The sequence below is a fragment of the Fringilla coelebs genome, assembly GCF_963513975.1.
Source record: "Fringilla coelebs genome assembly, chromosome: 6".
In the NCBI taxonomy this organism is placed as follows: Eukaryota; Metazoa; Chordata; class Aves; order Passeriformes; family Fringillidae; genus Fringilla; species Fringilla coelebs.
Window position 1 is genome coordinate 22,751,351 of NC_140034.1, and position 72,089 is coordinate 22,823,439.

The following is a 72,089-nucleotide window of genomic DNA, read 5'->3' on the forward strand; positions in this document are numbered from 1 at the left end:
AAAACTTTGCTGAATTGGGCATTAGAAGGCATTAGAAGGCAGCCTATCATTTGTTAAACAACAGTCAGCTTTACTTCACTAGACAATCTTTACTCTGTAGCTTAGAGAAAATAATCAAGAGGACAATACTTGAAATACCACTGTCAGACAAGAGTCAAAACTCATGCCATCCTATGATGTTCAGGTAAAAGTATATAAAGTATGATTGCTCCATAGCAAGTTTTCACCTACCTATTGCTCTTTCTTGAGATGTAGTAGACAAGTTATTTCACAGCAGATTCTCTACAATACTATGCATTTGGGGCTAATCTTTCCATTCCTTTGAAGTCCAGGAATCATAGTATTTCCAGAGACAAAACATATTCAGGGAAATTAAAATACCTTTATAAGCAAATTCCATTACAAAGTGAATACATACCAAGTCCTAGCTCAAAAATAAATAAAATATATACACACAGATATACATATATCTGGTTACAGATAAAAATACTCAAAAAGAAAGAAATCCCTTTTCTGCCATCCTAAGTGGTCCCTTGGTCCATACACTTTACAATAATGCTAAATCAAATGATTACACAGTTTATTTTTGAGACTTTTTATACAGAGCCATAGAAGGCATGCCTCCAGAGAGGTGAAGGGCAAGAACTGAAGGAGATGAGCACAAATGAGTCAGACCCAATGACAGAAAGGACAAAGCAGGATCCTGTCCGGGTTCTCATGATAAAAGCAACTGACCATCAGCCCTGGAGAGATGCCTGCCTGCTGCCATCTCTCTCTTAGCTGAGAAGCCACAGAAAGACTTCAGCAATAAGAACAGTGCTCCTCACCTCATTAGTAATTGTGGCTGGATGTGCAGAAGCTCTGAGCACTTATAGCTGCTAAGGAAGTTTGCAGGAAATGTGATTTGAACCTACAAATGGGTACAAAGTCAGTCCTTGGAAATTGCCAGTGTCTGTATCTCATCTTAGGCCCTTCACATTAAAAAAAAAAGGGGTTTTGCTTCAGTCTCAAATTCCTTTACTTAGGCAATAAGGGTGACAGTAACATCCAAAAGCTCAGCACACAAAATCATTAACATTCTAAGCTGTCATAGCAGGAGGTACCCTGAAGATATTAACAAATATCTTTCCTCTTCAGAGTGGAGTCCGGATGCTGTGCAGTAAATAAAGTTTGAAGCCAGCCTAAGTAAGGGGGAGAAAAAAAATCCAAGCCAGCAGCTGTACATTCAGAGAGTCTCAACTGTCCTACACTAAGGCAGGAACCTCGTGTGAAGGGGGCAGATGGACAGACTGAGACACACAACCCTCAAACCCAACAACAAATCATGCAGGTGCCTGACTGCATTGCACCACACATGCTGAAGGGCACTGATTACAGCAACATGGGCCACTCAAATTGCAGCTTTGTCATCAGAGCACAAATTTTCTGGTTTATTTGTTACTTGAGGGGTGGGTGGGGGTGCTGAAGAAGATTCTTGTTTAAATATCTAAATACATATGTAAGCAGATGAAGCCTATGGTTTAGAGTCATGCAGCCTCTCAGTGCTGGGAGAAGAGTGAAATGTCACCTTCCCCAGGCAGCTCCTGCGTTGTTGGAGTGCAGAACAGCCACACCTCCACAGCCCCCTCTCCCCATCCAGAAATCAAACCCTGCATGTGTAATTCCCTCCTTCCTGTCTCCACAGTATCTGAAAGAACCAGTAAGGGATAAAAGATTCATTAAAGCTCCCCTTGCTGTTCACTGGACGACCAAGAAAGAAAACACAGGACTTCTTTCACTCACCGCACAACATTCAGCAGTAGGAGTGTCTGGCTCAAAATGGGAACATGTGTTTCCCCATGGAGGAGGGCTAGGTGAGTCCAAGCATTTGCAAATTATTTTGTGAAGCAGGATGAAGAAGAGCCCTAAGGCAACACTGGTGAACCTCTCAGGAAGCTGGTGTCAAAATTACAAGGGAAACATCAGTGTCAGTGCTGGCATTAGTTTATCAGAACCACTGGTCTGCCATCACTGCACCTGCAGGCAGTCTGTGAGTGATGACACTTCTCAGAGGAAGATTTCTCCAATCTTTAGGTACAATTCTCCAATCTCCAGTACAGTTTTTAAAGTGTGTCTTGAAGATTCTGTGTGCTACATCTGCCCTATTGCAGCAACCCCTAAGATCTGCTGACATTCTCATATTTAGACACCTCCCTGTCACTCCCCCACCAAAAATGAATTAAATTAATGTAGTTTACCACTTTGAAACCCTATACTATATTTCATTAAAAAACTAAGTATCTGTTCTTAAAGGGAAATTGCTCTATGCCAGTAGAGAACAAAATTTGTACCCCAGATTTGAAATACCCTTTTATTTATATGTGAGAAGTTCTCCATTAATACATAGCAACTTTACTTGCATTCATCTGTAGTTTCAGTTGATTTTTATGAGCTGGAGAAGCACAAAGAAAGGTTTCATGGTTTGAAAAATATCAAAATTGATAAATACCATCATAGTCAACCCTGTTATCAAACTTGCCACCAGTTATTCAAACTGAACTGAGAAAATTCTCAGCTTGGGATGTAAAATTAAGGACAAGTAATAGAGCACCATTTGGCTTTTGCTTTTTAAATAGAAATTAATCCAATTATCAGATTAAATGCTTCATTACTCAAAATTTTAAAATTACAAAATTGCAAGTAGGTGTAAGACTGAAACAGCTAATTTTTAGACATCTGAAATTTTTACATTACCAGTAGTTTGCTAAATCTGAGCCCTTCCCATAAGACAATCTATTGCTCCTTGTTTCAACTACTTCTACCTAACAAAAATCAGCATATTTCACAGGGAACATTTCACAATTCTCACAGGTGCAGCTTGTAGATGAGAGAGGAAAATAACCACTTTTAAAAACTGAACAACCCTCTACTCCCAATATGGTGTCAAGAACTTGAAGTCATTTCCAAAGGATCTTGATCTTTTTGTTTAAAAACATTTAGTCTACTTGCAATCTAATTTTTACAGTTTATTCATTGGAACAGTTAAGATAAAGGGATTCCTGTGTTGCTCCTACCACAAATATGCATAGCTATTAATACTGGGACACAAGCATAGGCAAAAGAAAATTAGAAGTCCTCTGTTCATTTGAACTTTGAAGTCATGTTATCATGGTAAAAAAGAATGATGCCAATCTATCTTAAAAGGATGTTAAGTGTTGGCAAAATGAATTGATATCCATTAAACTATCAATTGAAACTGACCTGCTCATTTAAAAGACATCCCATTTGGAACTGGGCAGATCTGAAGCAGTGGCTTAGAAATGAAAGGCTATTTAAGAAACTCTGGAATTGTTTCAAATTCCAAACAGGGAGCATCTCACTTGTCTAGAGACAATGTCCTGACAAACTGGGAAACAAAATCATTACAAAAAAACTCCAAAGAACGGACATGATAAATTACCTCAAATCCTTCACTCAGGTTTGCAATTCAAAGCAAGAAAAGCATAGTAACTCCCTACAGACCTTCAGATTACAGTTTATACTTTATACTTACGGAAACGGTCAAGGAAGCATGCAGATTAATGGAGAGCCCAATACTGTAAATCTAGTCAGATGTCAGCGAAACCTCTCTTCCCCCCCTCTCAACTCAGTTCGCTTTATATCAGATAAAACACTTCTTTCATATATTGATTTATTTCCAGTTTCTATAATCAGAACAGAGATTCTGCAAGAGCCTCATTCAGGGAACACACGTCTTATTTAAAACAGAGGAATACAAGCAGGAATCTTTCTTATTTACATGTTACCCTTAAAATAGAGTCCCAAGAACCGAGATGCCAACCCCTATCAAACAGCTAAATCTTATGATCTCATAAAATATTTGGGACATGCAAAAGGCAGCTCTTCACAGACTTTGAGTAGACTTTTTTGTGAGCTGTCTCTAGAAGAGCCTTCTCTGACAGCAGGAGGAAGCTGAAATGCAACTGATGGTAGCTTTGGCTCACTATCTGGTGTTGTCAAAACCTGAGGGAAAATTCAAGGACTTCAGCAGTGCCCAAGGACTCTGGTCAGACCAGACCAGTCTCAGATCACGGCCCTCTTAGAAACGCCTCCAGCAATGAAATCTCACATGCACCAATCTAGGCAGGCTAGGCTTTAGGTCCAAGTTCATTTATATACCCATCTGCAAGACACAAGATGCTTTATTACTTAGAATTTCCAATGCCATAAAGGGTTTTCTACTGCACGGGCATGACACCTTTGATCTTCTTCTGATAAAACTAAACAGACTGAGCTTTTAAGTATTGCAAACTGTAACTATGATTGGTACAAAATTGCACTATAATACTGCTAAAGGAAATGAGATAAATTTTTGAATTTAAAAAAGGAATTCTTACTCTCTAGGACCTTGTACATTGAAAAGCAGTGGAAAGAACTTTATGTTCAACTGCCTGAATACCACCTCCTATGGTAGTGTTACAGCAGTGTTTGGGCAGCAAAGACTAGCAGCATATTTGGCTATATGAGTATATGAAGCCCGAATAGCAATATTAGAACACTCTATGAGGAGTACCATAAGTGACTCTTAACAGTTACTCTGTAACTCTGAAGAATACCTTAAGTATAGACACTAGAACTGAATGCATATGGATGTGGAATACTGGGGATTTTCATGCAGGAACACAATAAAAGGTTAAATGACAAGTATGAAGCTTATGAAAAATTATTTATATGGGTTAGTGGATTACATAGTACTTGTTGACTGGGCATACAAATACATGTCAAAAAAGCCTCATTGTAAAGAAAGAACAAGACTTTTCACCCTTGCTGAAAAAAAACCATGGTAAAGAACAATGTCAGGATGTTCATATTAGGAAAAAACTATTCCAAGAGAAGATGCTATTTACTTATAAAGACAGTAATTAATAAGAAAACTGACTACAAACAAAGAAATGCTAATCCCTACTTGATGTTTTCACCATCAGGATGTGTCCTTGTAAAAATATATTTAGATCCCATTGCAGGATAAATACTATAACCAAAAATTCAAAAACGTTTTCTCCAGCCTCAAAGAAAATTTGTACATCTTTTTTGAGGCAGGACACTGGGCTAAGAGAACACTAAAAAAAAAGTATCACTATATTACTGCTTTATCTTTACACTACTCCCCGGGTAGGCAAACCAGGTCACTGTGAGAGACAGACTACCAAGACAAGCAGACCTTTGGTCTGACACAGTACAGCATTTTTCATGCTGTTCATCCCATTTCCTTCAGAGTTTACAAGGACAAGAGGGCAGCTTTGCAAAACCCTGATCATCCTAATACTGGCATCTCTGCTTCAAGACACTGAATACTCTAGCTCATAACACACAGAGTTCAGCAATACTTTTCTTGATTATTGTCTGCAAGTATACATATTTTGAATCTTTCCCTGATATAACAGGCTGTATCAGTCCATTTTCCAGTTTTACCAATTCTTTAAGCTGGTACAAGAATTCTCTTTACATACTATGCCAGTGAGCATATCTTTTCAGCTCGCTGGACTCACAGCGACAGCTGTGTTTGCATGGGAAGGCATTCTCACCACATTAAAGTTGAGAACAATGGTGAAAGTTCATTCTGTCTCTACAATATAAATCTGTATTAGATGTCAAGTGACTGAGGCCCAGCCACATGTGGGTCTCCAGATACTGCTGCCAGTTTAGTTGCCCTGCCTGTGGCACTGTGGCACTCGCCTGTGGCACTACTCTCTCTCTTAGAAAGAGATACTTTGGTATAATTAAGCCATTATGTCCTCTGTGCTGAGTTCAAGCCTTGTACTGGGTAAAGTTAATGGCCTAAGATAATCTTTTACCTCCTGTATAGCAAGTGTCCCCTTATGCTGCATGCCTTAAGAAGCATTACTGTAAAGTATTTTTCCTCCACTTGATGGTACAAAAGGATGTCGCAATCACAAAACACAAACTAGAACAGAAAACAGGAAACAAAGACACAGAAATGAAGCATCACAATGAGAACATAGGTTCATCTTCCTTTGATAGTCTCCTAGCAGACCATTAAAATACATTTTCTGAACAAATGTAGCATCCTTCACTTTTGCTTTACTGAAAAATTATCTGGTTACAAACTGTTCCTCAAGACAACAAATCAAAGTTCTTATCCACTTCACATAATTGCTCTTCAATACCCAGGCACACATATTGTTTTTTGTAGCATCTTCCTTCTTCAGTACAGAAGGGGTTACAATAAAAGAGGCACTCCATCATGCTTCATGTTGCCCTTCCTACAATTTCCCGTCTCATCCTCTGCCCACTAAGCAGGTCTCCGCAACATCCACAAAATAACAGCAAGAGCACCTACAGCTTGAAGGACAGCACTAACCTACTCAATGTCATTATTCAAGAATGATGCTGGCAAGACACACCTCTGCATACCACAATCACAAAGCTAATCTATCATTCAGAAGCACTACTCCCAGCCTCTAACAAGTTTCTCTCCAGCTCTTGTTTTGCTGCTTTCTACACTTGTTACTGTACCTTAAAATCATAAATCCACCACAACAAAAATTACATTCTTTTAATTCAGTCTTCTCCAGTGCTTACCAAACTGGGCATTAATCCTGACTAGAGCTCACTGGAACTACCAGAAATGTGCAAAGAACAACAAGGAAACATACTTCTCTCAGCTTTTGATTTCTCTTTCACTGAATGTCCACCTTCTCTCTATACACAGAAGTATGTCATTTTGAGACTGGTCACTGCCACTTTGAAAATCTGTTGCAACTGCATGAGGTACCCAGAGACAAGAAGGCATAGATATCATCACCTTCAGCATCAACCACCACATCACCCACTGGACCTGTTTGGTTGGACTTGATGATGCCTGTGGGTCCCTTCCAACTCAGGATATTCTATGATTCTTTGATTTAAAGGACTTTAAATGCCTTTCAGTAGCACCAGTATGATCTCTACAATTTTTCCAGGTACTGGGGCTAGACTAGTAGGTCAGTGTTTTTTGGGTCTCACCTCAAGCCTTTCTTGTAAACTAGAATAATGCTGAGTAGATTTTAATGAGGACTGACCTTTCCCAGACTCCCAAAACCATCGTCAGGGACTGAGAGAGGTCATGCTACAGCAACCACTAGCTCCTTCAGTACTCTGGGATGAATCCCACCTGGCCTCATAGACTTACAAACATTCAACTGGTCCCTTACAATCTCCATGTACACAAACAAAGTCACTATTCCCACAGGAACAATCCTCCAAATCAGAAGACAGATCAGCCCAAGGTCTGTCAGTATTATAATGAGACCAAGGCAAAAAAAAGTACTGAATGCCTCCACTTTTCCTTCACTCCAATTTGTCAGGTGATTATTTACAACAAATATCAGCCCAATGTTTTCCTTAGACCTCCTCTCGCTATTTATGTACTTCAAAAAGCCTTGCTTGTCTGACACAACAGTTCTGGCCAGTTTCAACTCTAATTAAGTTTTGGTCTTTCATATCTTCTCCCTGCATATGTGAACTTCAGCTCTGCAATTCTTCTGTGAAGTTTGACCTTGCTTCCAGAGATCATAGAATCTCTTTCCCTTCCTGAGATTCAAGAGGAGTTCCCTGTTAAGCTGGTCTTCTGCATGGCTTATCTGACTTTCAACACAGAGAGATCACCTGCTCTTGTGCTTTTAAAAGGTGATTCCTAAAAACTGATCAGACTCAAGGAACAGCACACTAGTAACTAGCTCACTGAAATTCAGGGTAGGAACCTTGCTGACCATTTTCCTCGTTACATCAAAAATTTTAAAATTACCCATTTCATGATCCTGTGGCAAAGGCAATCACCTACCATCATATCTCTCAAAAGTCCTTCTTTATTAATAAATAACAGGTTTAGGAGGGGATCTTTCCTAGTTGGCCGAGTAAAAAAGTGGAATATGAGTGAGCTGCGTATCTTTGAAGCAGTAATCACATACTGGACCATCTTTGCAGAAGCACAGCTATTAAATCAAGGCATATTATTACTCCTTTCTACTCAAGTAATCCACATGGGAAGCAGTATCCTTCACACTGAGTACTGTGTGAGCAGAGGGAGTTCTAAGAAATATGCCTTAGATTAAAAAAAGAGGCAAAACAATGGAATTATTTTATTCATCTAAGAATGTTGTAGATACTAAAATTTCTATCAAGTTACTGAAGTCTGAGGATATATTTTGATAAATACCCTAGAGTAACAAGATACATGATCCATTTAGGTTGCCTACCACTCAGGAGAATCAAATTTGGTGCGAATTGGACTGATTTGTAAATGGATTCTAACCTAGAAATAGAAAAGACAAGGCAGCTGCAGTAATTGGAGTCTCCTGGAACTTCCAGAAAGTTGCCATGGCAGGAAGTATGGCTTGTCAAGACACTGCCACAGTTGCTCTTCAGTACTGCCACAGGTACAATCTGCCTTTAAAGGCAAGAAATACCTCCTAGGAGCTTACAACTTAAGTGAGGGCTTAACCAGATAACACTGCTACTGACCTCAATAGGAAAATATGATAAATTATCTTTCCCTGCACCCAGAGAACAATCACATGAAGCATTGCAACCCACCCCTCCACCACCACAATGAGATGAAGGCTCTTGATTCCCTAACACTTTTCTTGAAAAATCTTTTAAAGCATCCTGACATCACAGAAGAGAAAAAACACTATTTGGACAATACTCAAGAATACTCAGAATATAGCAAGATATATCACAATTGATTTTTAAAATGGAATACAATGGCTAAAATTGTATGTAAATAAAATAAATTGTATTTATTGCATAAAGCTGAATGGTCAGTAATCTGAGTAAATCCCTTGAACAGATTCAAACTAAGAGAGGTTGAGGAGGATGCTTCATGAGATCAAAACCAGCCAATTTCACAAATGCTCTTTCAGGGAACCACTCATTATCATTAGAGCAGCATGCAGTTTACATTACAAGGCTTCAAATCCTAAATTTTATCTGCAAGTTGTCAGGAGAAGATTATCACCTTTCCCATTCACTATATTCATGAGTACTAGATAGTCAAGCTACTACTCCTCAGGTTTACCTTCTCTTCAGATGTTTTAGATTACAGGCCCTCCAGTGCTGAAACTTCCTGTGTTACCCCTTAAGCATCATTGTTCAAAATAGCTACAAATAATACAAAGCCATGACAACTTTAAAACAGGAACACTTCTTCCTTTAAAACCTGTTACAGCTTGTCCTGTAATCCACACAGACTTCTGTATTCCTTCATTAAGGTAAAAAGTGTTTCCCCATTCTAATGGCTTCTAAAATGTACCACCCAAATTAAAAAAAACAGAGAAAAAAGTTTTGAGAAGGATTTATAGTGACAGATCTGACAGTTTGCTTGTGCTGCAAAATATAAATCCAATTTGGATGTCTCCCCAAAAATAAGTAGGTATTAGGGGATCAGACACAGTGTGCATGTAGTATAACTAGCTATATCTGTCAATCATGATTTACAGTCATTCAGTTTGTTTTGTGTATATTATGACCATTTCCCATTTTAATACACAGCTAATATAAATCACTGCTTCATATTCCCCCAATCAAATCTGTCCCTCAGTCATTTGATTCATAAGAGAACAGAACACTGCAAAATCAGTAAAATCACGCAAATTTTGCCGTCTGCTTAAGAGTGCTAGATGCACTGCCACAATCAAAAGAGATTTTACAAGTTTAAACAGTCCTGTCAGAAAGCTCCACATCAGGAAAGCAAAAAGTTCTATTCATACAAATAGGACTTGAAGGACTTAAGAAGCTGTGAGGCCACCTGTTTCTTGGCACATGCTATAGAAATATATATATATATATTCTGAAAACATAGTCCAAGATAAGCTCCAGAGTTATTATAGAGAGGGAAGAAATCCCTGCCCATATATTCTGCAACACAGAAGGTAACAGCAGACCCAGACCAAGTGGAAGTTCTATGAAGAGAATCTCTTTAGTGTACACTGCAGTGCAATGTGCAATCATCAGCAGGTGGAGACACCTCCAGTAGGTATAGCAGAAAACACTTTTGAAGGAAGAGGAAGCATGAGAAGGAGTCTGATCTATACTTATAATGCTCTGAACTCAGGTGACACTTTAAATGGCTTTTTTGTTCAATGTCATGTTAACTTAAACAAGCATCCTTTAGATACACTAACAGCCATTTTTTATGTTATACACTGAGATATGGATGTTTTGTATACTCTTCTACCACACTGCAACAATATTCAAGGCTCTGGGTTTCTATCCAGGACACCAGCTTGCACATTTATGTCCAAGTAGTTCTCCCAAATCCTTATCCACTAGGAGGTTTAGGAATGAACATGCAATACACAATAAAGACTGAAGATATTCAGAACAAGAGGGAAGGAAAAGGTCAAATAGACAATGCTGCTAGTGGGATAATGGCAATTTCTACACAGACAAGCACCATATTTGCTTTGCCAGAAGCAACATGATTTGAGTCTGTTAGCACATGGCCAGAAAACATTCTGCTTATACAGGATCCAGGTTCCATGTTTCAATGTGTTAGTGTTCCCTCCTCATTCCCCAGCCAAGAAATCCTTCTGGTCTGGAAGCGAGCAGAGGGAGACTCCTACCTCCCTGAATGGCAGCGAGACTTTCACCCTGAAAATGCCAAATACACAAACAAGCAACATGTCCAGAGGGTGAATAAGGATCTGAAAACCCAAAAGAAAACCTGTACATGACCCATTACATAGGAGTGGGAATCAGGGAAAGAGATGAATTCATAATAAATACAGTGATAGCAGGAAAACTTCTAAAAGCCATTGCAGTCCCAACACTGATTACCTTTTCTTAAACACAGATTCACAAACATGATTTAGGTGTGTGAGGCACACAGACCAGCCTGGATGATGGCACGCATCACGCACCAATACTGAAGATAGCACTACTGCCAAACAAGATGTTTGGTGCAGACAAACACCAGAATCAAACACTTCCAAAATCGAGCAAGCCTTTACAGTTGCAATGCTTCCTTTTAGCTGTATCCAGGGCTCTTCTCTGGTGGCATTTTAAAAAAGTTACTGGAGGCAACAATAGTAGATTTCTCAGCTGCTGGCATTTTCCCAGTCCACTCAGAGTTCTGGGATCTCAAGGATGGTGTTGCTGGTACCTCTGATTCTGCTGCATCCATGTGGACAGATAAAGTTGCTGGAATATAAAATTGCAGGAAAGAGGGAACAGAGGAAGACAGTAAGAAAGGGCAATAAAAAAATGTTAGAACAACTAACTTCATGGCAAACCCCTCATATATATAATTTCATTTATGAGGATATTATTTATTGAATTTCTAAAAGTTATTCATCCAAATTCCTCTGAAATAGAGGTTCTTGATAGCATTAATAATTTTGCTCTAACGATTCACACATTCAAAACTCTAAGTTCCCAGTCCACCAACTAGTTCCCTTAGTCAGAGTTCCTGTTGAAAATTGAAAGTTTTAGCTCTCCCATATTTAAAGTGAACCAATTCACAATCATTCATCTTAAAATAACTTGGACTCCTTGCAAAGACTCAATTAACTCTCTACTTGAGACTTTCAAAGTCTCTGAAGGTGTGGCAAATTTCAGGTTGCTAAGCCCATCTAAAGAGGAAAACATACCTCTCTTCACCCAGTAAGGGCAGTACCATGAACCTACACATATATCCAAAATGGTAAATCAGCATATTGTGACAAGAAACTACTTGCCAAACTAGGTTGAAATCATTTCTCATTTTCTCAATACAATCACTGCTTTAAAATGGGACAGGCTATAATTAGCCAGAGAGATTTGCAGATCCATAGCTCAACCCAAGAGTCCCCCAAATTTCCAGAAGGATTGCCAAAAACCTAGAGATATGAGAGTTTACTCCAGTTCTCAGTATCCTGAATCACTCAATCCTCACAAGCAGACCAGGGCTGGGTAAAGAAGAGTAATTGCCATAGAAGTCTTAGGAGCAAACATAATTTTTTAAACAAGTAACTACTTCAATACAAAATACATTTCTTCATCATAATCTCACAACAGAAAATAGTTGTTTGTGTGTTTTAATTACAAGTTGCATCTGCTGCTCTGTAGTGGATGAAGGATAAAGAGGCCACAGCAAGCCTCAACCAGAGGACAGATTGCTTTGAAGTTTAAATAAAAAGTCCGTTCAATGCTTGAGGTTCCACATTCAGCACATCTGGAACCCCAACAATGCTACTTCTGTAAATCCAAAACAGTGAGTCATTCCCATACAGCTACAACACAGCTGACAAAAGTACCTTGCAATTTTAAATCCAGCCCATCATCTTCCTCCATCTGAAGGTCATATGAAATGTGAAAAAAAAACCCCAACAACTAAGTCAATCCTTAAGCTCACAATCACCAGCAATACTACACTATGCACTCCCTGCTAGCAGCCTCCACACTCAAGCTCTCCATCTTTCCTCATAAAAAGAGAAAAAAGGACTGAAACTGGCTTCTTGTTTCTGGGTATGGCAAAGAGTGAATAATTAGCAAGAAATAGAAGAGGCAAAATTCACCAAATTGCTATTACTCATCAGACTGTTCTCTGATAAGCAGTTTCACAGGCTGTTGACACCTTTTTTACAAGCTAAGTGTGAATACATGCCAAGGCAGACAAAAATCTATTTATGTAGATTTTTACCCCGGACTCCCTGTAACAGCTAATTAGGATGCCACTTACCATGTGCACTGCTACATACATACATAGAGGATTAAACCATATAAACATTAAAAACATCACTGTAAAGATTGGTAGTTGTTCACCATTTATGACACAACCATCTGTACTTGTGGCCTATTCTGACGAAACGAAGACAGACATGACAGTCTTCATCAGACTCCTTTCAAACCAGAGAATAACTTCCATGAGAATAACACTTTATGCAGTATTTCTCAGACAAGCTCTACTGTGCCACTGGGGATATTATTCCAAATCTACTGTACTGCAATGAAAAGCAACTAAACATAAGGACACTTATCCATGCCTTCCAAATCTCAGATCACTGAAAGGTCAAAGGACCTTTATCACCACAGACTAAGTCCTCCCTAGGCACTGGCTGTTGGTCACTCAGTTGGATGAATCTCTGGTCTAATCCAGTACAGTCAACCTTAACTTCCTCCAGATTTCCTTTTTCTACTGCCAAACTACACCAGCCAGATTTTTGTTCTTATCAGGTAAAGGCCTCATGCTTAAGGGCTCACACTGTTCAATTGTGTAGTGTGGAAAACCTTAATTTTCAGTCTCTCTGAATATTTGCATAAGTTTGCCCAACTTAATTTTTATAAAAGTCATTTCTTAGAGTGCAAATTAATTCTGAATTTTCTACCCACTTTTTGTTGTTCTCAACAGCTCAGTTATGGTATTTAGGCGAGCAGTTAGCCTCAAAGAGCAGGATTAATACCAGAACTTTAATACTATAGCAATACAATAGAGACCCAAGGCACTTCTACAATAATGCAGTTTTTTGATGTTCATGCAAGGGTCTCTGGGAAAAGATACTTTACCAGAACTCATAAATACTCACAGTCTTGAAAATATGTGAGAAGACATGGAATAAATTTAGTTGCTTGATTCCCAAATAAATATTATCTCTATCTGCCTTTTCTCATTCCTGCACTGAGGAGGGAAACAGCACGCACACCTCATCTGCCTTTTATTAGCATCTTCTGATTTCAGCCAAATTCAACTCAAAACTTTCTGTGGATGGTGGGGGGGTGAGGCGACAGGGGAAGATTTGTAGCTGCATGTTTAAGAAAGAAGCTAAATTCATCACAATGACAGGGGATAGTGTTGGCAGAGATTTGAGCTATTTATTCTTTTAGGAAAATCCTATAAAGAATGACACGAGGAAGCCTCTATCTGCAGTCTTGTTCATCACACTGGTGAGGAGTCCGATAACAGATGTATGCAGTAGCGTGATTTAGTGCCGGGAGCTGGCCCCTGATGTGTATTAATACAGCGGCAAAGCGGAACGAGCCCCTCTTCATCACTCATCTCTATAAAAGAGGTGGAATCCGAGATGGCCCGATGTTCGGCAGAGCAAGCCCATTTGTTCTGCTGACTGATGAAGCCAGCTCAGGCTGTGTCCTTCACCTCCACGGGGCACTCAGGTTGCAAAAAAGGAGATCACTGAAGCAGGACCTGGTCAACAAGTGAGACGAGAGCAGTTGGACTCAGTGAAGGAGCTATTTAAAGGTGAAGAAATCCAGCACTCTGTGTCTGCATGACAGGCACAGGCCTGTATTCTGATTTACCTGCGCTCCACCTTTTGCAGAAGTAAAATACCACAAACATAAAAAGCCTCAGAAGTGAAAAAAAATGAGACTGCCATGACTCCTCAGGCACTCCTCATGTGAACCCCAGTATATGGCATTTATACGGGGGTGAGTAGATGCATGGCAAGAAAGAAAAATCTTTATCTCATCGATATCCAACAAATGTAAGAGTGCCCAATGAATGCTTATTACAGAATAATAAAATCTTATTACAGAATAATACTATGTATATTTTTAGGCATTAGTAATTCCATAACAAAATCTCCTTTGACAGAAATAACAGCAGATTCCAGAAGTTTCAAAGTTATGCATCCAGGTTGTGCTTCAGCTGTAATTGGCAATCTGTAGTAGAACATCGTTTAGGACACAATTTCAGTCACCCAATCATAAAAATTTCTTTCTACAAGTCAGTATTGCAGCAAACCCTGCCCAGAGGTGTTCACTTGGCTGAGAATATTTCTAAACAGGATCTCGGGAAGAGATCTTAACCATTTCTGACCATTAAAGACTTTGCAGACCTTGTCTCTTGATGATCAGCCTAAGCCTGCTGCCTATACTCTACTAACTACACTTTTTCCTTATTTTGTAATAAATAACAACCCTCTCTCCCTCATCCACAGTAAGAAAGCTTTCCAAACTCCTGTGCTATTTCCAGAGCTAAGTTCCACTCCAGATGCACTCTCAACTCTTGTAAAAGCGTTCACTATACAATTTGCCTAATCAGGTAAGTACAACTTAAATAGTACTTTGAAACATGTAGGCATGGAAACAGAAGCTCTCCTTATAGAAAGTGACGAGCAATGCAATACATAATACATTCTGAATAATAAATAAATGGACAGGTGACAGTGGACAGTGAGACATTAGCACTCATACCAAGAAAATCTAGCATTTCAGTGCTAAGATTCTGTGGTTTCAGATACTATCCCTTTTACTAAAGATGTTCAAATATCTCAAAATGGAATACTCAAAAGCCAGGAAAGAATAACCTAAATAAATAATCAGTAATAGGTGAGACTTTTGCTGAACAACAGATTATTAATATTCTTTTCTCTTCTTTTTTTTTAGTACGGAACCTTTCCAACAGTTTGCAATCCAGATCAGTGGCCTGGAGAGAAAGCTCAGCTTTCTTCCCTACTTCATTATTCTGTCCATCCACCAGCCCAAAGAAGAAACACAAAGTTCCTCCTATTAATCATCAGTTTATTTGGTCTTCCCCACTATTTTTACATCTCTATTTCTTCCATCATCTTACCCACTACCTTGTTACTGGATTGCAAGAGTTATTAATAAACTAGTTGGAAGAACGTGTATCAGTGGATAGTCACAAGATAGGGTAAGGTGAAAGGACAGAAAGAACCATGCTAAAACCCACCATGTTCACCAGATTAAAGCTTTTTCATATTCTGATGACTAATCAATGACTTTTCAGAAATCTGCCACGTGAACCAGCATTTTGATGACTACATCCCCATAACAAGAAAAAACTATTTTCATCTAAAAGAATAAGACAACATCCAAGGAGTAAGTGGTTTCACCCCAATGATTACACAAAAATTGCCAGATTTTTGCTCCTGTGAAAGTGTCTACAAAATCCCTGATAAAGGGCATCAGAGCCACCAGCTAATGTCTGCCCAATACTGAAGGAACACTATGTGCATACTGATCAACTGCCTATTATCATGAACTGCATAATTTAGGACAGTGGAAATAACACCTTATGAAGAAGCAGATTACTATTCACAGTAAGGTGAAGCACTGCAAATTATATTAACTTAACACTGCTACATTGCCGAAAAATTGTTTACTAGGCAGGTTTTGATGCTATGCAAAAAACTCGAAATGCCCTCTCACAGGTTTGATTAGCTTCAAACCAAAGTAACGCTACCTTGCCTTGGCGCTTTGTTCAGAAGGGGCATGACTATAAAAATGCTGGTTACCTGATGTTGGGCTAGACATGGAGGCTGCAGCTGGCTTTCGTTTCCTCTTGATGTCCCTTGAACATGGTGGTCCCAGGTGGACATTTGCTTGCCTATGGAGAAAACAAAACAAATTAAACTCAGTTCCAATATCACATTTCTGTAAGACTGACCAGTCATCTCCAGCTCCTACCTTCCCATCAGCTTCTTAACTAGTAAGCAGCACAACCCAAAAGTTTCTCAGGGAGTTTTGTTCACATTCTTTGTCAATATAAATTATGCTCCCATTTCCTTTAAGAGCTCACACATAAACTGCTCAGAAGAATAATTATTTCTTAGCAATTAAAACCTTTAACCTTCTGGTTTTGTATTAATTCCAAACTAACTCCTTGCATACATAAAGATGTAATCAGAAGTGATATGCCGTGTCCTACCATTACTTCTATGGAAGAATAACAAATGTCTGCAAGATTGTTCTTTATGTAAACTGTGTGATATTTGCTCCTTAGTCCAAAATTATTTTTCAATCTATTTGGTACTGTAGAGTCATCTTAGAATGTACCTATAATGCCAAATGTCCACGTATCTTGCTTCCATTACAGTAATAAGTTCATAAAGTTAGGAATGCAAAGCTGTCTCATGTGTTTTTAAAATCATTATTTCCTTATTAAAGTGCTGTGCAAACAGCTGAATCTGACTTATGGCAGCCTTGTTGCACCTCTAAACTGGCTGAAAGGCTTCATCTGTCCTGTTAATATCAACTGTTAAGTCTGAAGCCTACAGATGGCCGTTTCAGTTTAATCATTTGCCAATTAAGAAGTAGCCATTTGCCAATTAAGAAGAAATCTGTATTGTTGGAACTGATTTGAGCTGAGAACTCCTCCAAGTCATGTACCTGTAGGAAGCAGAGAAGTTTAACTCAGAAATAACAGTCTTTGCAGCAGACTAGAGAACGTCCTCAAATACCATTCATAATGGATATAAAGGCATAATTTAGCAATGACATTGGGTTCAAATCCCTTCTTTGTCCAATGTAACAGACTTCCTTTGACAAGTTCCTTGGCCACTCTTATCATGAGATCTGATGTGCAAAATGCAGAACTACAGTGCAAATAAAATCAGGTAAAGACTGTGAGGAACTTACATGATGCAAAATTTGTAACCCTACAAGTTTTGATGATTAAGTGCTGAAAAGCTTCAGTGTCTTCAAAGCTTGTTACTTTGACTTTAAAAAAAAACCTGAAAGTTTAGCAAACACTGTTATCACCTACTAAAGCCTTTGAAATATAAAAAAAGGAAAATTTAATGGGTTTTTATTTTAATGACAAAAAATCTATTAAAAAAACCAAACCCACATATTTCATATGTGTAATTTGAGATGCTGTATTTATGCAAAACCAAATTTTTCTTTTGCCTCCACACAGAACAGTGCAGGGACCACAAAGAAATTCCTATACTAGTCCAGTCTGTAAATTGTTTGAATGCTGCTGGGTCTATCTATTTACCCAAAAAAAAAAGTGCAACCACAAAAAAAAAAAGAAAATACCTACTGTTCCATCTTCTCAACTAAAATTCAAAAGTTCTACAAGAAGTCTGTAAGATCTGTCCTCTAAATCTGACACTGAAGAACAGCTTCAAAAATTTTAAAACAGTGGTACGTTTCACAGACAGCCAGTTATTCAAATGTGGGAGCACATATTAATACAAGCAGACAAAGTCTCCTGAGGGCATGGAGCATACTCTCAGTAAACTCACCAAGGCCAAGTGCTGGGTCCTTCATTTTGGCCACAACCCCATTCACTGCTGCAGGATGGGGGAAGGGTGCCTGGAAAATGGCCCAGAGGAAAAGGGCCTGAACATGAGCCAGTGTGTGCCCAGGTGGCCAAGGCCAGCGGCAGCCTGGCTTGGATCAAGAATATTGTGGCCAGTTGAACCTGGGAAGGGTCATTCCCCTGTACTTGGTGAGGTCACACCTCAAGTCTTATGCTCAGTTCTGGGCCCCTCGCTACAAAGGACACTGAGGTGCTGGAGCGTGTCCAGAGAAGGGCAATGGAGCTGGGGAAGGGTCCAGAGCACAAGCCCTGTGAGGAGCAGCTGAGGAAGCTGGGGTTGTTTAGCCTGGAGAAAAGACAGCTCAGGGAAGATCACATTGCTCTCTACAACTACCTAAAAGGAGGATATAGCCAGGTAGGGGTCAATCCCTTCTCCCAGTCAACTGGCAGAATAAGAAGACAAAGTCCCACGCTGCAACAGGGGAGGTTCAAGAAAGTCAGGAGGACTTTCTTCAAGGAAAGGGTTGTCAAACATTGGAATGAGCTGCCCAGGGAGGTGGTTAGAGAAACCATCCCTGGAGGTAAAAAAGCTTTCAAAAATAGTGGCACACCTACAGAATGGACATTCAGATCTCATGTTTGTACACCAAAGTGACTCACCTCTAAGTAACTTTGTGAATGCTAAAAACCGCTTTTGTACATGACTATAATAGTGGCTATACAGTGTTTTAACACAGCTTTAACCATGTATTCTGAAACATCTAAACACACATAGCCTGAAGAAAAGATTCATTTTTTATTTTGCATCAGTGACACAGTATTAGACTACTAACTGCAAGACTATTATATAATTGTATATAATAATCCAATTAATTTTAAATAATGTAACAACAAAAATAATTTTTAAATGTTCCCTTTTTAATTTTATGAACTTACACCAACATTAGCCAGTTGATCCTAGGTGGAGCACTATGGACTAGGAAGGAAGTATGTACTATCATTTCCAAGAGACTTTATGGAATTTTTCCCAGCTCACAAATGTTACAGCTAGATTTTGCATAAAAGCTCTGGGCTCTCAGCTACATACTCGAACATCTACTCTTACCTGATGATCATACAAGGGGAAAAAAAAGAAAAATTAAAACAGAAGGATCTCAAAATCCCTTCTTGTAGTGCAAGTAAAGGCAAATCATACTTCAGTTGAAGACTACTAGCAGGAATGCTCTACCTAGCAGCTGTATATAGTAAGATACAAAGGCTCAGAGGTCATAAATTGTCTCTGTAACATGTTTTTCTTTCAGGTTTATCACTAACTGATCACCCACACTTCAGTTAGTAAATCAGGAACCTATTGATTATTCACTGGCTCTGACTGACCCAGTGGTAAAAGTGTCACTTCAAGTGGCTGGTGCACTTTACAGGCGCCACAAATCTGCAGGGAATCCCTAGGTGGTAAGTACCTTGGGAGAGAGAAGAGCAGAAGACTGCATTCAGAGATGATAGTCCTCATTAAGGCCTGGACAGAAAGGATGTCTGAGGTATAACTTATGAAATATGGAGATTTTTGTTAGATAGCACACTTTTCAATGTAAATTTCTAATCACTAGCTGGTATGAAGGTCTACATCAGAGAAATAATAGAATTCATGAGTCCCAGTTTAACAGCAGATTCCTATGGACTCCTACAAACACCAGTCATGGATATGCACAGCACCCAACATAGCTGTGATAGGCTGAATTATAAGACATGAAAATATCACAAGTTGCAATGATGAATTAGTTCTCCTTCCAAAGCTGAATTTTAACAACTCTTCTGAACAGTTAATAAATTACTCTGAAGTAGACTAGAACAGGAAAGGCTGACAGAAAATGCATATTTGTGCATTGTCACAGCCTTCTGCAAAGAAGTTTGAGACCAGAACTTTGTGAGATGAAAGATCTGGGCCTAAACTTACAAAGTAGAATAGACTTACACTGTCCTTACCAGCCTTCAATCTCTTCTGCTAGGCCTCCATGCTTTCTTCAATTTTGCATGAACAGTAATGAGAAAATAATTCCCTGGTTTCTTTTGGCCTATGACAGGTTTATTTTAAGAAAAAAACAAAGTTGCAGTGCTTAGTCATAGGTGGATCTGCCAGGTGACTAGAGACTAACATGACAACATAGTTTCCAATCTAAAGATAACAGAAACTCTAACCCTGGAAGAGAAAAAGTAGAACACACTTAGAGAAACAAATCAGGATCAAAAATGTGGCTGTTTTGTTGCCTGCAAAATATTCAACTCACACAGCAGTCACTGCCAGGAGTTAGTGAATGAAAAATTACACATATATAGGAAAAATGGCTTTCAACAATATGAAAAGTCCATAGTGTCTTTTTGACAGTGATAATATTTTTTGTAATGACAAACTAAAGGAATTATTCAGGAAATATTTTTTGTCTTTTGTTTTTAACATAGTACTTATGGTACCCAGATCTGCATGCAGGTCATGCTGGAGAAAAAACAGGCTTTGTTATGCAGAAAGATTAAATTCATGGTAGTCTCTAATGTGTCAGAAGTAATGCTTCCTTTCATTTCTTTTCCACATATTTATTCTATGACTTTATTTACATGATTTTTAATGATCAGTGCTTACATACACAAGACTCTCATCTCACTTCTGCAGTTTGAGATGACCGTGCACTGGAGATTGCCCCTATTTCACATCTACCACAGTATTTCAACAGAAAATTAGGATTGGCAATGTAATCTGTGGGAGACAATACAGAGCACAAGCAGAACACCTGTCCACAAAGAATCTTAATGGATAGCATCAGGACCCTGAGAATATCACTATTTGTGAAATCTAAATTGTAGCATGAAGTCCACTCTTTTAAAATTCAGGGTAAAAACCAGCTCAATCTTGCAACAAAGGTCTCTAAAAAGGCCATACAGAGCTAAATGTGACAACCTGTGGCCTTCTTGGAGGCAGGAGGTACACTGCACACTTGTGGGTGTATGCCTCTTGCTGTCATCTCACATCATCCAGCTTGTCTGCTTGCACTCTTTATTCTAACCCTGTCCTCAGAAGAAGCAAGGCATGTGGATTATATAGTGAGAGGCAGTCATTAGTCTACTACTAGAAAAAAAAGGGGTTATTATCCTCATGTTAAAGTGAATGGTGATAGACACTGCCTTTTAACAAAGATATTGCTACTAAAACTCCACACAACCCAGCTGTTGCTGTTGTGATGCTTTATTCACAGCAAACACAAGCCAAATGAAAGGCTCTTTCTCTAAGCCCTGAGGTGTTACCTGAGGCTGTTGATGGTGGCTTCACAAAATTAATAGTAAAAGCAGAATTCTTCCTCCTCTTTGACTACAGAGCCAGCTGGGCACCAGTCTAATCTGCACATAACATGTGTAAATCAATACAAGTTGCTCATCCTATCTGCATGCAAAGCTCCCACACGCACAAGTGGTTCTTGCTATCACATCCCAGAGTAGATATTCCTGATGCACAGCAGTCTCCTACACCCTGCAGAGCCTCTTGAGAAGGCTTCTAGAGCACATTTTCAGATTCCAAAATCTCTAATAGGTCTCCTCACTTCTTCAATCATCCAAATCTCATAGAATTTCAACAGCAGCAGTCTGTTCCCCAAGTAAGCATTATAATGATGTGGCAATTTGATTCCTAAAAGTCTGCATGTGGCAAATGCAAGTGAATGCATTTTCTTTTTGTTTTCCATGTACGCACTCTAAGCTGAGATGTGATCCCATATATTATATTCCCCATTTTCACACTGAATCACACTGTAACTGTGCCAGAAGGACTCCTACTGTTTGCCAGATCTGCTGACTACACAGATTTGAAATAGCAAGTAAAAAAAAAAAAATCTGAAGCCAAGGGGAATTTATTTTTCACTCCAGAGAATTAGGATTCATCAAAATGGGAATATTAGGCCCCAGTCGACTGCATGTGACACTAGGTTGATAGCTGCTGTTCACTGCATGCCTGTCAGAAGAATTCAGTTATATTCCCAACTGGAATATTAGCCAGGCTTTAGCAAAGGAAGAAAGAATAAAAATCCTCCAGCTAAATGGAAAAAGAGTAAAAAAAATAGGGAGAAAGGTTGCCTAGAATGAACTGGATGCTGTCCTGCTCAAGCGGGAAAAGTATGAAATTGTGGACATCTGTTCATTCCTTTGGCTGCCTCAGAAAAGGCCTGACCTTGCAGGCCATCCCTGTAATTCCACATGCCTGGGTAAGAGGCAAAAATATCAAGATCTCTGTGTACAGATACAGAAGTGACAGAACAATATTTATTTTCACAAGACCACTTCCAGAGCCAGAACTAAAACTTGAGACATTCAAGCCTATTCAATTTAACAGCATCACCAAACCTAGAGTACAGGGCAACTGGCAGTAAATGAGGAGATCACTCATGCCTATACATCTTTATTCCATGATCCAAGCAAGATGACAGACTTGCTTCTAAATTAGATTAAACTCTAGATTTACAGTTAGTACTAACAGACTACATGCAAAGCATTTCTTTATCTATGTTGTTCAAAAGTCTAATACAATTCTTCAAGTCTCCACCTTCAACATCTGCCTGCCATCCAAGGTCCACTTTTCCTGTGACCTCCAGTGGGAACATTTAATTGCTTTTTTTCACTCATAATCCTATTTTCAAGGCTAGGCAAATAATAAACGGCATTAGGGACAATTTATCTTCTACCTTCCTCTCTTATTCTGCCTGCTATTCAAATTAAAGGGAACATTGGTTCTAGGCTCTTCTGAAACTCTTATCCTGCCTCTAGGGAACCAACAACCTACAATATCTTCTCAGCGACAGACTATTGAATAACCAACATCTAATAAAATATTCAACTTCAGCCTATACAAAATCCTCTTAAGTAGAAGAAGCTCCACAACAAAATTCTGCTCAGACCACTCCTCCCAGAGAGGCAAACAGGCAGAGGGGAAGGAGGGAAGGATCCCTTGAGTTGCCTGTGTAAGTCTCTGCTTGCTTGCTTTTAGCAGTCTGCATCGTGAAGTCGAAACCTTAGCAGACAAGACATGATTAGCAAACGTTTTGTGCTCTTAAAGGAGAGTAATTATAGGCATGTGAAAAAAGAAGAGATCCCTGAGGTACTCTTCCTTGCATGCCTCCCGAGAGGCAGCAGGGCCATTAAAAATTCCATGATGAAGAGGAAAAACAGTCTGGGAACAGCCAGGAGGCAATACAGCAAATTAATACACCAGCCATCCCTTGGGAAGACTGCAAGAAAGCAGAAAACTCTCCTTGCTTCACAAAATAAAATTATACCACTAATGATAACAGTCACCACACACACAAAACTGCTTCTAATGATGGGTGTGAAATTCCCAGTGCTGTGCATACACTTTGAATGAAAGCTCTTCTCATCACAGACATAAATCAAGAAAGGTAGTGTACGATTTATACTGCTTTTCAAATAAGACTTCCCAAGGAACCTTCCACATAGGCTTGTCAGTGTCAAGGAGGAGGTTCCTTCTCAATCCTCAGCTGCACTCAGTATTCTGGCCTTCAGCTCTGCTTAAACAAAAGTACTGGGTTACCAGTCTTCCAGATAAACTGCACCAAAATCCACCAGTGAGACAAAGAAAACAGTTCCATAGCAGAGAAAAGACTCCACTCTAAATATACTCCACTGGACACATGCTGCCATAGCCGAAACCAAGCAGAGAAAGGAGATTTTGCATTGTACAGCAGGCATCAGGTTGAAGAAACCAGATGGCCACAACACCAAGACCATTTCTTTTCCAATATGTTTCATATTATTTGAGAGGATTTGCTTCCCCCACACACGCATCCCATTCTGGCAAATTTCAGAGCACAATTTCTCCAGGATGAGGTGCAAGTGGTTAGAAGCTTCCTGAAGCACTAACTACTGAAATTGATTTCATACATGGCAAAAGCAGGAGGTGTTAAATGGGGCAATAGTTTATCTGAGCTTACAGAGATCAGCTGAACCTCCTGTAAAAAAATGGACTACTAACAAGTATGCTTGGCATGCAAAGCTAAAGAAGAACTACTATCAAGATGTTTCTCTGAAGGAACAATCTCCTTCTGTGCCTTAAGCAACAACTTTACATAAAGAAGCTCCTTCTACCAAAGAGTTCAATCCTTGCCACATACATGGGGCCACAAAACGTATTCATCCTTTTCCTATTTTTTTCTTCTATAAAGGTTCTTGAGCACATTTCACACTAAAATAGGAACTATTTTCTCAAATTTCAGGCATTTAAAAACACAATTGCATCTGGGATGGTATAATTTCTCTGTCAACCCAGTAACAATTCATCAGTGACTATGTTTGTCAGGACCCCAGCCATCTGTTCATTAAAGGAGGGAACCAAGCATATATATTAACTGGTTACCTAGACTATACACCCAGAAAAACCTAGCAAACACAATTCCTTGAGGTTTAGAAATCCCTTGCAAAGAGCTTGGCTTTGCAAAGGGCCTTCACTGACCACCATAAAGGAAGAAATTTTGCCCAGTTTGAATTTGCAAGCAGGATTTGTCCAGCTCACCTTTCTGGAAGACAAACTTGTATAAAGCACCAAGTAAAACACTGGATGCAAAAGAAAGGCTATCCTAGCTGAAAATGAAGAGACCATTCAGTCTTCTTGCTTCACAGGCAGAAAATATCCCCAGAAAGGGGCAAAAGCACAGAAAGGAATCAATTTGCTGATGCACAATCTTCTGAATTCCTTCTGAATTCTCCTTTTACTTTCATCCAGTTGAACATTTAAGAGCTGATTTCTTCCTCCCTCCCCTTTTCCAGCTTTAACATGCCGGCTACAGCAGCATGAGGTCATGGTGCGACATCGCAAAATTCCCTGCAGAAGCCAAAGAGAGGCTTTGCTGGGTGGCTGCCAAGCTTCTGTTCAGACACATACAACCTTAGTACATTTTTCATGCTCTATTTGCTAATTAACAAGGGAAAGAAAGCTATGAAGCTGAAAGTCCAGACATTTCTTTCGGATTGGGCCCTTGGTACAAGCACATAGGCAGAATTGTGTCCAAAGCAAGGCCTTGTCTACTTGCACAGAAAAAGAGCTCAAGGGCAGCTTACCTTTAGACAGTCACCTGCAGCACAAAAACAGGAGTCACCTCTAAGGCCAACACTTGAATTTAATTTAGGATTAGTCAGCAGAAGGTGCCTGAATAGTATATTAACCCAAACTATGCAGACTCAAATATACCTAACATCTGGCCAAACCAGATCTAAATTTCAGCTATTGCTATAGAGAGGTATCAAGCTTTAGAGGTCACCTCAGGTGAGCTCTTAATCTGCTCAGAGGGTCTATTTTAGACACCTAGGATAGCAAAATGCTTCAGCATGTCACCTACACCAGTTTGTCAGCATTTTCCCTCTCATCTTGTTCCAATTTTAATAGTGGGCAATGATACTATGTCCATTTGTACCTATAAAACAGACTTACAGCAACTCATTGCACATTTCAAAACACATTGCAGTTATTTCTAAAGAACAGTATGTTCTGCCTGTCTGTCATACACTGTTTCATACACTGTAAGCACTTAGTTCATTGAAATTCTCAAATAAACTGCATTGCTACATTTTGTGCTAAGTTTGGACACGGACTTCCCAGGGAAAAGTGTGTTAAGTTACAGGTCCATTCCTGTTTAGATCACACAGTACTACTGAAGACATCCAGGAGAGGGAAGTGAGACAACCCCAAGAAAGCAGAGCAAGGGAGTTACCTGGCAGTGCAGTGTGCTGGTGAGCATCTTCGGTGGGAAGCATCAGCAAGCACATCCAGAGAGTACAGAGGAGATAATGGATTGAACTGGAAAGTCAAGAGATTTCATTTAAGCAAAGCATTAAAAGAAATAGTGTCCAGATAAAGCTCCTCAGATCTGTTCTGTTCACACAGTATAAGGAGACTTTCAGCTGTCCACACAGTAGGAGAAGGAGACTTTTCTGACACCTCAAAGGGTAAGAGTAGATGAGAACAGACTCAGTTCAGCCAAAAGGCTAGCACAAAGGGTGAAACAGCAAATCTCATAACCACCTTCTCATAACAGACAGCCTCAGCACACTCCTCTTCCAACTGGTTGATTAAGAGCATAAGAGCTCTATTGCTGCATGCCGTGAGAAAAAAATCTGCTTCTCTTTCAGAAAGCCCTTTGTCTACCTTCACATTGCAGGGAAAAAAGTCACTGTTAGGAATTGTGCAAGCACAGAGCAGTTCCTGTATTCCCAAGGGTTGTGTATATCACTCAAACAGACCTCTAGAAGACTCAGGTCCACCAGGTTAAGTTCACACTGGGCACCCAATTCATTCCATGGCAAGTGAGTTGTTCGTTCACTCCCATCCAACCTCACAAGCTGTCTTTGCAAACTGCTTAGAACAAATTTTGTAACAATGCATGGTCAGGCTACTCTAAGCTTGTGGAATTTTGAGAGGCCAAAGCTCCTCCCATCAAGAGGCATTTTCCCTTCCACTCACTGTCAGAAAGGATGGCAAACACTACCCTGAAATAGGGAGATAAATAAAAGGAGTTCCTGAGCTATTCAGTTTAAACAGACAATACAACGCCCAGGAAATGGGTTGTGTTCAAAGTCCAGAAGACATCAGTTAACAAAATGAGAAGGGATGGGACTGCCTTACCTCAGGTGCACAGGCCACAGTGTGTGAGAAATCAGAAACCAGCACTGTGTTCTTTCTAGAGAGAAGGGAACCAAGAAAATAAAAAAGGAAAAGCAGAGTCTCCTTACCTGGTTGCGATCTCTCTTCCCCATGGATGGTAACCAAAAACTGGAAGGAGGCAGAGTCGAAAGGACAGGTGGGCACAATGCCAAGGAACAAACATGGCAGGGGAAAAAGGGAGGGTTGGGGATAAGAAAAGAAGGGGAAGGGAATAACAAAGATGGAGGGAGAAGGAAAAAGATTAAACATCATCAGGAGTCATGTTAAAAACAACAAATTTCATATCCAAGGAAGAAAATAAGGTGTCAACAGCTGGTGAAGGCTGGACCCACTGCACTACAGTCAAGACGTGCCATCCTTACCTACCCATTCCCAGAACAGCATTAGGGAGATGCCAAAGGATAATATTTCCAGGGCTGACTACAATTTAAATACACTAATTGTGGAAGGAGACATAACACCAAAGAAAGAAGAAGTAATTTCACAGCTGTCTTGTCAGCATCATTTCTGCAGTCTGGGTATGCGCCCATAGTACAGCTCCACAAAGGAGCATTTTAAAAAATTAACATATGGCGCTCAGTCTTCTCTTAATGTCCGAAAGATCTGCAGTTACTGCAATGGCACATTATAAGGGAGAATGAAAAAAAAAAAAGCTGACTGTAAAAAAAGAGCATTTGAGTAGCATCCACACACTGAGGCAGCCTTATGTAAACATAGATATAACAAAGAGGAAGTCAGCAATTACAAGTAAGAAAACAGAGAAGCTATCAGTAGAATACTGTCTCCCATCCCACAGGTTATGCTTAATTGTCCACCCAGTTCTTCATGTTCTTCACCCCCAGCAGGGAAGAGGATCCTGTAGCTCTTCTTCCCTTCCCAAAGTTCTATACAACAACCATTAAGGGCCTTACTCTTTCTGGCGCGGATCACTAACAATGTGACCTAGCCTCTCGGTGCCCAGAGTGCTCATGGAGGTCTCCTGAAACACAAAAAAAGGCAAAAGGTTGCAAACTTTCACACAGTGAGCAGAAAATAGCTTGCTGCTGCCAGTAAGAACAGATCTGATTCCCCTGGGTCACATCCTTTCCTTACCAGCCCACTCTCAGCTAAACATGTTCACTCTTTCCTTTTAGAACTTCACCTGAGATGATTTATCTAATTAGAACAGCAGAAAATAATTCAGTTTTATTTATGAGGCTTGTTTTTTATTTTTAGTGATGTTATTTGCTTGCAGAGGGGCACCCCATAAACTGAACTAGACCAAAGTATGCAGCACAAGGATGCATGAGAGCAGGGGAGACAGCTGGGAAATGCTTCTTTCTATGTTACTGGGGTCAGTTGGGCTAGAAACAGGCTGAGATAGGACACTACACTGTTCCATTAACAGTGGAGATTCACCAACCAGCAATGAATAAATTAAGGAGTAAAAGCGTGATGCTTTTGCCATATCTGAAAACAGCAATTCAGCAGCAGGACCACCAGCAACTAAAGAAAAGGCAGGTCCTAGTAGAAAGGACTTGCTCTGGGAGCATGTTGCTTCCTGCAAGATGCTGCCCTGTGTATGCGCTCGATGCTGGCATACACGTACACGCACAGCCTGAAGCACCAGCTGTTCACAGCTGCATAGCAACTGCTTCCAAGAAAGAAGTACGCTTTTCAGCAAGGGGCTGAAGATGAGGGCAAAAGTATTCCACAGGTAAGGTTTGTTTGTGCCAGGTATATAGGCTAAACACACTCAAAAGTTTGGGGGCAGCTGTAGCAGCAGGGGTGAAAGATGGGCTATTTGTTACAGCAGGAAAATTATTAACTTAAAGTGCCATAATGTTTAAATTTACAGTTTATTACTGTGTAAATTACAAGCTGTACTTTTGGTAATTAGCAGCTCGCTGCCGGGGAGCTCTGAATGAAACTCATTATTTATGATTACAATTTCAAGAGAGATGGGGAAGGGGGAGCAGTGACCTCCGCTGCAAATGACAAAGATCCCTTTAAGGTGATGAAGATGAATTAAACAAGTAAATATTATCCTTCTCATTTGGATCATTAGAGGTGTGCCGCCAGGCCCAGTCACTTGCAGGTGGCCTCAGGAACCCTGCGTAAAGTCAGTTTCTTGCCAGCTGAGGATTCATATTTTGAATGCCGGTTACAATTAAGCAAGGTGAGTGGAAGAAAGAAGGGGCAGACAAGGATCTTTCAAGTATGACTGAACAGAAGGCAGCTGTCACACTCCTCTAGACTCCGAGCACCCCTAACACACCTTGTTAGCAGACTACAGCCAGCCAGCCAGCTCAGAACTTACGCCAATGTTTGCAAAAGCACGGAGCAGATCACAATAAAAAGAAAAGCCAAACACAGCCAACACTTTCCTTCTCAGAACCATCTTTTATAACAAACAGCAGTGCTCAATACTCCATGATGCAGACCCAACCAGGTGTACCCCTCTCTTTTAGACAGACATCTGCAAAGTAGACAGACATCTGCAAAGCATTGTTTGTTCTATTAGAAAAAGGATTGATATGTTGTTTAGTGTTTGCCCTACGTATATTAAAACTAGTCAATACCTTTGGGCAGCTTTGTCTGCATTTACTGCATATACCTTTTTATCTCCTGTCTTCCCACTAAAAATGCAACTGCTAAAACCACCTTCCTTTGCTGCCATTTATATCAGTCTTCTTCCCTATATAAAATTTGGCCTTCCTTCACCTTTGAGGCACCTCTCTGCCCTTGTAGTCTCAGATGAGCATGCACAAGTCTCATGCCATCATCATTTTCCCCTACATTCTGTCTAAATCTTCTTGATATTTATGCTCCCTGACATTCTTCTTCAAGCCTCCTTTCATATTGCTTTCAGAGTTGATCAGCTGTCTTTGGCACTCCAAATGCGCTCTAAAATCCACTTAGTCACTCAATCATCTTCTGACAGTCAAAGCAGTTAAACAAATCAAACAATACATGAAACAAAAAATTTACAGGACCACTTTCTGCAGAAAACAATTTACATAGTATCTTAGAATAGTGCTTCAGGACTGACCAGAATTTGAAATACGAAATTACCATCTTTCAAAAGGGCATACCTTGCCAACCAGCCTCCTCCGACCTTTACGGAGACAACGGGCAGCAGCTCCAGGAAGGCGATTCAGGCGAGCATGAAATCCTGAAAACCAAATGCAGAAAAGCTGAGCAATGAACACAGAAGATTCTTCCTGATAAAGCCACCAGGAAAACTCCTTAGTTCAGTAATCAAATCAGATCCTCTGTCTCTTGTTTTTCAGTCTCGAAGATGTAGATATGCCAGTTTATTCACAAATCAAATAAAATCCTTGCATTTAAAAAAAGGAAGACTGCCAGTGGATAGCTGTACTATTTCAGTAAACCCACCAAAAATGCAGCTTTTTCTTAACTGGATCTTAAAAAAAAACAGAACAAACAGATCACCAATACCAGTTTAAATGCAACGCCTATGAAAAGAATCTACTCTTGCCATCATACCACAAGTTCTCAAACACAATTCCGTATGGACCTCACCTCTCTGAGCTGGCTGTGAGGGCAAAAGGAAGGTGGAAACAGAGAGCTTGTCCAGGCCTGAGTCAATCCTCTCCACTTCAGATCGGTGATCAGCTCCCCACTTGGGAAGAAGGTTGGGGACAGTGAATCCTGGAACACACTCTCCTTCATAAAACCAATCACTTTGCTCATCATCTCCTAAAGAAAAAGGATGGAATTAGCCACAAATAACATCAAGGTACCCTGGGACAGTTCCTCAAAATACTACAAGTAGGCATATCTGAATGTGAAACAGTTGAAGTCTCATTAGGAATTCATTCTTGGAGAGCCTTATATTTGTATTCTGTTACAATGACCCTCAGTAACTATGGGGCCTCACTAAATGCTTTAAACTATCCAACTCATCAGTCTCCAGAATTTCCCTACAGAACAAAGCCTCTTTATAGACCTGCCTAGGGCAGGTTTAGCACTCTGTTGCTACTGCATCTCATCAACCTTAGTTCAGTGTTGTGTGATGTCTTATGCAGAACTCTTTCTCTGAAGTAATTACTGCGACACCGGTAGAGGCCAATCATTTGGCATGTTATAGGCTGTCACAGGAGAAACTTCACAAGAGGGGAAGATCAGGTTCACAGAATAAGCAAAAGAAACATACTGATGAGAAAGCTGCTGTCTTAGGAGACTTGGGGTCTGAGACAAAAATATATAATTATCAGAAATGGTCACTCTGAGTGTAAGTTCTAACCATGCTGTGAGTTGCTCTCAATCAACTTCTTAGAATCTCTAAGAACTACAAACCCTTTGGAAAACTAAGGCAGCAACAACAGAAGTCATGACCAAAGTCTCCATGGAGCTGGGCCGCTGTAGTTAATGCAGTTGCAGTCTAAAACGGAACTGCCTCAGACACTGTTCATAGTAAATCTGTCTGGCCAGAAATTCCCTGAGACCAGCAGCATATGAGCAGTGTACAAAAAAAAAGCAGGAGGAGAGCAATGTAGCATTTCAGTAGCCCAACTCACAAACAGTCCCATGTAATTGCAAGGTGCTTCATCTTGCCTTAAAAAACTAACACACCTACTTAAGGGAAAATGCTCATTTGCCTACCATTAAGCCTCAACTCAAGCATTCCCACTTACTCTCCTTTCCTCACTGACTTACATCATTCCTGACCAAAGTCCATTATGCCTACTCACACAGCTTGCTGGGAAAAAAAAGAAAAAAGAAAAAAAAAAAGAAAAAAAGAATACAAGAAAGTAAAAAACCTCATCCTAGTAAGAATGCTGCAATCTTGCACATAACAAAACCAACTCTGATCAGCAACAGGGAGGACAGCCAGAATACTTTATCGCAAAGCTCTGACATTGTTTTTTCTGTCATGCATCAAGTTGACCTACCAGTTTTATCCTAAAGTATAAAAATCCCATCTCCACTTCATAGCAAATTAAAACTAAGTAACATTGAATAGTTCTTCTAAGAGACCTTAATTTGTGCAAAACTACTCCTAGAAATTTGGGCATAGTGCCCTGTCTACCTCAAATCACTTTTTCCACAAGACAAATTTTAACCATCAGCATCATATGCTAATACTCAGTGATTTTTACTGTGAGAGATCCCAATGCATGTAACAAATATAAAACCAAAAAAACCCACCTTACAATCAAATTATTCTCTGCTCACAGAAATGTGCTGGTATGTGCAGTTAAAAATGTGCTGGTATGTGCAGTTGAAAAGATTATTTATCTAATTAGCGACAGCACAAATTTTACATGATGCAACCTCAAAAGCAGAAGGGAAAAACCCTGCATTTATTTAAGAATGCTGCCAGATTAAGTTTCCCATTATTCACCCTGTAATTGGGCTGGAAAACTATTTATAAGGTGATGATCTGTGACAAAAAAAATTTTGCACTCTCTCCATCTCACTGACATGAAAGCTGTTTTTTTATTTACTTTATGACTAAGAATTGTCAAGAAAAAAAGGAAAAGGAGATATTTTTCATTTAGTCTGAAAGTGCAATAATATTTTTAACTCTTTTAACGTAACTGTGAGCTTAAACATCTTGGCCAGAGAGCTATCAAAGTATCAACTGTTTGAACAGAGAGAGACCTGATGACAAGGATGCCAAACTTCTTCTCTTACCTAGACGGGGAAGGCTGTAATTGGACTTTATTAATTTCTCTAAGCCATATTTCTACATGTTCCTGTATATTGAGCATCCTACTTCTAGCAGCAGCCAAAAATTAATGTCTAAAACAGGGCATAAAATCAGGGCAAGTATATAGGGCAAGCATATAGACAAGTATATATATATACACTACCCAGTCTCCATCAATCTTGTCTCAGGTGATGAAGTAAAACACTTCAGTCACCACTCTGCTTTGTCATCTATTATACAAGTGTTCACTAATTTCAGCTCCCCCTGAACAATCATCAATAAAAAGAGAGGGACAAAGATTCTACTTTTCTGCTGCCTTTGAAGAACCAGAGTGTAGAAACAGTTATTTTTCAGCAACGGTCAAAGCTGATATCTGAAATCCCTACTCTTAAGCAAAGCAGCATACTCCCCTAAGATCACAGATTGGTCCTACAGCCTAAAATACCATCAGAAAACACATAAGCGTGTTTGCTATCATTGTGTTGCTTCACACAGGTACCTGGGCCATTAACAAGCTAGTGGAAGCAGCATATCCTATTGAGCTACCTTTAGCACTTACATATTCCCAGGAGAGATCTCATCCAAATCTTAGCTTGTGAAATGTGACAGAATCAGAGTGCACAGAATTGCAGGTCTCTAGGGTCACATTCCACATGCTCCAAATGTAATAGTCCTCAATGCCAATGTGTCTACTACTATTTCACACTTACTTCTGCCCTATCGCCCATCAACTGAACACTGTGCTGTGGTTGATAAATAAAACCAGATTGCACTTCACAGTCAAAACTCTTAAGATATCATTTCTACAACAGACATTGAAAACACAACGTTCAACTAATGCTCACAAGAGCAAGGAAGGAACAAATACTTAAAGAAATAAAACCTATCACATAATACCATCATCTTCTTAGCACAGTCTATTAGGTGCTATGTCACTATTAAGTAATTTTTTTTCCTTTCTTCTCTTCCTGCCCATAGAGAAAACAACTAACAGATTTCAGGCACTAATGGTGTGTAGACAACCCTTAAAACACCTAGAGAAACAAATCATAAGCTGTGCTTTTTCATTATGAAGAGTTATCAAATTCCTCTTGTATGCCTGTGCCTTCCCACAATAATAGCTTCTTATATTGCAAATATTATGGACCTGATACACGAAGTGTTTCATTAGAAAAAGTGTAGTGTTATGAAAATCATATATTTGTAGCCCTCATCTCATTGCTTAACTTCTAGCCACTCCCTGCCACTGGTTTTTCCTCACACAATTCCCTCTCTGTCTCTCTCCAAACACAGATCTTTCTTTGCATTTGTAAAGAAAGTAAGGAACGCCCAAGCAGCAATGAGGAAAATCACAGGACACCCATTACCTTGGCGGCCTTCATCGTTGGTAAACAGGCCAGCATCACTGCTGCTGCAAACACTGCTGGTTTCACTGGAACAAAAACAGAGAAAAAAAACATGGTTACAGTTGCAACAGGCACAATACAAAAACCACTCTACTACATCTTACTAGCTTCTCCAAGATCAAAATGCTTTACATGTCTCAAAAACATTGAATTTCAGATACCTGACTGGCTCTAGAACAGACCATCACTGCATTCTGTTAAAACTTATCAATTCTGCATCACTTGAAAAAGAGTAGAATCCTGTATCTAGTTTAGTTCTAAGTCATCAAGAAGTAATTAATAAAATGGCATTTGCCTCAGGTACTAGAATTAATAACCTAACTATGGCGTCATCTGGAATACTCACCAAGAAATTAAGCACAGTTAAAAAAGCTGTCCTTGGGTCACTTGACTGAAAACCCTCCTAAGTTTTCTATTTCACATTCCTTTTCCTCAAAAATGTTACATTGTCACACAAAGAGCCTCCCCTCCCCCTTTTATTTTATGTGGAGTAAAGAGCAGCTGTGACATTTACAAGTCTCCAGCTAAATACCTTAGCACAGCATGACTTGCTACTGCTGAATGCAACCTTGTCACAGCATGCTTTGCATTTGCTGAAGCATTTAGAGACGATTTCATTCTTGAACAAAAGAATAGAGCTAGAAATTAATGTGCAGAAAGCCATTAATTGACTTGCAAAGCTAGACAAATATTTGCAGCAGAAGTACCTGCTCATGTCAGTCCCAAGCATCTGAAGGCTTTAATGCTGACTTGAACTCATTCCTTGGACACTTCAGGCAGCACTTCCTACGATTCAGCTGAGAGATACTAGGACAAGCAGAAACTACTTACTGCCTACTCCCTGAGTACTAAAACCTTAGATGTGAACACCAGGCGTAAGTCAGCACTAGAATCAGTCTCCAGTCAGGGAATGCTGTTTGAAAGCATCTCTGGATGCTTCTCTTCCAGGGAAACTGGATCATACTAGAGATCATACTGGAAACCCCCGATTTACAAGGCTGAATAATGAGGGACTACAAAATATGTCACTCCAAAGAACTGCAGGCACAGATTAAAACTCTGTTTTGGGAGCATATTGTTGCTCTTAGAAAATGCACTCTAAAGTACAGCCAAGTCAACTCATCATGCTGGATATCTAAAATTCTGCATCTTCATCATTGTATAAAGGCCATTTATACTTAAAGGATGAACAGCATCCTCACAGGATGCAATATCAAATTCCAAATCAATCCATTACAAAGCCAGGCCATGCATTCATCCCCCCACATATAGACCAGAGCAATTAAGGCCAAGGACTGAGAACCATGAATTAATTGTTTCATCCCAAGCTCTCCTACCAACTGACTGTATATGACCCTGGGCCAATCTCTTAGCGTGCCTGCTTTCCCTTTTGGTAGCTTGGATAAACAGTCTTCACAAGCTGCAGATGTGAGGACCGAGTGACTGCTTCATAAGGTTTTTAGCATCCTCAGAGGAAAGGTGCCTGAGAAAGGATAAAGCATTGACAAGCATCCAGGTCATATTAACAGTACTTTATAAGCATCCTGTTGCACTGAGAGCTCTTTAGTTCCTTACAGATAAGTATCATTGCCAGTGCTTTCAGGAACAAACTTTCAGGCACTTCACCCTCCTCACTACCCCTTTTACACTGCAGGGCTGAACACAAACTAGACTCCTCTGTAGGCCTTTCTGTAGGTCCAGTAAGCACTGATTAATGACCTCCACTTGCAAAGGAGGCTACTTACCTTAACCATGAAATAATGAATGCTATTGATCGGACAAGCTACTGCTATAGAGTGTTATTGATCACCCAATCTTTGGTTAAAATGGTCCTCATTTAGCAATTTCACTGTCGCAAACACCTGAAGCAAAGCATGCTTATAATTAAATAGTTTCGGGGAGTTAAACTGAGAGGTGATGGACAGAGATCTCAGGTTTCCCCCATTTATTCTTTTGCCTGAGCTATTGTTTGTGTCAGGAGGGATATTGATTTTCTATAAAAATAAGAAAACAAGAGGCACCGAGGGGCTGCAGAAGGTCAGGCTGGGCTGGAAAAGGAGGGGAAGCGGAACACTCTGTCTTTGTCACTTGCCTTCCAAGAGAGGAATTTTTTTTTTTTTTTTTAATGGAGAGACTGGCCTCCAATTCATCAGCTTAGCCAGACTCATGAATGCAACTACAGACTGTCATCAAAGCAGCTCTCTTCCAAAGGGTAAAGCGACTTAACTGCACATTCAGGATGAGCAATGGCCACATTCTCAGATCAGAACATTCTACTGGTTTTGGCTGGCACAGAGTTAAATTTTTCTCATAGTAGTACTTTGGTTCTATGTTTTGGATTTGTGATCAGTGTTGACAACACAGGGATGTTTTAGTTATTGCTGAGCAGTGCTTACACAGGGCCAAGGCTTTCTCACACTGCCCAGCCAGTGAGCAGGCTGGAGATGCTCAAGAAGATGAGAGGGTACACAGGCTGGACAACAGACCCTGGCTGAGCACAGTGATATCCTACATCATATAATGTCATGCTTAGCAATAAAAGCTGGGAAAAAGAAGAATTAAGCCAGAGACATTTGGAGTTGTTGTGTTTGTCTTCCCAAATAATGTTACAAATGATGGAGTTCTGCATTCCTGGAGATGGCTGAACACCTGCCTGTTGATAGGAAGTAGTGAATTCCTTATTTTGCCTTGCTTGAGCACTATAGCTTTTGCTTTACCTACTAAATCAGCTTTACCTAAAACTGAGAGTTTTTTCACTTTTAGTCTTCCATTTTTCTCCCTCATCCCTGCACGGCAGTGAGCAGGTGGCTTTATGGAGCTGAGCTGCCTATCCAGGTTAAACCACAACAAATACATCAGCATTAAGACAGTGAAATCTCAAAGCATTGGCAGGTCAGTAGAAACCCAGGTTTGAAAAAGTCACAAGTAAGAGTTTCAGTACTTGAAAACAGATGAGACCAACTGCATATTTTACACAAGTAAACACACTACTCAAAGTGATTTTTAGACAGCTCTTGTGCTATGGTTTGTTCTGCCCTCAAACCAAACCCAGACCATTCTGGAAGTACTCCACTGAGATCACCAAGAGAAAAAACTTCAGCACTCAATATATAATTTGCCTTTGTTTTATTATGGCTGCGGGGAATATCAAAACATTTAGTGACAGAAAGGCATATTACTTCTAACAGTCTTAGCAGCTAATTGTCACCTTTGCACAAATATACAAATGACTGCTTAAACTAAAATTTGTTTCCTTTGTTGTTTCCACAGTTATTTATAGATTAGGCATTGGGTCATGTCATTACCCAATTCAGAACCATCATCATTTCCTTATTGTGCTCCTGAACATCCTTCTCTCAATTTATGTTCATCTTTTGCCATGTTTGGCAAACAATTTCAAAGATTTTATTATATGCACACTTGAATCACAATACTGCACCTCATCTTCCTCCAGGAAAGAACTGAGCATAGTCCCACAAACAAATTAGAAAAAAACCCATTTCCTCATTAAGAACCCATATCCAAGACTTTCTCAGTGAATGGGATTTTATCAACTGAATAAACAGGTCTTTTACCTGACTTTCGATAAAAAGCCTTCTAGAAAGCAGAGAAAATACAGGATATTTCAGCATTTACAGATTCATTCCTACATAATAAACCAAAGAAATTGTCAGTAGGGGAGGGAAAAGAAGGTTACAAAAAAATTTATTCTGAATACAGAACTTAGTTCGCCTGAAAACCCATTTTGTTTTGTTATGTTCCATATTGTTAGAGGAGTGAACAGTAGTGCAACCAGTTCAGTATGAAAGTTTTGTAAATCACCAGATCACCACAGATTGCCTACAAGTCCCACAAGCAGCATCAGTCACCTTTCATCCCGTGAGTTTGTGATGACAACCACACCATTTGCTCTCCCAGGCATCCAGTTTTCTTCTCCCTTCCCCAGAATATGCCCTTGTCATACATCTGTGAAAAGTACTTCTCTTACTGTACCAGAAAAAACAGCTAGAGCACGGTGGGAGTGAGGCAAACACAGCCACTTTCACTGTGCTGCTAGCAGCAAAGGGCTATATTTAGAGCAGCAGAGACCAAAGCATGATCCTTCACTGCTGTGAGGGATACTCTGCAGTGAAGAGGGCTGTATGTATTACTCCCTCCAACTGTGGCCCTCCCTGGTGAGTCACAGCACAGATCACACATGTGGTGTTGGAGAGGTCAAATATTCCAAGCACTAGCTTTCCAGAGAGATTCCCAAGGATTTGGCAGCAGATGGTAAGTGTCATTTGATGCATACACTTGCACAATAATTAGTTTGAGAGCAAGGGACAACTGAGACAGAACAAAGCCATCTCCCAGCATGGTCCTCAAGTAACAGTCTGGACATAGCTCTTTATTTACTCTTTCCAAGCTGGCACAAATAAAGGCTGGATAAAAGCCTGCTGGTTTAAGTTCAAGTCTGACATGATGGAACAGACTCTGACTGGTGTTAAAAAAACCAACTCAAGGAACACTGTCCATCACTGCCACATCTAGTAAGGGTATCTCTCAGTCCATCACCACTGGCATGTGCTATTCAGGAGCTACTTAGCACACTTCTTTTCCTGGACTACTAGCAAACAGCTCTAAGAAGATAAAACTACTTTAACTACAAGCAACAAAAGGTTTCCATCCACAGGTTTCTTGTAAAGCCCCACTCCACACCCACTTATTAGCAACGACAGCCACTCTTAAAAGAAAAAAGTGGCCACACTGTAAGAGTTACATACTACAAATCACAACTGACCCAGTAAAAATGCAATAGTGGTTCCCTGGACCACAGTGAGGACTTTCAATAACCTAAGCTTTTCACAGAAAACACCACTGAGAAGTTTGCAATTCCAGCTATTATCCACAAAGCTGTAATAATGAAGTGCCACCTGTCCACTCAGCCAAACTGCAGGAGCTAGACTGTCACAACACTTAATTGAACCTCAACATATGAACAATCATACTGTGTCAAAGGGTTAGACTTTCCAAATCCACTCTCCTCTGACAGTGACTACTACAGTGCTTGAGAAAATAACATGAGAACGTGACAAACACAGACTTGTCTGTATGTTCCTCTAGCTTTTAGAAGTCAACAGTTTAAGGACTTTCTGAGCGGGATCTTTCATCTGGGCTGTAATGTTTAACAGCCCCTGATATGCCTAAGATCCACATCTCCCTTTTGAATGTATTTAAATTTTGACTTCTAAAATATCCTGCAGTGGAGAGTTCCAAACCTCATGTTTCATGAAAAAGAATACTTTTTGTTTTAAATGTCTCCTCAATGTCTGCTGTTATTACACAATGATAATTAGAAAATCAGCGATCACATTTGCTTTCTGTATGCCATTCATTAAGAAATTTCCTCCATTTAATTCTCAGCAGCTGCCTCTTTTCTAACATGAAAAATCTCTTCCGACAGAAGCAGTTTTATGATCCCAAACCTTAGACAGAATAAAAGTCACAGTTGAGGAAAAAAGATTCCCAAGGGCAATGCGAATTTAGACCATGACATTTACATGTCTCATTTTAATCCCTTGTATGTGATTCTGCCACAAATTCATCAAAGTTCTCCAAAACTGGACACCAAGACATCAGACTCCACTGTTTGCACAGCCTTATCCTGTAAGTAACATAAGTTCCCCTCAACTTCCTCATCGTCTCACCACATTCTCCCCAAAGCTAGGCTTTGACAATCAGATCAAGAGCAGAAATGTAGAACTGCAAGCAAGGTTAGACTGAGGTTCACATAGTACCTGCACAGAGGGCCAGCAGTAATGATGGGAGATCTGATCTGTTATCTAGTACTACTTACAGTAAATGCTGAAAATAAAAAACTGAGATCAGCTCATATCAATCATGCAACACAAGTGCCAGTTGGGGGTTTGCTCCCTGAACCACAGGCCACAGTCATGCTACGTTGTAGCTGCAAGGCCACTGACATTTCAGAGGACTCTTTGTGTAACAGGAGCAAGAAACCTACCAGCCTGCCAACTTTTCAAGGAAGCATTCTGGGTCATCATACAATACTGACAGGAAAGACTTTGAAAAAATCTACATTTTAGAAGCAGCTGAGATATTTCTCATCTTCACAAAAAGAGCAGCACTGAATAATTTTAAGAACTTCAAAAAGCAAGGCACAGCATTTACAAGCAGCTGCAAGCAAGGCAGCCATCTGACTAGCACAGGGAAGAAACTGAGATCTCACCATTCCGACATGTTTTCATCTGAACCCTGTTTCTGATCATCGGCTTCACACTCCATCCGCTCCTTCCTTCCCCCGTTGCTGAGGAAGGGCCTGTTCTCTCCTGACTCACAAAGGCCATGACTGGATGATGTCCAAGGGGCATTCTCCTTCCAGCGTGAAAGGCGCTGTTTCTTGGCCGACTTGAACCTGCAGCCCCTCTCATAGTTCCACTCTGACACCCTGAGCTTTTGCTGGAGACTGGCAGCCACCTCTGATGTCACACGTTTGACTTTCCGTCGGCGCCTGAGAGGTCGGCAGGGTGCATTCTCTGTAAAGGAGTCTGACTCATGCCACAAGTGCTGCTTGCTCCTCAGGGTGGCACTAAGAGCTGGATGCCTTTTGACCACTGCCATGTCATCAGAGTCACTGAAATTAGCTGTCACCACCTCACGGCAATCCTTGACAGCTTCGTCCAAGCTCGACTCGGAGGCCTCGCTGTAGCAGCAGGCATGTTCTGCCTGATGCGTGAAGTCTGAGCGCCGTTTACGACCCCGTCTCTTGCGAAGTTGACGCCGCTGCTGCCGTGGGCTTAGCGCCATCTCTTCCCATAGCTCATCCAGTTTATTTTGCTCTGAAGTCTGCTCTAAAGCTGAGGCCAAGTCATGCACCAGTTCATCCATTGGCAATGCCTATTAAAAATGACAATAATTAGCACCAGACACGAATACTGCTACCAACACATCTCTGGACTGTAGTATGCTGTACCCTTTGTAATATTAAAGGAGTTAGACACTTACTTTGAAGTTACCTGGGAGGACTCAACGCAGGACAACTGCCACTTCCTGGCAGGGTTAGATCCTTTCTGCAAGGGTTAAATCCCTCTTCTAGCCATGGTGGCAGAGATGTCTCTCTACTGTAGCAGTTGGGTTGAGTGCTCTGTGTCTGAAAAGGCCTTAAGGTTCATCTTTTGTGTTGAAGCAGCATGCTTAATTACACATCCCAAAGGGTATGGAAGCCGGCAACTAGTTTTTGCTACCCGGCATCAGTAAAGCAACAGAGAAGGATCAGCCTGCTTGACAAACAGATTGAGTCTTCCAAAAAGTAGACAAGCAGCGAAGCTGGGAGTAAAACAGATGGTAAAACAGGTAGTTTGCAAGCCAGCATCACTTCAGCTGTACAGCAAGGCGCGCGGGACCCTGGGCTCCTTAGAACACGGTGTAGGAGACTAAGCCCCAACTCCTACTGCCGAAAAATACCACCCGTACACCTCGGGGCTGTCAGTGTGCCAATCCTAAAGTCCTGGCCAAATCCCTCATCTCACAACACCCCTCTCCCTACCCGCGCCTCGCAGGCGTGGGCTTTCTCTCCCCACCGGGCTCAGAAACACCCGCACCTCCAGCCCGAGAACTACCCACTGCCGCAGGCCGCCTCCCTTCTTTCTCAGCGACCCGGCCGCACTGACTCCCTCCTCTAGGGAGACGCCGCTGCTTCTGCCCGACACCTCCCAGCGTCACCGGGAAAAGCCGGGAAATATGCCCTCACCGCCCCGGACGCGCAGTCCCCTGCCGGACCTCCCCGCGACCCCGCTCACCGGCCAGCGCCCCGCTCCGCCAGCCCCGCGTCAGCGCCGCTTCCGGCCTCCCCGGGCCACTTCCTCCGCCCGCCCCGCCTGCGGGCGGGGCCGCCGCGCCGACGCCGAGCCCCGGCGGCCCGGCCGGGACCGCGCCGGCCCGCCCCGCCCCGCCGCCCGGCCCGCCCCCGATGGTGGGCCGCCGCCGTGCTCCGTGCTCCTCTGTGTGTTTACGCCGTGCCTGGTGCCGCCAGCGGAGCCGTTACAGAGCCCTCACCTGCCAGCGGGGCAGCCCTTGCCTATACGTAACCTTTAGCTCCTTGGTTATCGTGTTTTATTTTTAATGGACCGTAAATAAACTTGGTACTCAAACTCCTCCGTTTCGTTGCTGCCACGGTAGTTGTGTGCATCCTAAATTAAACTTTACAGTGCTGCTCCCGTCTCCTTAAGGTTGCATCTCTTTTCCCATCGTTCCAGCTTACACATCGCAGCAGGCATCAGAATAAAGCTAGGTGTCAACCTGCCACCATCCAGTTTTGCATAGTATTCTGTTTATTTCTCAGCTTTCATGGTGCTTCTTCAGCGGGTTTTGAGTGGGGTTCTGAGTGGGGTTTTTTCGTGGTCGTTTTGTTTTGGTTTGTTTACAGGGATTTTTTTGCTGGATTTTTTTGTTTGGGTGTTTTTTGGGGTTTGTTATTGTTTGTTTGTTCGGGGTTTTGTTCGTTTGCTTTTTGTTTGGTTTTGGGTGGGGGTTGAGAGTGGGTTTTTTATTTGGGTTTGGTTTGGTTTTCTGTTTGGTTTTTTTTTTCCACAAAGGTGTTTGGTGTTTTCTTAACCATCATAGCTGCACTCACATTCAAACCAATACCGGTTCGTTTTTCATGTAATGTTTTACAGTGCACCGTATTGAAAGTTTTTCCAGAGTCCATATCTATATTATGTTTGGGTTATTCTCTTCATTAATTTTGTAAATGAAACCAAAAGAAAGTAATCGGATTTATTTTGATGTGATTTATTATCTGGAAATATATACTACTGCCTCTTGCTCACAGATCTCTTATCTTTTGTATTCTTACCTTTTTTTCCCCCATTTCTGTTTATTCCATCACATTGCTAGGAACAGAAGTTACTCTGAAAGGGATATTTGCCAAGACCACTGCTGCCTCCCTACTCCCACCACAAAAGACTGGCGCTGTGTTTGCTCTTCCTCAGTCCTCTGGCACCCTCCCTAGTTTGTCACAATACTTCAAAAATAACTGAATCCTTGAGTTTGCCATTGATTCCTACAACTGAATAGGACAAGCTTCATTTAGCTTTGCTGAACTTTCTTCATGCTGTTTATCTAACCAGTCCTTTGTGCCAGTCTGAGCTGTCATGTTAACATTTTCATTTCCTCGTAGTTTTCTATTATTTCCTTGGAAAAGAAATATTAAAAGAAGAAAAGCAGCCATTCGGTAGATTTTTGTTTTATCCCATTTCCAATAGCTGACTTGATTAAAGTTACTTTATGTGCACCAATTTGCCTGTAATTCTGTCCTTTTGTTTTTTTAACCCTTTCTGGGGCAGTAACTCACCTTACTTGTTAGCAGCATTTTGTTTTCCCGGCCAGTTTCCTATTTCCAATACAGGGGTTTTCTTTTTACTCTCAGATCTGAGAGAAAATCCTCCCTAAAATCTAATCCTGTTTCACCGCTGCAATCCTTTTTCATGCTTCAGGATATAAAACAGCTACAAAATGTCTGGGTTGGAGAGAAACTCCCCTGATGGGAAGGTTATTCTGTAAACATCACTTCAGAGCTTCTTACCCCTTCATTTCAAGCACTCAATACTGGCTGCTGTTCCAGGCAGGATAACAAACCAGACAAACAATTGTGTACAAGAAATCCTGTATTCAGATGTCCTGGGGAGATGACAGCAGATGCCCACTCTAATTTCTCTTATTTTCTCCTCATTTCCCAACTAGTTCTCTGTCCTCTGTAGGTCAACAAAATGTTTTGCAACTGGTATAAATTTTACTTCACCTGTCCGTTATGTTTTTCCATATTCAACACTCAAACCCAAATTTCTGCAGATGTTGCCAGCATTTGGCCTGAGTAAAGGTAACATACTGGCACACAGAGTCGGTTTTCTGTGAGAGAGACAGGGCAAAAGCAAGAGACAGGATGAAAGTGCTCTTGCAATTGCAAGGGTCCCAAGAACTAAAAGGGTACCACAAAGGAGCACTGATGTGTCTGGCGAAAAATTAGAAAATTTGGAATAGGAGTTCAAGAAATATAATGAAGCAGTTGGGATTATCTGGTTTTGAGCAGTTTATGGTATTTCTGTCCAGTCTTACAAGGTTCACCCTGACATGGGTCAGCAAAAGTTGATTTTGAATCCGTGTCTGCATTCAACTTCATCCCATATCCCTGGCAAATTGTTTACTCTCTGTGCACTTTGTAGGTTGCCTGAATGGGAACTGTCCCAACTTCTCAGCCCTAGTTTTGCTCATTAAATGCTCCAGGGATACAAAATGTTCAGCACTCTTACCCCTCATGGATTCTTATCCATCACTGGGCTTTGTAAGGATGGGGTTTTTCCTGCCCAGAGACTGTGGTCACATGTGCTGAACTGCTGCTGGGCCTGGAGGCAGGAGAGGGTGTGTTAGTGGTGAGGGACAAATCTGAGGCAAGCAGAGAGGAAGCTTGGCTGGATGCTCTCTGCTCGTCATGGCAGTACCTTGGCCCAGCTCCCTCCTCGGTGGGGAGCGGGAGCCGTACAGCCCAGTAGGATGGGGAGAACAGCAGGGTCATTGCTCTACCCCAGCAAATGCTCTGGCTAGTCCCATGACATTTCACAGCAAAACCTTCCAGGGGTTAAAAGGAAAAAGAGAGACAGAAAGGGGACAAGAGACAAAGGGAGGAATAAAGTCAAAAAATGTGCCGTGAAGCTTCTTGCAGCAAAATGCGGAGAAAGTCATTTCCAACTTCTTTCATCTCAGAGATGAAGCCACTAAATAAAAGGGCAGCGCAGAACACAAGGGCTTTTAATCTGTCTCATCTCCTTCATAATAACTGCAAATTTTCCCTGGACTCCTGGGAGTGAGCCTCTTTCCTCTGTCTTTGCCTTATCTCCCCCCTCCATATTTCACAGCCGGCTCGGCTCCCCTCACTCGGCTGCCCCCGGCCTAGTCTCCGAGAGGCCTGTGGGAGCCGCCAGCTCCCAGGGCCTCATTGTTCCCGGCTTGGGAGGAAGCTCAGGGAGGGAATTGAAGGCAAGTCAAAGGGAAACGGCATCATCGCTGCTTCATTAATGGGAACCTTTCAGCAGACAACATATCAGAGCGAGGTCTTTTCAGAGGCAGTAATTAGCAATTTGGAGCCTTCCCCCCTCAGGAGATGCAGCTGCGATCTAACAAGTGGGAGCAGTGCTCGCCTCCTTTTACGCTTCATATTTATTGTTTTTCATTTTCTCCATCTTCCTTCCATTGTCCAGCTTCCTCCTCATGGCCAGATAAGGGCCCTTTATTAATCACTCTCTTTTAATTCTTCATTAATGATAATAACTTTCTCTGGTGTGCGAAGAGGAGTTAATCTTTCCTGGGTATTGAGAAAGGACAGGGCTGAAAGGGAGGGAGGGAGCGAGGGAGGGAGAAGTGCACGGTGGACAAGGCTGTACTGCCATGCTTCCTTCCTGCTCCACCACCTGGAAGGAGTTTCTGAAGACTTTGGCTGTCAAGTTGCAAGTTGCCCTCTGGAAAATCTTGGGCTGTCAATTTGGTCCAGCTGTGTGGGTGTGGTGGGATGTACCCACTCTCAGAGATCCAGTCCTTACCAGAAATAGGTGTACATTGGCCGGAGGGAGAGACCTTCTCTGTGCATCAAACACTCACCAGCATCTTGGTGTGACTAACCAGCTGTGTCTATTTGTCTTGGAAGAACACTCCCTCAGATGCCTTCAAAGCCCATTTTCCCAAGTCCAAGTTTAAACAGCACCTGAAAGTGACAGAAATGGCATCTGGGAGGCTCTGCACATGTCAGGACCCTTCTAGGAACTTCTCTCTAAAGCTGGTAAAGCGTGCCTTGGATTGCTCCCATCTGGACATGCCAGTCCACCAACATTGACATTTGTGTGAGGTGATACCAGGCAGGCTCAGCATGGACAGCCCAGTGACAAAAGCCACGTGAAAATGGCAAGGAGGGGGAGGAGGCTGTCATGGAGGCTCTGGCTGTGTGTGTAAGGCAACAATCACTGAGTCCCAGCCCCAAGAACATAGCTAGGGAGGACAATCCAAACACACAGAGCTCAGCTTCTTTTCCTGGTGTTTCATACACTGGGTTCATGCAAACTCCTACTAGTAAAGGCCATGCAAACTGATCTAGTGATAGCTTTAATGGTGGACCTCATGATAGCTCTTTCTGAGTAACTGGGCAACCCACTATCAATTAAGAATATTTTAGTGCTACCAAATATGATGAAAAAGGGGAAGAATTCCACTGTTACCAGGGTAGGTGGCTCCACCACATCACTGAGGATTATCAATTTGGCAACAACTGAGAGAAGGGAACAAATGACGTGCAGAGAACCCAGGAACTTCAATGCAGAAGCTCAAGCAAATCAGTCAATTGCAGAGACAGCTCTGTGTCCTTCCCTTACGGAGTGGGTCATATCCTAGCTTCACATTGCCGTATCGTTCCATGGGTGTTGCCAAAGACGCCAGTAACAGTTCAGATTAGTGACTCCTGTGGAGTCACCACATGCTCCTGTGACACAGGTTACCCCAACACCACCAATATCACTGTGTGCTGATCTGAGGGAGTTGTTTGGTGGCACTGGGAATGGCTGGAGAAACCAAGCCACTGAGGGAGACAGGGCAAAAGTGGAGAGAGACTGTCAGGAAAAAAACCAAAATTTGGTGTTTTCGCTTCTTTGGTGTAATTTGAAGGGCAAATATCCAGTCTGCATTCTTTTACAGACCACAGCAGTAAATATTTTTTTCTCTACAGTCAAAGCTCTCGCTTTTGGACCAACATCAGGACTCTTGCCTGATGTTGGGCCAAAAGCCCAACAGAAGTTGTGGAACAGACAGAGTCAGTGTATTTCTGGTTACTGTTCTACAAGCATGAGGTGGTATTTCCCTGATATGCTCTGGTTCACAAGTGTCTTTGAGGGTGCAGTGAAACTCAGGCCTACATTTAGGCTGTCAGCATCTTTGGTATCCTTTAAATGCAGACTTAAAGAGATCCTGATAGTCCCGATGATTAGGGGCGACCTGTATTTCAACATGCTTTGACAGGCCTGTGTTTAATTTCCAGCGTCCCTAATACACTCCACAGAGATGTCTGAAAGAACTTTCTAGCTATGAACATGAAGTAATACAAAAAGTTGGGCTGCCTTGTCTGCAAAAGTTGTATTTTAATCTTGCAGTGAGTCAGTCTACTTCCATTAAATGTGGTCTGGATTTTAGGTTTTATTGTTTTCCCACAGCACCTCTACATAAGGCCAAAAGACTTCACTTGTGCCCAGCAAAAGAAAGAGGTTTTCACACTGCACAACAATAAATTGATTTTGTGTTTTACAACATGCATCTTTTCTTCAGACTCACTGAATCAAAGCTTCTCTGGTCTAACACTTCCTGCACTGGAAGGCCAGTAGGGTCTACCAAATTCTTCTCCACCCTTTCTGCCCCAGTAGATGCTCTGGACCTTCTGGGACTGGTGCCTGCCTTCATACATGTGGCAGTGGATTGACAAAGTCTGCCTGGTGGAGACAGGGTGAGCTGAAGTGAGGGGAGCCAGAGGGTTTGTGGGACCTGGTGTGTGCGAACCCTCCTTCCAGTACTGTGTGCTGTGCACTGAATAGCGATGCAGATCCTACCTCAGTGAGGATTCATGAGGACTCCATCACTGCTAGCAGTTGGCTGAGCAATTACCATGTGCAGGATCCAGTGCTGGGACTTGTGACAAGGTGCCACGCCTGCTGATACGGCCAAATCAAACTCCTGATTGCTGTGAAGGGTACACTAAATAGAGGTGTGAGGCAACATAAAGCAAACATGATTGTTACTGTGACAGGTGAGAGACAAAGTGTCACAGATGTAGAGTTCCTTCAGAAAGAAATTAATAAAATGAAATCAGCTTTACTTGGATTCTTCCATGGAAAGGACAGAAAGAAGGATGTTAATGCTGTAATTTGAAAGCAAGAACTAAATGAAAAGAGAAACAGAGGACAAGAAAGGCAGGAACTAAAGAACCACTAAATAAATTGCAGGATTCCCCTTAATCTTGCAACAGAAAGTCTGGTCATGAAGCTACTCATCTCTTATTCAACATGTTTTATTTTATAATTTTGCTTTATTTGGCAGTTGATCAAGGACTTCTGTAGGACTGGAATGATCTGAGCTCTTACTGGAGTGCCTGTCTACCTGCCATTGCTGGTGTAAAAACAGCAACCTCAGGGACACCCAGAGGGGCACTTAGCAGTCTTCCTGTCAGCCACAGGGACCTGACTAAATCCCCTAAGGATGCTTCAATGTTCAGAAAAGAAATATATTTGCCATGGCAGCAGAGAGCAGGCAGTGGTACCAGTGATGCTGGTAAGGGCTGGAGCATTGTGGATGTTAATGTGGTTGGGCAGGAACTGAGTGCTAGCTCGCCCTCAGCAAGAACAAGTGGTGTTTCAAAATCTATAGGCCTCAAAGCAACCCAGCACAGCCAAGTGTGGGCATCACCCGCAAGGACAGGTAAAGCCTCGAGGAGGCTGGAATTATGTCTTTTGCAGTCATAATGATTGCAGGTTTTCCTTCCTGAAAGTCCTCTACAGCCTCTCTTGTTTGTTCCTCTCCTGTTGTCCTTGTGTCTTGTGATTATCTGCCTGTTTGTTTCAGTGAGATTAACTGGTACAAAGAAAAGCAGGTCTTGTATAGAGCTGCAGGGCATGTCACAAGTCTGCAGGAAGTGGGCAGGCAGGGGTTGCCAGAAGGCCTTATTGAGTGCATTGTCATTCCTGAAGGTGCCCTGTTCCATGGGTGCGTGAACTGGGCTGGGTGTTTCAGCCAGGAGCACACTTGTTGGCTGGCATCTGTAGGTTGGGCTGGGCCGGATAGCTTTTTTGAAACATGGAGCTATTTTGATCTATCAATCTGTAGTTTTAGAACGGCAACCAAGAGGACAGCATTTTCTGAGTCACATGCAACAGCAACTACACCCCTGCCCCAGGCTGTACATAACTTCCCCCTGTCCTCCAGACCAGCCTGCAGCTAGGGCTGCCTCCCTTATCTCCATGTACTTGTTCATTCCTCTACCACTGCTTTCTTTCAGCACAGCGTATTTGTCACTCCTTGCCTCTTGTTGCTCAAAATCCAAGTAGAACTGCTGCAAGTCCCTGCCTCTGGAGAAGATCCTGCTCGCTGTCTTTCCTGGCTTTTGTCTGCTGGGTGCTGTGGCCTTCCACAGCCATTCCCAGCACTGCACCCAGGCACCCCCTTCTCCTACCTCATATTGTGGCTGAGGGAGCCTGGGGTGCTGACATTGCCAAGCCTTTCAGGGGGTTGAGAGCAGTTCATGGTAAGGAAGAACGCAGCAGCACGGATCTGTGGGGAGGGGGAGGGGAGCAGTCCTGACAATCCCCTTCGAATTATAAACATATCCTCTTTAAATACATTTCTAAGGATAACATTTGTATTACTGCGTCCTGTGGCTGCTGATAGGGCCCTGCTTATCGCCTCGGTCTCTCCTCCTTTCTCTGGGCTCTGCTGGGAAAGGTCCCTATCTGGAACCGAGCTGGCAATCCTCCGCCAAGCAATTGTTTCAGTCCAGGGGAAAAATTAATTTCTGCCTATCATTAATTGAGAGAATTGTGTGGAGAACTGGAAGGGGGGTTGATGGGGGAGTGGGGGATGGAGTGGAGAAGAGAGAGATCGTGTTATTAACAGTGTCCCTTTCATAACCAAATACCCTGATTTCCATCAGTGAGATGAGAGGCTCATTACAGCAAGAAGGTGATTAGAGAACTTGGAGAAGCTATCAGGCTAAGCAGGAGAGTGGCAGGGAATTCGGGAGGGACACCCAGCAGAAGGGCAGCTGCACCAACCAACCATCCCCTCTCACCCTCACTGCCATCTCCTCCACCTCTCTTCTCCATGTCAGCACCAGTGACCCCTTGCTCACATTGAGGAAAAACCAATGAAGAAGTTCCACAAATCAGCAGTTTTAGTGGCTCAAGAGATGCGTTATGTGGTGGCAGAGCCTGCACACTCTAAACAAAAGCCCACTGGAGCTGTTCAGCTCCTAAAGGGCCACCTCACAGCTCATCTTAAATGCCTTTCCCTGATGGCCAAAGAAGAAGATGCAAAAGTGTTGGCCTCCCTTCCAGCTACATGAGGAGGTCATGCATGGCTTTTCAGAGTGTCCTGAATTAACTGATCCCTCAACAGGTGGCTAAAAACTAGGACCTCTGACTGAATCACTCACAGAAATTATGTACAAGGGGAGGAAAACTACCCCATATTGTACTGTGATACAGCTTTTGCACTACAATTTCTGCGTGTGCCTCCTGAGATATTTCCTCTATTCTAGAGGCATCGCTGCTGTGATCCAGCCCACCAGCCCCCAAGCCATCTCATGCACCATGTTTATGTCTTCATGAATTTCCTGTCCTTCAGCTCACAATCACTCCCCTGACAAATAGCTACAGAATCCCCTTGATTCCTGACATTGCTAGAAATAACTTTCTCCCTCTTTGTGAAGGTAAGCAGCCTTGAAAATTTATCCAGCCCACATAAGCACTAGGGGATGAGATTAGGATAAAAAGTTGAACTCCCACCTTGAATGTGAATGATTCTATGAAAAAAAACCCATCTCTTTCATTTTCATTCCTTTTTCAATATAAAACTTTGGTATCCCAGACAAATTTTGAGTGGACAGGAAGATAATAAAATTTCTGCCAAATTAGAGTAATATAACCTATTACTCCCACAGTTAATGCTTTAGTTATGATTTTTGGATTGTCTATTGCCAATAATGTATCTGAGACTGTCAAAAATCTGGTTTTGAGATGACAAAGGGTCTTTAGCAAGGTCCATATGGGAGAGAAAAGATGCAACAGAGAAGTCAGAGTGTTGACTGAGCAGCTGCAGATTGAAAAAAACTATGGGATCGGAACTCTCCTCTTCCTTTGACAAATCCATTCCTCTAGATTCAAGATGAGGGGCAGATTGTCCCCTATAGGCTGCAGGAAAATCAATCCAGCATAAAACTTACAGTAAATTGATGTAAACCCAGCAATACTTCTCACCTAGATCACACAGGAGACCATGAAAGCAAACAGAAGTGCTCACTGTCAAAGTTCTCCATTCAGTAGCACAAATAATCTCTCCAAACTCCCAAACCAGGCAGATCTCCTACCTTTTCTTAGCTTAATCCCATCTATGCATGACCATGTATTGAGTTCTAGTAATCTCCAGCTCCTCAGGGCCATCCAGACAGAAGCAGAGAGAAGCAGACCCTCCACATAAAGCAAGGCCTCCCATTTAGCATCAAGTTATCAAGTTTCATTGCTGACAAGTAAAGGACGTGTCCAAGAATATATGGTCTCTTGGAAAGCAAACTGGAGGGCATGGTAATCACCAAGATCCATTCAATCCGTAGCAGGTTCTCTTCATGCACGTATTCCCATGAGAAAATCCTTAGCAATGAGCAAATCATTAGCAGACAGTTAAGAGTAGCTCCAGAACCAGAGTTAGGAACCTTTCAAACCAGAATGATTTATGAAAGTCTGTATATTTAGCTTTTTTAAACAAAGTATACATTTCTTGCTGTTTTCTTGTGCAAATCACCAGAAAAATGGAAATGGAGAAGAATGTTTGTCATAAATAGCTTGCATGTTGAAATTCTGGGTTACTCATGTTGTCTCCTTCTAATGATGCTGAAGGCTTAGCCTAAAATTTCTTGTATCATCAGTCAACTAATTCATACAGAATCTTCCTCTTTATTAAGAGGTAGCTCTGCCCTGATAAAATTGATAATAAGGCCAACATAGGCTTCATGCTAGCCCCTCAGCTAATCCGACCTTTGGCCAGAGGGGTTCTGGAGACAAACTACAACAACACAATAGGCAGTCTGACCCAGGGGCTAAGCACTCAGTCCTGGCAGTTGAACTCAAACACCCTCTCACCGAGCCTTAAACAGCTGAGACTCCACTGAGACTGCTATAAATTGGTAGCCTCCAGCTTTGGATATGCAGTCTGAGCTATCATTCTGCACTCACATTGCCCAGGTTCTCTTTAAGTGAGTAAGTCTAGGCCTTGCATCTCAAATGAAAAGTCATCAAGTATTTGAAAAACCCTCTGCTACTATCCGTTTTGTTCCTCAGACAGAATTCTGTCACCAGCTTTGCAAGGCTTCACCAATGAGGTCTGAGGAAGAGCTTGTATGGTTGCTTCTCATCTCTCCCTCTCTGTCCCTCTGTCTCTCTCCCTCTGTAGCCCATCAGAAAATAGAGAAGGGGAGAGATTGCATGGTTAGCCTCCAGCTAAATCTATCCCAATTGAAGGCTGTGCACTGTCAATTCAATGACTAGTGTCAGCTTTAAAGAAGAGAGCATAACTGAATGCCACCAAAGCATTTGCATATATTTTAGCAAGCTCCCCCCCCACCACAGCTAGTCCTCTGAAACCCTTCCTGGTGCTCACACTTCCTGGGGACTGTTGGGTGATGTAGAAGCCCTAACAATGGTTAGGTGAGCCCTTGGAGAGAAGGGGATAAGGATGGTGGTACTGAAAATGAATTCGTAAGACAACTCCATGTTCTGATGATCTCTGCTGTTCCAGGAAATCCCAGAACAAAAGTAGGACAGACCCTATTCTGACATTGGGAACATGCCTTATCCAGCATATTTCTTCCAGTTTGGCCCAGGACAAAATGTGAGATTAGTCAAAGTTATGGAGTGAAAGAAAGTGTGACACCCATACAAAGAGGGACGGGTAAGCAAGAAGAGAATGTGAGAAAACTTCAGAAAGAAGAGTTTAAAGAACAGATACGTGACTACAAAGGGAGAAGAGAAAGGGTGAATGAGACAGAGAGAGATGGAGACGTGTTTGGAGGAAAGAGCATAACAGGAGAAAGGAGGGGGCAAACTCTGAGGCACTCAGTGAGTTCAGAACAATCTCTATTCTCTACAGCACTTTCTGTTTAAAAAAATAAAAAAGGAATGATGGAGAAGGGGAGAGAGTCAGACAAGTTTAATGATGTGTGTTCAAAGCTCAGATTGGAAAAATGACAGAGAAAAGCAGCCTGTTTCGGCTCTAATAAATTGTTCTTTGCTGTAAGAGATGCCTGTCGCAGCATTAATACAGGGCCCTAATACACGGGTCAGGGTTAAGTAATTTTCTCCGGCAACTTAAGCGAATAATGAAGCTGGCAGCGGCTAGTGGCGCAGTGGGAGAGATGGCCCGGGCCGCCGGCACTTTGTCTTCATTTATTATGCCAGCTCTCATGATTTGGGTACTGGCTGCAGCGACGGGAAGCCTCCGCCGAGGAGATATCGCTTCATTTCGGCAAGGTAATGAAAGCTGGGATGGGGGGAGGATAAACCAATTTGCTGGCTGACATGGGAAGGAGTGATTTGCAGACCTGGGTAGGGGAGGGGGGTGACCAAGCAAGAGGAAGCACAAGGCTAAACCAAGGGGGGTGCTCAAGGCCCTTCCTTAGATAATGGCACCATGTGTTTGTGGGGAGGGCAATGGAGCAGGAGGGGATAGTGGAGCTGTAATGCAGCAAAAGTCAGGACCTGACAGTGTGGGGAGTAGGGAAGAGCCACCAGGAGGAACAGTGGGTGCAAAAGAGACTAATGGAGGAGGAAGGAGCAGGGAAGGTCCAAGGGCTAATGGAAGTGGTCGGTGAAGTTAAAGCAGAAGTTCATGTAATGGTGGGATGATGGCAGACAAGCAGAAAGCAGACATACAGGGGGAGGCAGGAGCAAGAAGCAGAGTGAAAGGGAGAGCAAGGAATGTTGTCCTGTCACTGTGGGGAAGGGAAAACACTCACAAGCAACTTGTCTAAGGCAGATACTCAGGAAATTAAGTACAGGAGCTCACAGAAGTCTCTCCCCACTGAGCCCATCAGTCTTCTCACGAGGAAAAAGCTCCACAAGAAGTCTAAAGCAACCCTGCACCCATATCTGTCCAAAAAGAGAGAAATTCACACTCTCACACTCCATCCCCACCACATGGGCATAGGAAATCCATCTCCAAGTGTACTTCCTCAAAGCAGATTAGCAACAAGTTTGTGGCTTAATTCCCAAAACTCTGACCTGGTCATATTGTTTGCATGCTCAAAGTTCCTTCTGAGTACCCCTGCGTTGCCATCCTCACTTCTCAACCTGAGAGGATATACGCCTAGCAGCTAGGATGGCATCTTAGTCCCTGCTTTAAAAAACATGGATCATTCAGAGAACATCCTTAAGTCCTTCAACATCCATGCTCCCCACTCCCAAAACATTGAAGGGAAAGGAGGCATCAGAGCTCTGGCAGAGTCAAATCTGGAACTTTTACATTTTCCTTCCCTCCCCCTCTTCTCGATGTGGGTTAAGGATTTCCAATAAGGACCAAGTGTTGAAGGCTTAACACTGCAGTCTCTGGAGAAGCAGGCCAATTTCACACTAATCTTCCCCATGAAGGGAGAGAGCATCGGAAGCAAGAATTACATCAAAGAGAAGTTAATGCTGAGAAGCAGACGACAAAAAGGAGCTGCTTTCAGTTTCAAATGAATACACACAGCTGGATTAAGAGATCAGGCAGCTCAAAGCCTGTATCACAAGCTTTGGTACCCAGGATTTAGCCAGCAGGGAAGAGTTCTGATCTGGGCACTCTTTTGACAGGAGAGGAGAATCTTTATGGAGCGCTGCAGGTATTTGAGAAGAGCTGGGAAGAAGACAGGAAGGCCGATGTCTTGTTCTGACTTCCCCTGACCTGTTCTAATAGATATTATGTCACACTCAGGTAATGAGGTTCGCACAGCCTACATAGCTCCTAAAGCATTTTCATTAGTGAACAGTTACCCAAATATCTCCCCCTGCCCTGCAAAGCCCTCCTTCCCTCTTTGGTCTGGGGCATTGCAGGTTTGCATGGGGAATAGCCCTCCAGGTCCTGAAATGCAGGCAATCCCTTCCTGCATAGCAAGAGGTGTGCTCAGTTTCAAATTCAACTTACAAAGGCAGCTGAGCTCCCTGTAATATAAAACACACCCTCCAGAGGACAGGAAAGCAGAGGCTGATTGCAGTAATGTGTCTGTTGTCCCATTTTAAGTGGTGCCAAAGTGAGTTCCAGCACGCTCCCCCCGTGGGAGCCTGACAGGTGTAAATCCTGCGATGAATGAAGGCACCGAGCCCTATAAAGCTGGTGTCTCTCCACGCATCTCCGCTCTGATTGACTTGTCGGCTCTCTAAGGCTGACTCTATCAGCTCCTTGCTGCCTCCAATTCCAGGCGTGATTTAGTTTGGAGATGAGAGGTGACAGTTAACATTGGTACTCGTCAGTGTAGATCAGACACAGTCACGCTGTCTTCTCCTGGCTCACTTCCTCACCTCCTCCCCCATGCTTCCCACCCCTCTGGTGTCTCCCACTCCTATCTGTTGCTCTCATTCTCCCTGCCTATCATCATCCAGTCCCTCTGTTAACTACCATATCCTTTTGCCTCCCATCACTATTGCCAGAGCTCATCATCAGTAAATTTTCCCTTTCACTTGTCTTTTCTCCTCTAGAGTAAGAGACTCCTAATGCCTTTTTCAAGGAAACATCTTTTGTGCAAAGACTAGGAACAGCTGTTTTGGTATGTCCTTTCCAGTCCCCTGTAAACCTGAGTGAGCAATATCCAGCAAATACTCTATTTGCCAAATTTAGCCCATTCTCCACTGACAGCTTGTTTGTTGCAGTTGAATTCTCTCAAGTGTATTCGCTGTTTGAAATTCATCAAATGTTTTTGAGGAATGAATCTGCGTTTGAAGACTAAAGAAAAAAGGGATTTTGCACATAGAGTGCAAGATTACAACTGATTTGTTTGGTGTGGAAGAGGTGTTTCTAGTCCATATGCTGTAATAACCTACATCAGCCCTACAACCCAGGTTTCCAACACAAATAGTCAGATTTTAAATCTTGAACTCCTCCTTGATTTAAAATTTTCAGTTCATCAAACATTTCCTGCCAATGTCACTACCTAGAACTCTTAGAAAAGGAACTCAAGGAATCACACTTTTTATTAGTTAAGAGTTGCAAAAGATCTGGGATGTAGTCACACAGGTTTTTTTAACCCAAGAAACTTCCTACTCTTTCACTTTTGGTACCATATTTCCCAAGCTCATTCATGTTCAGTCCCTAGTACTTCTTTAAGTGACAAGATTTAAGCCACACTAATAAAGGCATCTGTTTCAGCATCACCAAATAGGAGGTGACTCAGTGGACACCATATTAGTTAAATTCATCCTTTTCAGTTCCCAGTTCCCACCCTTCAAATTTTCAATGTCTTCTGAGATGATTTCCAGTAAAATATAATATTTTCCTCTAATCCTCGTGCTCTCCTTTGTGTTACTAAGGTTTATGTTGGACTTCTTGGCCCTTCCTTGTTCTTCACTGAAGTTCAAATAGAAAAGCAGACAATCCATAAGGCCACAGGGAAGTTAAGAAATAATGGTCAGAGATCTAGAAAACCTGGCCTGCAGGGAAAAGGCTGTAACTGGTTTGTTTAGTGCAGAGAAAAAGACTGGAGGAGACAGGATGGCAATCTTCAAATCCATAGCAGGCTGCTTTGAAGAGGCAGGGTCTTTGGAAAGTAGGAAAAAATTGTAGCCTTAAACTGCATCAAGGGAGATTCAGAAAGCTCAAATGCCTTTTTAGTTGTATATGTAGTAAAGTCTAGAAATAATTTGGTTAGAAAGTGTATAATTTTTCTTAAAGACAAAGGTAGGGAAGAATTTGGGAGGAATCATGTCCGTATACTTTGGCTGGATTAGATTAATTTTTAGCATTCCTTCCTCCTATATTTTCTCTGAATCTGTAAATAAATTGACAACATTCTGTTAATGGGACAGAGGCTACCCATAACCATAGTCCCTTCCAGAAATGAGCATCTATCTGAAAACCTACAGTGGAGCCACACTAGCACTGAATGATGATAATAATATGAGGCATTAACAAAGCCCTGTCTATGCCTCCCAGCATGGCTATGATGAAAAAAAGCAGAGAGAAGAGATGCTATACATGTACCATGATACTGCTGAGAATCTGAGGGAATGTGTCTGAAGGAAATGTGAATTTCTCTGAATGAAAGGCAAAGATGCCTGGCAACTTGGAGCCTGAAGATTACCTACTGCAAATATTGCTGAGTTTCTTTCTAAGTTTAGGTAATTTAATGATAAATTAAGTTCTGAGCTTCAATGAGGTGTGACAGTAATTCTGTCCAGAGCTGGTGTGAAAGACAATGTTTAGAATACACTTATCTTTTACTTCAGACTGCATTAATAATATTTACCCTAGCTGACTCAGCAATATTTTTCCTCTAAACATAAATTATTTCTGGCCAATGAAATTTCACCAAAAGTTCCATCTCTGCCTCTGAGAGACAACTAGAGCAGCACTGATGTACATATTCCCCCCTGAGTATGAAGAGATGTCATTCCCTGTACTGTAAAAAACAGTAATCAAAGGCTCAAAATGGCACAAGGTACAGCTGTCCACATCACCATTATCCAACTATAGAAGTTTAGGGGAACACCTTAGTGATGGGGCACATCTGCCTGTCACATGAGTCTTGCTGGGACTCACAGAGGACAGCTGCTGTTAGAGGATGGCTGTGGGCCTACATGAGCCACACTTGCCCATCCTACAGGGGCATTCCTGCATCTCGCAGTTCTGAGGGCATGGCAGCACCGTATGTTCTTCCCAGGCACAGTCCAAGAGCCTAATGCTACACTTCAGGCTTACAATGAGAGATACATGTGCTAATCTGTGGCTCACCATGACAGTCTGAGTCACTGAGACCATGGGAACTGGAAGTGGTCTCATGTATACTCTTGGAGGCTGACAGTATCTAAGTCCTAGCTTAGGACCTTGATGAAGTGGTTCCCAGTTACAGGACCAAACTAGAAACTCAAGTTTAAGCAATGGAACCTTTGAAAGCACAAATAGAATCCAGAGCAAAATTTTAATACCCTGGAATTAGCTAAGTCAGACTAGAGACAGAAACAGTGAACTCTCTTCTCACTCTTGCCCCAAAGTTCAGCAGTGCTGGAGTCTAACCATACTCAAAACTTTGCTCACTGCTAAGACAATTCTCAACATCATTTTAGACTTTCCAGCCCATATCTGCCAGTCAGCATTCTTAATCTTCCCATTGTCAGAATCTAAATTATTTCTCTCATTTATATGGCTTTATGATCGTTTTTCTCCTGTTCCATCTAAACTCCTCTTTTCCAGGACAGAAAAAGGAGTATTTCAGTTTGTATTCAACTACTTTTCCCCATTATTTGCTCTGCTGAAGATCCCATCTCTACCCCGGGGCTCCAAGGGGACATCCAAAGATAAAGACTGCATGGTGTATCTGGGAGACTGTTTACCCGGAAAGTCTCATCTTGTCCATAAAAGGCTCCAGACAGGGGAGTTGCAGAAGGAAATGAGCAGTGCCAGCACAAGGCACTGGGTTACTGAGACTGCCAGTTTCTCTATCAAATCATACCAGGAAGAGCACACGTCTGAAGGCACTCTTGTCTATGGCCTTAGGGTCGGAATGCAGCAATGGAGGGAACTTAAAACATTTTTAAGTGGCCAAAAGCCTCTCCAAACAGGGGGCTGCTTCCTGATCCCAGCAGCTTTCCAAATGCCCTTTCTGTCTTTCTGCAGGGCACAAGTTTTCAGTTTGGGGAACAGCCAGGGCTTGACACTTTCTGGTTTCTCTGGTTGCAGAAAGTCCCTGCCTCCCATAGCCCTACTGCCCACTCTTGCCTTGTGTCCATCCACTCCCCCTCCCTTCTCCAGCACTGCCCTCCCCACCTCCAGCCCGGGTGACGATCCATGAAAGCCCTCAGCAGTATGTCACAGGAGTGATAATTACATCCCCCCGCTTGCATCATGCCGCCTGCTGCTGACCTCTCACCCCTCCTCTCTTTTAATCACCCCCTGGCATCAGTCACTGTGACAGGGCAGCAGCACTGGACACGTGACCTGTCAGCCCAGGAACATGACTTATAGGGCACGGCTGGTGGACAAAGGGAAGGGAGATAGGCAGCATAAATCTCCAGTAGGAATAAAAGAGAGTGATGGGGCATTCTGCCGGGGCCTGCGTTAGCAGATTCTCGGCCTCTTGTTATTCAGCCCAGAGTTATGGTGATGAGGAGGTGGCCGAGAGTGACACGCGCTGGTCCCAATCAACCTTGCAAAACCTGCCGAGACCTAGAGGAACCTTAATGTCACACATGGCTGGAGAGCGTCAATGAGGTGGGTGAGGGCCAGGGGAGCAGCCAGAGCTGTCGCCAGCCACCAGAGGCATCTGACCAGCAAAAACTTCTACAGTCAGCAAGGCACTACGTCACACTGAACAAGGACCCTTCTTCATCTCTACTGACCACGGTTGCAGCAGGACTTGCACATCAGAGCACACACCATTGGCTCAGGATGCAGGCTTCTCCCTAACTGGCACATTCCTCCAAGCTTCCCACCAGCCTTCTGCTCACCTGCAGACTGCCCTGCCATATATCTCTTTTCCATCTACTCCCTCGCACTCACCTGTTGTTTGGTAGGATAAAATCACTGGTACATCAGTCAGCTGCTTCCATTATGAAGTCACATCTGGAGTTTCCACCAAGGATTGGTCCTCAATCACACCTTTGCTGGGACAGAATTGCTCCTCTTGGGGCTGCAGAAACCTTTAACTTCTATAGGGAGCACAGGAGAGAGTGTGTTTTTCCACTAACACCTGTGACAGGTGCTGCAGCAGACCAAGGGCACCAGGAAGATCCATACGGATCATCAACTCCATCCTATGACCGTCACTACCCAGGTCATATTGTTCCCCTCATCCCTCAGGAGGGAAGGTGGCATGGGAGAGCTGAGGTCCCTAGTAGTGCTGTAACTCTTCTAGTACTTAACCTAGAAGAGAAGTCAAGAATTTTAACCCAGAAGGAATAGAAATGAGAAGGAAGCCCAGAAAGAAGGACTGAGGAGGTTTTGAACATACTGGAGAAGAAATTAGGGAGAGGTGGCATGTGGGAGGAATACAGGGAAATTTAAAGCACATTTTCTTTCTTTTTTTGAAAACGGAAAGTAGTATCTGAAATTACAGCTCTTCAGCTGAAAGACAAAAACTTTGATGGCTTTCCTTTGTGCATCATGGAACAGAGTAATGAAGTCCCTTTCCAGCTTTGGGTGCAGTTGTTTCTGACTGAACATAAGAAAGGTGAGTCCCAGTAACCAGGAGGGATTTGGCTCCATAAACATCTGTATCTGAGAGCTACCATGTCTTGGGTGCTCAGAAATGTGAAAGCATTGGGGCAGAGTGGGAACAGAGTGTGCAGGTCTTTTACACTGGTGCCAAGTCTCCTGTCCTGCATTGGCAGTGGCTCCTTTAAACTTCAGGTTTCATTTGCATAGTGAAAACATCAACAAAGCCATCTACTAATGTTGGCTGTTCACTCTGTGCATAAGCACCACCTCTTGACCAACTCCTTCTACTCTTTCCTGAAAACTACAAACTCCAGCATTATGCCAGATATCTCATCTATAAGACAATTGCTAAAATGAGAGGTGCGTCCAGACAGCAATGGGTGAAGGTCAGTTTGTGCCATTCCCTGAGTCAGAGCCTGCTTTTGTACACTGAGATGTCCTTTCACAGGGCATGGGTGAGGGGCCCCAGAGAGGCCTGTACAAACCATACAGCTCAGTGCTGGCCCCACCAATAAATAAGAGAGCAAAGAAAGGTGCTGAGACTCCTCTCCTGGACCAAGCAGCCACATCAGCATACTACACACATCCTACACCCTCCTCTCCCAGTACCTAGTGCTGCTGCCCTCCTCAGTTTCCCTACCACTACCTGCAGCCTCCCAGTCCCTGCATAGCATGAGGCAGGTAAGGCTTTGTCTCACACAGAACAGACTTTTTAGTCTGGAACCTGAGGATTAGACTGAACAGGGCCCCACACTTCCCTCTCCATCCTCTCTGAAGGCTTCTTCTCCACTGGCGACTTCCTTTTGGGCTGAGGGGAAAGCCCTCAGTCTCCTCACCAGCTGGGTCCTACCCTCTGAGTCAGGAGCACATTGCTTCCTACCCTCCTCCCCCGCAGCTGCCTTTTAACGATGATGGAAGCTGCTGTCAGCGTGCTGCGACAGTAATAAACACTCTTCTTAATAACACAGGGTGTCCCTCTTATTAAAATGAATAGACTTCAGTGGTAAAGCCAGGCTGCCTGCCTTGCAGTCTGGTGTGGACAGCAACCCTCAAGCAGAGCAGTTTATCTGCTGTAATTACTACAGCAGCTTTGGCTCCAGGACAGTCCTGGTTACAGCACTGTACTGTACCCCCAGGCAGAGACTCAGGTGCCTGGAGATGCCACCAACACATGAGCACACAGTGCAATGCGGGCCAATAATTGCCTGTGTGCCTGCAACATGTAAAGAGATGCAAAAACTCAGCAGAGTAGGGTTAAATATATCTACAGCCAGGCTTTTAGGCTTCCTAAATAGCGCTGAAACCAGCAGCAGCAGCTGGTGTCACTCTTTCTGCTTCTCTCATACATAACAGGTATATTAATACACCTGTGCATAAACCACACTGCACTGAAAGCGGGTAAAGAAAGGCAAGTGCCTGGTCTGTGGGTGACAATCCTCTCTTTCCCCAGCTCACAATATATCTGGCAATTTTTCCAGTTCCCTGGTGGAAGAGAGGTCACAGGATAAACATATCCAGGTTTTATGTACAAATGCGCCATGTTAAAAAGGACTGATATGGCACATCCCTTGTGTCCACCCTTTCTGGGTGTTGGATCTCAGTTAATGTACTGGTTTCTCCCTCTTTGGGAAGCTGTACATTTCCCAAGCAACAAATTCAGATGATCTTTGTATTTCAAGCACTGACTCTCTTTCACCATGCATACTGTAGGAAAACACCAACTTTGGAATCCCCAGGCCAGTGAGGGATACCATCTGACATAATGCTTTGTCAGAGGTTCTTTTCGAGGTATCTTTGGACTGGTTATTACACAGTCGCCTCTGTGCAAGAATTCTTGCCTGGGAAACCAAAGCATCCCCCTCCTCTGCAGATCTAGTTTATGTTCTTAGCCTTTACTAAGCAGGCTGATTCTGCAAATGTGCCCAGTGTTGACCTGAGTGAGGCTACAGGTATGCAGAAGAAAAGCTGCCCTAGGAGTTATTTTTCTCCTTTTGAGCTCTCTCAAACAGAGATTATCTAAAGGAAAAATCTACCAGAAAGACAAATGACAGTAGCACATTCCAACATCCACTCTGCTCCTAATTCAAAGCAGTTCTCTGAGCTGCAGAGACCCAGCAAGACCAAATCTGGTCCACCGCATCTCACCCTTCCAGGAACAAGCACAGAGGAGCAGTGCACAGCTATTGCATCATTTCTCTCCCTCTTCAGTGCATTAAGGCAGGTTTCCACATCACTGTCACCATCAGATCTCACACACTTACAGGATTCCAGCATTCAGAACACCTAACTCCATCTCACCTTGCAGTGCTCCTCACAAAAGAGCCCACAGCAGGGTGCAAAGGTAGCACTGAACAATTTTGCAAAATAATAGAATAAAAATAATCAATTCACATGCAGCTAGAAGAAGCAGATGGCAGGACCTCAGCATGAGAAACAGGATTCAGGTATGTCTACCTTTATTAGCTATGAGAGACAGGCATTTGTTAGCTCTTCTTAGAAAATATTCCTGGCATGGAATATTACAATCTCACTGATTTTGCTGGCATTTAGCACAGCACAACAGCAAAGGAGCAGATAGTAAAAAAAAATGAAACAATTGAAGAATGAACTAGTAATTTCAACCCTTGTCTTGCTGGGCTCAGAAGCCAAATTGCATCACAAGAAAGCTGCATTCTATTTCTTCGTGTTTCCCAAGCCCCTCATATACCATGTCGTGAATTGTCCATCTTTCTGCCCGGTGGAAGTTTAGCAAGGATATATCAGGGGGAGCAGTTGATGAATACAAAACAAGACAAAGATCTAATCTAAAAGACTTCCAAATGGCCAGCAGTATCCCAAAATCAGTATATCTAGCTACATGCAAGCAGACTGCACCACCTGTGTCTATAGTACTTTCACCTTTCTAGGCCATGGCAGGATTCTCTAAATTCACTTCCCACCACCAGGCCTAGATTTCCAGATCCACATAGCTTGTCTTGCTGAATCACTGCCACCAAGGGCTACAGGTCATGTTGGGGGCTGGCAGCAAGGCTGCCCTGGGCTTTCAGAGCTGCAAGCCTGTGTCAGTGAAGAGGGCTAAACCAGCAGTAAGCTCAGAAGAGACTGTGGGAGCACTGACAGAGCCCTGAGAACCAGTCTGGCTTTGCAGTCTACCTCATGCTTATATGTCTTACTTAAGCCCAAACATTTCATCCATTTCTCACCTTAAAAAATAAAAAGAAAAATAGAAGGAAGAAAATAAAGGAGAACCTTGCATAACAAGCTGAGCCCAGAAGCAGGGCAGAGCTAGGAAAAGTTGCAGTACATCCTTCACCCCTGCTACTAGTGGTTTTATTTAGGGGACACAAGCTCAACAAGGCTGCTTTTGGCATATCCAGTGCCTGCAAGACCAGGCTAGCTACTGCGTACTAGGAGTCTGGTTATAGGCTGGGTAACTCTTGCCCTTGACAAAATCACTCTGCAGAACTGCTGCAGGGGTCCTGATGCTGTGGCATTGCCTGCACCATAGTGATGGCTGCTCCACATCTCTCCATATAGAAAAGAAAACAGTCTAGAAGCAAACTTCCCTCCTATGTTGAAAAAGCAGTTGATGCTTCATTCATCACAGTGCTAGGCCCAGGCCCTCACATCAAAGGGAAGCGCTTGTGTCTGAAATCACCATGCTATGGCTCATTGCCTGACAATGAACAGTTCATGGAAGACAAGCCACAGTGTTCAGACCAAAGTGTTTCTCATAAAAGTGGACACTCTAGCTCCTTGAGAAGGCCTTGTGCTCCAGGTAGCCTGCAAAGCAAAATTTTGTTTGAGAATATGGCTCACCAGTGTTGCAATGAAGCAAGACTTTGGAAAGCGGACAACAATGATCCAAAAATCTTAGCACCAGTCACACAGTTTCCCTCCTTCCACTGCTGTCAGCTTCAAACAACATCAATACTTTGCTGCTGGTGCTTTTTGCTGGGATGCTGAAGGACTTTGCAGCACCTATCAAGCACACAGAAGTTACAGAAGCTTGAGAACAGAAGGGCAAGCTGAGACACTGCTGACAGCTTGTCCAGAGGGTGAGGAGTCAGGAGAGGACCAGCTCTTCACTAGATCCTAGAAAGCTCAGACCATGGTTTTGGCAAATCACTTCTGGAGCCTGGATGGGCTGACCAAGGGTAAAGGGCTATCAATGCCACCCTGCTGAAGAGCCCTGAAGAACTGAGAAGGGCATGGGAGAGATCATCAGCAGAAGGCTGATCCCAGGCAGAAACACTCTCCAGAGAAAGTGAGCCAAGGAGAACTCAGCCCTATGACTTCCTGGGCTTGCATGCTCTACAGGGCTGTGACATGTCAAGAAGCAGATAAAGAAATTATTCTGAGCAAGTGTATTTTTCTCCCATTGGCCTGCAGACAAGCACATACAGATAAAGAGAGACCTCTAGTGATGCTGGAGGGATTCTGCCTGTCTTCCCTCTCTGAGCATCCCTCAGAGCCAGAAACAAATATCTTGGTTGCTCTGACTAGTGCAGTAATAGCCTTCCTCCTGAGTATGAGGAAAAACACAGGCTTATCACAATAATATCTACTCATCCATGGAGGAGGTGGAGGAGTGGTATTCAGATTCAGGGGAATGATTATGCCAGACCTGTGGAGTTCAGAAAAACTGACAAAGGCATGGGCTCAGGTCTTGCCCACACCCTGCCTCTCCAGTTGCAGCTATCTGAGCTCCAGCATGGTCCTGGGATCAGGCAAATGATTCAGCATGAGGGGAATGGATTATTACCAGTGCTGGGAAATGATGTTCACCTCAGTGGCAATGTGGAACATGTGCCTGAAATTCACATTCAGGCAGGAACTTCAGTGGCTGCCAGCTCAGTGTGGACAGAGGCAGGAGCAAGGAAAGGCAGCCCCTGTCTGAGCCCAGCCATACCAGGAGATGTCATATCCCCCTGGCACAACCCAGGCAACTGCAGCATCTTGCACTCTGCTGCAGGATTTTAGTTCTGGCTGAATTCAACCTCAAAAACCCCAATGTCCAGATGTGAACAGAAAAGATGGCTGAGTGTGCATAAGGGCATGCTCACGCTTGCCTTCTCCCATGCCCAGCACAGGGAGAAGGCAAGCTATTCAACCCCCCAACTCTTTGCACCAAGGGCTGGACACAGAGCCAAGAAAAGTGTTTGTTTATTCAGATATACAATTAGTGCATAAAACTTTCCAGGTATGAGAAGGGCTTGAAAGGAAACACAAGGAAAAGAGGCAACTGCATGGGCAGACTTGGCTATGGCAGAGGCACAGCGATTGTGCTATGCAATGTTGCAAACCAGATACATAGACCTGTCCTGTTGCTCTCAAACCCATGGCAAGAAGAGAAATCAAGGGCTCCTGCCAGGCAGGAGAGAAGGTCTCTCTTGCTGCTCCTGCCACCTTCTCCACAGCTCTGAGCTGCGATTACTCAATTAGCAGCTGCTGTAGTACCTTCCTTGCACTCAGCAGTCTCTCCTTTTGCCCAGCCAGCACGTAAATCAAAAAGCAGCGGCTCTTTCCCTGGGCTTTCTTTTTCTTGTGCTAGCCCAAGCCTTGGTGACCTCCAGTTGAGAGGGGCAGTCATATTTTGCTGGAATGCTTTATTTTCTGTGCTGCATGAAGAGTAATTGTGGAGGGGAGGGAGAGTGCAAGCACAAGAAAGCATGTACACTGCCAGCCAGGCCGGTGTCCTTGTCCCACAAGGTCATGGATCCATTTTAACTCAAAGAATAATAATAAAGCCTCATAGAAGCAAGGGATTCATAAAACAAAACAAGAGCTGGGCATTTGGCAGCAGCTGCCCATAGAGTGGGAAGCACATATTTAGGTTTGGAGGTACAAAAGCACTCAGATTTCCAGGAGCTGGCAGGGTTTGTGATAAGGTGTGCACGTGTGTAAGCAAAGAGAGCTGGCACAACCTCACTTTCTCTTTCCCTGCATACTTCATTGGTAGTAATTCAGACAGTGCAGTGGAGTGCAGAGGTCCATTCAGACTGAGGAGCACATCTGACCCAAATAAGAACAAGTGGCAGGTGAGAACAGCCTGTGTGGTGAGCCCCCCTCTGCCCTGCTGCATCCCACCACACTTCCCCACACAGCACAAATGCAGCTTTCTGATAGTTGCATGGGACACTTGCACTGAACATTTCTCTTCCCTGTTTAGAGGGCAAACATGAGGTACAGAACAACTTACACCTAAGACAGAGGAACCTCCTTTGTGAGAATTCAGAAAACTTGGGGGATTTGCAAGTGTTCTGATGAAATCCCAACAGGCATGTAAATATTTCCAAGTGATAAATAAGGCCCTGAGGCCCAAATTCAAGACTTTTTGAGAAAAACAATGGCAGAACATTTCCTTTTACTTCATATATAGTGAGCTCTAATAATACTATTTCTATTTTGTAACAGGCATGCATGACACTTTCCTGACTGCAAAGGACATCTCTCTTTCTCATTTCCAGTATATCAGAACAGAGACATCTAGATCAAATACAAAGGTAGCTGGGGTGAGTTAAGATGACCTGGTACTTCAGTGGAGTCAATTATTTAAGAAACTATGGGTTAAAAAAAGTACTCAACAGGTTAGAAATTCAGGCAGTGTTGAAAGATAAGATCCATTTCTTCCAGATAGGTGTTCTTACATTAAAAAGCTCTACAGTTAACTGGGGAAGCTGAAGGCAGGATCTGAGCAGTCAGGGGAATTTCTGTGTTTACTGCTCAGAGTGCAGAGGACTATACCATTGACCAGTGCTCACAACAGTCTAGACTGTAAGTGGCTTCTGCCCATCAGCATCTCCAGGTACAGGGAACAAACCAAACTGGAAGACCAAAAGGAATGGAAACTGAGGAAAAGTCAGAAATGCTTTTCTAAAAGAAAATCAGCCATCCTTAGCCTACTAGAAATCTCTGAATATAATTGTGAGAAAAGAGATTACTTACCATTACTTGGACTTCCAAAAAAAACCTGTCACCATAAAGAGGCTGCTGATGAAGCTAAGCCAGGACAAGGTAAAAGTGACAATGAAATTCTGGCATGAGATCATAGCCAAGGATGATCCCAGCACAGACAGTGTCCTCACCAATGAAGGCATGGTCCTGCAGAACTGGAGCAGGTGCTTGGAGGCAAAGCTGAGTGCTGGTTACAGGGCCCACCCGTGGCCCTAGTATGGCAAAGTGATGAACCAGGCCCAGGGTTCATGCAGGGAGTCCCATCAGGAGCAGCAAGAGCTGGGGCTGAAGACCCTGCTGCAGCCTAGGGCTGAGGTCAGGAAATGAGGCCAAGCTAGAGAGAGGCAGAACTATAGCACAGCTCAGGAGGGCAATGAGTGGCCCAAGCTGAGCTTAAATGAAGCTCCTAGGTGTGGGTCCCAGGTGAGACCAGGGCAATTAAGGCTTATTGGTGCCATCAGAACCTTGTCAGTTTTGCTTAACAGGCAGACCCCCTTCACATGGGATAGGATCAGACACAAGAGGAGTTTATGTGGAATTTCCCTGCTCTAGCTGGCCCAAGTGATGGCCTTCCTTACACATTCCTGTAACATCTGTCTGCCTGCAGTCATCATGGGGAACATGTGTAACATGTGTTTGCATCCCTCAGGAGAGGATTTAGCATCATCTAGGCAACAGCATTAGGGAAAAAAAAAAGTAAAACCCAAAGTGCATTGAAAATTACATAAATGCATTGCTTTTCCATTTCTCCCGAAGAATAAAACAAAATGGGGTATGTAATGGGAATACCTCATATTACAGTACATAACTAGCCTCTAGCAGTTACCAGCAGTACATGGAGAATATAAGCCCAGGATTTTAAAGACAACAAACAAGTAATTTGTGAACCTTTCTGGTCAAGGACATGTGGCAACTGGTAAACACCTTGGAAGGAGGAAAACAGTAATCTCTGGGCAGCTTAGCCCCTAATTGTCCATTATAGCATTTCCTGGCCTTTTTATCCTGATGTGTTCAGTTGTGGCCAGTCTAAGCACTGAGGACAAAAGTCAGTTCTGTCTATTTCCCATGCTAAGGGAGTGGCTTTTTCTCAAGTGATGCAAAAGGTGCTGTGGGATGAAAAAATAAAATGTATTTTCTGTCCTGAGGAATGGGCTGTGCAGAGGGAAAAGAGCATGAAAGCAGGCAGGCAGCCGGGAACAGTGATCAGCAGAGAGGGCAAAGGCAGCACAGGGGCTCGTAAATATGTTTTGCTGTTATTTTGGAATGGCAAAGACATGTCCTTGTAGGAGCAAAACCATACAGATTGCTTTATTATTTTCAGTCCAATGAAATTAGCTGGAGTAGGGGGGGAAGTGGGGCAAACAGCAGGCAGGAACAGGGATGGGGGGATCTGTACGATGAGGGTACCTTGTGCTTGGGACTGTGAAAACCCCAGTACCAAATCTGCCAAGCTGGGTGATGCTTTGTGAGCTCAGTATAGGCAGACAAACTGGGGGTCAGTCCTCACACTCATGCAGCCCTGCTGGTGCCTGGATGGAGCTTGGGAAACAGGGCCCCTTGGGCTCACCGCAGGAGGCTACATGGAGCCTCCAGCTCCTGCTGCTGCTTCACAGCATTGGGACCCCATAGAGGCCCATGCTTCTCCCTGCCCTTTCCCCGCTCCATGGCCCACCCTGTTCCCCTTCCTTGCATGAAGAGCAATAAGAGCCTGTGCTTGCCTGATACATCCACCCCGTGGGATTGGAAGGAAGCAGCATGGTGACTGCCATGCCCATAGGCACATTGGTCACTTATACTGCATTTAGTGACTAACATATTTGATGTAGGAGCCTTTGCATGCTCCCCCCACCCTTCATCTCCTTTCACCATCTGTCTGTTTGTTGAGAAATCTGTTCCAGCTGACCTCGAGCTGACCAGCGCTTCCCTCTTCCCTCCATCCTGCCACAGGCTCCTCCAGACATTCCCAGCTCAGCTCATGGGCTTTTAGCTGACTATGCAAATGTCACCCAGCCAGCTGGTGTCTGCCTCCCAGAAACACATGTTCAAAGGCCCCCTGGACAGCCAGGCGGGAGAGGGGGCAAGTCCCTGTGCCCCAGCCCAGGGGCTGCCCAGAGAAAGTTATTTAGCCAGGAATTATTCAACAAACAGATGGGAAGAGGAAAGGAAGGTCAGGGAACACAGAAAATAAGACTCTGGTGCATTTGTGTCAGTGTGTCTAGGTGTGGGTGTATGGAGTTCCCAGGTGAGTGTGTGGGAAGTGCAGATGTAATCCCTGTGTGGGGATGGGTAGTGATGGGAGGGGTGTGTGAGAAAGATGTACAGGAAAGATGTTTTCAACAGTTTTGTGGCCTCCTCCTCGTAAAAACGTCTTCTGCAAGACACAAAAGGAGCTTTAACAAACAAAAGGAGACACAGCTGTCAGAGGGCCAAACAGCAGATCCACGAAAACTGCCTTCCAAAAGCATTACTAAAGCAAGGCAAGGCCTGAAGGGCTCATTTCTTCTTCAAGATCTGTCTTCTCTCTATCACCTAATGTGTGACCACCCACCTCAGATCTCTAGTTCTCCACTGAGGAAGAGTGTGGAGATGCCAAAACCTGAGGATTTGAGTCTGAACCAAGGAGAAAACAGAGTAGTAGGGCAGTAATGCCACAGCACCTCACCATGGCTGATGACACTGTAGGACATTCATACCCAGCCAGAAGGCCATGCATATGCAGCAGTGCAGCTCACCTGGGTACCTTGCAGGGCTGGGACACTGTCACTTCCCGAAACGCTGGCAAGGAGCAGGATTAACGTGGTGATGCTTGCTAAATCCTTGCCATGCATAAAGTGAGAGGAAGGCTTGGAGAGAAAAGGCCAAAGCATCCAAAGTTCCATGCATGGATTGCCTCAGCCAATTAGGGACAACCCCAGCAGTTCTGCTCTTCACTCATAGACTAATTCAGCCTTAGTTTCTCAGGCAGAAGGAAAGGTTGGGTGTCTGCATGTAGTTACACAGAGCTTGGACACTCTGTCCACCATGATGAGAAACTCTTTTCCTTTGCCTCTTTCAGATACTCTCCCTCATCTGATTCCAGGTGTCTGGGTGTTTACTTCTGAGTACTTACTGACAACATTTAAGCAGGAGAACACTAAGTCATGTTTAGCATTCTGCAGGCTAAACAAAAGTCGGGAGATTGTTACATTTTCTCTTAAAATGTAACAAGATTCTTCCTTGCAATTACAACTAGCAGAAGTCAAGGTACCTCTCCCCAACCTAAATTTCTCCTGTCACAACTGCTGCTCTGGCCCTCTGAAAAGGACCCCTTGGGCTTCCTGGGAGAAGGCAGGATGGCAGCTCCAGATGTAGCTGACAGATGATGCTCTTCCTGGCCATAGGCAAGAACTGTGAAATGGTGAGCTGCCAAAAGCAGCTTAAGGAAGAAATGCAGAGTTTGCGTACAAGGGAAACCATGAGGTTACAGCACCAATACAGAGCATATGGGAGTTGCTGGACATTGGAGATGTCTCCTTTGTATCCTCAAAAGTGACAAGGAAGCCTGTCCCTGAGCCAAACCTAATGGTAGAGAAAACGTACACGGGATGAAATAAGCCCAGGCAGTAGCATGTGCTTCTTCCCACTGAAATTAACAGCATACCAACAAAGATAAACAGAGCTGAGTGTGTTCCCCATAATGGTCTAGAAATCTCTGGTAAAGAGATCAACCATTCAACGGTGGAATGGACTGTTTCTGCCTGCATCTCTGTTAATCTCATCTAGATTTAGAGTAGCTCCCAGGTTGTTGCTGGGTTTTAAAATCACCAAAATTGAATATATGTGAATGGAAACTGCCATTTCTTACATATGCATTTCCTGTGGTTGGATTTGGCACAAGAAATAAAAGTGTTGCTGGGTTTTTTTACTGAAGAAGAAATTTGGGTTATATTTGCACTACAGCAAGGCTCAACAGAGCCAAAGCTGAGGGAAATCACAGGGCAGATGAGTAGACTATATGATCACAGAACCAGATCATCTTGGTTCTCAAATTCTAGATGACATGTCATAGGTCTTGACCATCCCAGAGGTTATGGTGGAGGTATCTGAGAGGTTAGCTCCCTTAGGAACAGGGCCTTAGGTTAAGGGGAACCCTTGTTGGATGATGAAGATGCTTCTTCAGAGCAGAAACTTATGAGCGCACACTTTGGGCACTGTAAGAACAGCTGAATGGCCCTGAACAGTATGAGGCTGAAAGTGAAGGTCTGTATCACCACCCTGAAGGCTTCTTTGAGGCCTTCAGCACAACCTCCATGGTAAGCACAGCAGAAGCACACCATGACAAGCTGCCAGGAGCATGAGAGAAATAGGCTGTACCAACTTAGTCCGAAGGGCCATCCAACCCACTATCCTGCTCTAGAAGGCAGACAGGGAACAGCACTGGCCACAGCAGAAGCACTGTTGTGCACTTTAATATGAAGGAAAGAGAGACTGCATCTGTCTTCTTTTAGGGCCAAACAAGCATCAGCTAAGCAGTGCATGAAGCCAAAAAGAACAGAAGTTACCTGCACTCAGCATGCACCTACATTTTCCTCACAATCTTTGACAGGATCTTTGTGTCTTGTACCACAGTCCTCTCCTGAGCACCTCTACAATATTTTATTACTACATGGCTTTTCCCTGGTAACTTCAATATCCTGAGATCAAAAGTCACTCACCAAAGAGGTCAAGAAGGAAACCACAAGACTGCATCCACACAAATGAATTTACAAGGGCACAGGCTCTAGTATTGGGGCTTTTTCAGCATGGGCAAGCTCCTGGCAGAGTGCTGGTGCCCACCAGCCTTGTGCCTTCTCAGGCACAGCCTGGCTGAAATTTGTGGCAAGCACAGGCAATATTCCATTTCCCAGAAGCAGAACAGAGAAGGCCTTGTGCTGTGGTGGGAGAAATTTGGGACATTTCAGCATGTTCCATGTCCTACAGCCTGCATTTTCTTGAATATACTTGTATAGGCATAACTGCAGTAGCCCATCAAAGGATACCAAAAAGATCCCATTCCAATGGGAAACGCATAAACTGCAAACCAGTGGACTGCCCTCTGAAGCTCAGAGCTGAACCAGACCCACTGGGCAAGAGCCAGCACCTGGGCCCATAAACCCTCAGCCTAACCATAAGACCAGAACTTGAGCATGCAGTTTAACAGGAGCCCAA

General features: G+C 42.9%; 1 protein-coding gene across 4 annotated transcripts; it reads right to left on the minus strand.

Annotated features, from left to right (window-relative positions):
- Positions 1–2,032: 2,032 nt before the first annotated feature.
- On the minus strand, positions 2,033–41,607 carry GPATCH2L (G-patch domain containing 2 like). Of its 4 annotated transcripts, none has more exons than XM_084208816.1 (10): positions 41,561–41,607; positions 39,991–40,658; positions 33,720–33,784; positions 30,219–30,395; positions 29,768–29,847; positions 27,605–27,672; positions 26,762–26,801; positions 25,744–25,829; positions 16,236–16,327; positions 2,033–11,181 (listed from the first exon to the last, which is right to left on the minus strand). In XM_084208816.1, exons 2-10 carry the CDS (start codon positions 40,647–40,649, stop codon positions 11,009–11,011), a joined length of 1,440 nt encoding a protein of 479 aa, XP_084064942.1. In that variant the 5' UTR covers positions 40,650–40,658; positions 41,561–41,607; the 3' UTR covers positions 2,033–11,008. The 4 variants fall into 4 exon arrangements, with proteins under 4 accessions (XP_084064942.1, XP_084064941.1, XP_084064943.1 ...); XM_084208815.1 differs by lacking the exon at positions 41,561–41,607 and adding an exon at positions 40,767–41,038; XM_084208817.1 differs by lacking the exons at positions 2,033–11,181; positions 41,561–41,607 and adding exons at positions 13,986–14,161; positions 40,767–41,038.
- Positions 41,608–72,089: the final 30,482 nt, after the last annotated feature.

What these genes read in the sequence shown, in the direction of transcription:
- GPATCH2L (XM_084208816.1), bottom strand. Translation starts at nt 40,649, where the DNA reads ATGGATGAACTGGTGCATGACTTGGCCTCAGCTTTAGAGCAGACTTCA. An exon ending in CAACGATGAAGGCCGCCAAG is followed by an intron (nt 30,396 to 33,719) that starts GTAATGGGTGTC and finishes CTTTTTCTTTAG; the next exon opens with GAGATGATGAGCAAAGTGAT. An exon ending in GGAAGAGAGATCGCAACCAG is followed by an intron (nt 25,830 to 26,761) that starts GTAAGGAGACTC and finishes TTGACTTTCCAG; the next exon opens with TTCAATCCATTATCTCCTCT.